General features: G+C 35.4%; 8 protein-coding genes and 1 pseudogene across 10 annotated transcripts; 5 read left to right on the top strand and 4 right to left on the bottom strand.

Annotated features, from left to right (window-relative positions):
* Positions 1 to 8,663: 8,663 nt before the first annotated feature.
* LOC103839220 (myosin-6-like) lies at positions 8,664 to 18,223 on the bottom strand. The gene is given in 40 exon segments (XM_009115723.3): positions 8,664 to 9,031; positions 9,033 to 9,117; positions 9,254 to 9,336; positions 9,410 to 9,490; positions 9,576 to 9,632; positions 9,713 to 9,769; positions 9,845 to 9,941; positions 10,031 to 10,101; positions 10,174 to 10,302; positions 10,388 to 10,588; positions 10,834 to 10,986; positions 11,059 to 11,229; positions 11,319 to 11,381; positions 11,473 to 11,517; positions 11,590 to 11,710; positions 11,795 to 11,934; positions 12,027 to 12,239; positions 12,333 to 12,431; positions 12,554 to 12,673; positions 12,829 to 13,034; positions 13,122 to 13,299; positions 13,368 to 13,428; positions 13,500 to 13,609; positions 13,698 to 13,829; positions 13,906 to 14,073; positions 14,155 to 14,281; positions 14,392 to 14,429; positions 14,660 to 14,761; positions 14,859 to 14,916; positions 15,216 to 15,317; positions 15,423 to 15,569; positions 15,657 to 15,793; positions 15,856 to 16,005; positions 16,091 to 16,250; positions 16,343 to 16,401; positions 16,597 to 16,753; positions 16,842 to 16,987; positions 17,061 to 17,204; positions 17,300 to 17,428; positions 17,957 to 18,223. Coding segments are annotated over 40 exon segments (4,617 nt in total). The 5' UTR covers positions 17,960 to 18,223; the 3' UTR covers positions 8,664 to 8,914.
* Positions 18,224 to 18,724: 501 nt separating this feature from the next.
* On the top strand, positions 18,725 to 21,532 carry LOC117127935 (B3 domain-containing protein At1g43171-like). Its single transcript, XM_033278961.1, has one exon. It carries the CDS (start codon positions 20,405 to 20,407, stop codon positions 20,795 to 20,797), a length of 393 nt encoding a protein of 130 aa, XP_033134852.1. The 5' UTR covers positions 18,725 to 20,404; the 3' UTR covers positions 20,798 to 21,532.
* A 247-nt stretch (positions 21,533 to 21,779) lies between these two features.
* LOC103839219 (protection of telomeres protein 1a) lies at positions 21,780 to 24,122 on the bottom strand. Its single transcript, XM_009115722.3, has 9 exons — positions 23,790 to 24,122; positions 23,566 to 23,693; positions 23,227 to 23,487; positions 23,068 to 23,150; positions 22,736 to 22,990; positions 22,574 to 22,650; positions 22,421 to 22,479; positions 22,199 to 22,342; positions 21,780 to 22,113 (listed from the first exon to the last, which is right to left on the bottom strand). The coding sequence occupies exons 1-9, from the start codon at positions 23,920 to 23,922 to the stop codon at positions 21,892 to 21,894; spliced, it is 1,362 nt and encodes a 453-aa protein (XP_009113970.1). The 5' UTR covers positions 23,923 to 24,122; the 3' UTR covers positions 21,780 to 21,891.
* A 1,319-nt stretch (positions 24,123 to 25,441) lies between these two features.
* LOC103839218 (WD repeat-containing protein WDS homolog) lies at positions 25,442 to 29,188 on the top strand. The gene is made up of 5 exons (XM_009115720.3): positions 25,442 to 27,496; positions 27,577 to 27,678; positions 28,011 to 28,331; positions 28,394 to 28,714; positions 28,792 to 29,188. Exons 1-5 carry the CDS (start codon positions 26,843 to 26,845, stop codon positions 28,972 to 28,974), a joined length of 1,581 nt encoding a protein of 526 aa, XP_009113968.1. The 5' UTR covers positions 25,442 to 26,842; the 3' UTR covers positions 28,975 to 29,188.
* Positions 29,189 to 29,427: 239 nt separating this feature from the next.
* Positions 29,428 to 33,029, top strand: LOC103839217. Of its 2 annotated transcripts, none has more exons than XM_009115718.3 (13): positions 29,428 to 29,961; positions 30,062 to 30,190; positions 30,302 to 30,418; positions 30,494 to 30,593; positions 30,679 to 30,787; positions 30,873 to 30,940; positions 31,021 to 31,146; positions 31,232 to 31,656; positions 31,751 to 31,951; positions 32,063 to 32,123; positions 32,274 to 32,387; positions 32,466 to 32,579; positions 32,674 to 33,029. In XM_009115718.3, the coding sequence occupies exons 1-13, from the start codon at positions 29,870 to 29,872 to the stop codon at positions 32,770 to 32,772; spliced, it is 1,755 nt and encodes a 584-aa protein (XP_009113966.1). In that variant the 5' UTR covers positions 29,428 to 29,869; the 3' UTR covers positions 32,773 to 33,029. The 2 variants fall into 2 exon arrangements, with proteins under 2 accessions (XP_009113966.1, XP_009113967.1); XM_009115719.3 differs by having other exon boundaries at positions 30,509 to 30,593.
* Positions 33,030 to 39,521: 6,492 nt separating this feature from the next.
* LOC117128240 lies at positions 39,522 to 42,010 on the bottom strand. The gene is made up of 4 exons (XM_033280245.1): positions 40,547 to 42,010; positions 40,368 to 40,467; positions 39,890 to 40,273; positions 39,522 to 39,803 (listed from the first exon to the last, which is right to left on the bottom strand). Exons 1-4 carry the CDS (start codon positions 41,956 to 41,958, stop codon positions 39,534 to 39,536), a joined length of 2,166 nt encoding a protein of 721 aa, XP_033136136.1. The 5' UTR covers positions 41,959 to 42,010; the 3' UTR covers positions 39,522 to 39,533.
* A 1,608-nt stretch (positions 42,011 to 43,618) lies between these two features.
* Positions 43,619 to 45,949, bottom strand: LOC103839216 (cytochrome P450 705A22-like). Of its 2 annotated transcripts, none has more exons than XM_009115717.3 (2): positions 44,965 to 45,949; positions 43,619 to 44,854 (listed from the first exon to the last, which is right to left on the bottom strand). In XM_009115717.3, exons 1-2 carry the CDS (start codon positions 45,889 to 45,891, stop codon positions 44,210 to 44,212), a joined length of 1,572 nt encoding a protein of 523 aa, XP_009113965.1. In that variant the 5' UTR covers positions 45,892 to 45,949; the 3' UTR covers positions 43,619 to 44,209. The 2 variants fall into 2 exon arrangements, with proteins under 2 accessions (XP_009113965.1, XP_009113964.1); XM_009115716.3 differs by having other exon boundaries at positions 43,619 to 44,900; positions 44,936 to 45,949.
* Positions 45,950 to 47,036: 1,087 nt separating this feature from the next.
* Positions 47,037 to 52,453, top strand: LOC103839327 (annotated as a pseudogene).
* On the top strand, positions 47,594 to 48,670 carry LOC103839326 (glutathione S-transferase T2-like). Its single transcript, XM_009115836.2, has 2 exons — positions 47,594 to 48,241; positions 48,524 to 48,670. The coding sequence occupies exons 1-2, from the start codon at positions 47,594 to 47,596 to the stop codon at positions 48,668 to 48,670; spliced, it is 795 nt and encodes a 264-aa protein (XP_009114084.2).
* Positions 52,454 to 63,479: the final 11,026 nt, after the last annotated feature.

A 63,479-nucleotide genomic window follows, 5' to 3' on the forward strand; every position in this document is an offset into this window, starting at 1 on the left:
TTACATAATTTACTACCATTTTAAGATAGATGTCCATTTTATTTAATGTACTCTTTCCATTTTTTTGAAAACTGTGCATTTACTTATTATTGTATATATAATTCATATATTTATATATTTATAATATTTACTTATTATTTATTTTTCTATATATTTTGTATTTCTCTTTCTTATATTTTATATTTTGTTAATATCTATATTTTATATTTTAAGATATATGTTTAAATTTTAATGTATTTTTCCATTTTTAATGTAAAACGGCAATGTTTAATAGAAGAACTGGACAAATTGTCAAATAGTTATATTTATGTTTTTTTCTTTTTTTATAAAATGGTAATGTTACATTATGGAGATAAACCGTTTTTTTTTGTGAAAAATGGTAATCTTACATATGTTTAATGTTGTTTTTCCATTTTTTATGTTGTATGTTTACATATTATTTTTAAAAATGTAAAATAGTAATCTTACATATGTTTAATGTAGTATTTCCATTTTTATGTCGTATGTTTACATATATTTATTATTTTCGAAATTATATATAATGTTTTTTGAATTTTTTTTATAAAACGGTAATGTTACATTATGGAGATAAGCCGTCTTTTTTTCAAGTGAAAAATAGTAATCTTACATATGTTTAATGTAGTTTTTTTCATTTTTTATGCTGTATGTTTAAATATTATTTATAATTTTCGAAAATTAGTAATATTAAAATGTAAAACTATATTTTATGCCACGTGTCATCTTTCGGAAGAAGTTTTTTTTGCTTATGTGGACGCTCTATGGAGCCTCAAGATTATATAGCAAATTACATGAGTTCATGGGTGTATCTACGCCAATTACTCTATATTTAATGTAGTATTTTCATTTTTTATGTTGTATGTTTACATATTATTTATTATTTTCGAAATTATATATAATGTTTTTTTTTACAAAATAGTAATGTTACATTATGGAGATAAACCGTCTTTTTTTAGTGAAAAATGGTAATCTTACATATGTTTAATGTTGTTTTCCATTTTTTATGTTGTATGTTTACATATTATTTTTTAAAATAAAAATGTAAAATAGTAATCTTACATATGTTTAATGTAGTATTTCCATTTTTATGTTGTATGTTTACATATATTTATTATTTTCGAAATTATATATAATGTTTTTTGACTTTTTTTATAAAACGGTAATGTTACATTATGTAGATAAGCCGTCTTTTTTTCAAGTGAAAAATGGTAATCTTACATATGTTTAATGTAGTTTTTTCATTTTTTATGCTGTATGTTTAAATATTATTTATAATTTTCGAAAATTAGTAATATTAAAATGTAAAACTATATTTTATGCCACGTGTCATTTTTCGGAAGAAGTTTTTTTTGCTTATGTGGACGCTCTATGGAGCCTCAAGGTTATATAGCAAATTACATGAGTTTATGGGTGTATCTACGCCAATTACTCTATATTTAATGTAGTATTTCTATTTTTTATGTTGTATGTTTACATATATTTGTTATTTTCGAAATTATATATAATGTTTTTTGTTTTTTTTATAAAACGGTATTATTACATTATGGAATTAAGCCGTCTTTTTTTTTAAAGTGAAAAATGGTAATTTTACATAGGTTCAATGTAGTTTTTCTATTTTTTATGTTGTATGTTTCATATTATTTATAATTTTTGAAAATTAGTAATATTAAAATGTAAAACTATATTTTATGCCACGTGTCATCTTTCGGGAGAATTTTTTTCGCTGATATGGACGCTCTATGGAGCCTCAAAAAGTCCCTTTTATTGGTAATATTACATTATGGAATTAAACCGTCTTTTTTTTTAAAGTGAAAAATGGTAATTTTACATATGTTCAATGTAGTTTTTCTATTTTTTATGTTGTATGTTTCATATTATTTATAATTTTTGAAAATTAGTAATATTAAAATGTAAAACTATATTTTATGCCACGTGTCATCTTTCGGGAGAATTTGTTTTGCTGATGTGGACGCTCTATGGAGCCTCAAAAGGTCCCTTTTATTAGTAAGGATTTTTGAAAATTAGTAATATTAAAATGTAAAACTATATTTTATGCCACGTGTCATCTTTCGGGAGAATTTTTTTCGCTGATATGGACGCTCTATGGAGCCTCAAAAAGTCCCTTTTATTGGTAATATTACATTATGGAATTAAACCGTCTTTTTTTTTAAAGTGAAAAATGGTAATTTTACATATGTTCAATGTAGTTTTTCTATTTTTTATGTTGTATGTTTCATATTATTTATAATTTTTGAAAATTAGTAATATTAAAATGTAAAACTATATTTTATGCCACGTGTCATCTTTCGGGAGAATTTGTTTTGCTGATGTGGACGCTCTATGGAGCCTCAAAAGGTCCCTTTTATTAGTAAGGATACTAGGGATTGGTCCGCCCTACGGGCGGATGAGTTTACATTAAAACTATTTATATTTAAATATATTTTAATTTTATAAACATTGAAAATTTATTTTATACTAAAAATAATAAATATAATCTATTTTATCCTAAGATCATTTTTTTAACTATCAAAAGAATGTTATGTAAAAATCAGACATTTTTAAGAACTGAAAAACTGTTCTATAGATGTAAAAACTACTCATAAGTTGTTATTTCAGACCATCTTCTTAATAACCCTTCCAACTTATGATTTGGCTTGTACTTGAGTGAACTAATCATAATCATGTTCTTCATTGCCTTGTTTATTAGCCCTCACATATTGTCTATAGAAGTTCTCAGCTTCTTGTTTATTAGCCCTCGCATATTGTAAATTTTATTTTGTTGGTTTGAGTTGAAAAAACCACTAACAATATTTTTGTTAGAGAACACAAAATTATTAAATAAAAAATTAAGGAAAATAAAATGATTTATATTTTTATTTGATTTATATTTCAATTTCATATAGTTGAAAAAATATAAAGTAAGAATAGCTACATTTTTTCTAAGAGTATCATATTTTTCAATAACTAATTTCATATAGTTGAAAAAATATAAAGTAATAATTTCATATTATTACAATAACTAATTTTCTCACAATAATAAATTAATACACCAACTCCAAGCCAAATCATTGAAAATCAAATATAATGTGAAAATTATAAAATTTAATTTTTAAAATAATATAAAAATAGTTTCAAAAATGTCATAAATAATAATTAGTACATATTACGTAACAACAAATGATGTTTTATAATATATGTTTGTTTCAGTTTATATTAGATTTTCAATTTATAAAAGGGTAAGTTTATTATTTTAGTTAAAAATGACTTCTGTAATATTTAAAAATTACTTATATAAAATATTTAGTATACATTAATAAATCAAATTTATTATAATTTGTTGAATATGTATTTAGTAAAATCCTTTTCTAATTCGGAGACTCTTTAATCTTGCAACTTACGCTTTAATCTTGTTTATTTAAATCGTTGTGGCATGTAATGAGATTGTTTACTTGAGATTAGTGATAAATAGTTGTATTGTAAAGATAACCGTGTTGTAAAGGATAATGGTCTACTCATCAATATATCATTGCCTAAATTTTAAAATCTTTTATGTTTTTTTTGGAGGTTTAATATTTTTTATTATTATGTTTTGGTCGTAGCTGAAAGAATGTATTGACAATGATCTGCAATACTAAGCCGATAAGGCAAACTTAAATCCAGTTTTGGTGTTATATTATTCTTGTTTCATGTAGAAACGCTGAGTCTCTGACTTTGTTGTGTTCTTAGAGAATGTACATAATCAATCGATTCAGAGTCACCTGCTTCTCACAATAGCTACCTTTGTGGCTGTCACTTTTTTGGCCGCAAATTTTTGGGATGTATCTCCTTGAAACTATTTTTAGAGATGAGGCGATGTTTCAATGGTGACATTCATATATTTAAAGGTTTATTTTTCCTGATTATAAGATAGTTTTTACCATTGGTATAATAGAGCTTAAGGTTAATCTCTTAAATCAATTCTCAAAGGTACACAAATTTGAAAGTGAAATTGGTTTTTTTATTTAATTAATAACCTGATAAAGTAGACTTCCCATGAAATTAACTAAAACTTTTGTTGATTAAAGAAATAAACTAAAACTTAGAAGAAGAAAAACTCAAATAAAAAAGGTTGAGAATGAGAAGTTTTAACGCAAATTCATTTACTCCTTAGGTCAGACTTCAGTCTTATGCAGGTCTTCTTAGCGGAGTGACAACCCTCCAGAGCTGGTTCTTCTTCCAGTGTTTCTGGCATCAACAGGGGGTCAGTTGGTGGATCTGTCCTAGCTGTTCCCTTTCTCGACCACACCATCAACAGTACAGCCTTTTGTGTTTGTTGCACAACTCTCTTCGCAACAGGAGAGAGGCTTGTCTTATCAGCTCCAGCACCAGGCAAGCCATTAGCTCCCTGCCCATGAACAATAACAAACAATAGTCAGTGCTCTCAGATGTTAAACGATTTAGTGAAGAGGGTTAACAAACCAAAAATATGGTATAGGCCTTGCGTTTCAGGTAACTTTGTCTAGCATCACATTTATGGGCAAAAGAAAAATGTGTTCCAGAGGTTGCATTTACGAAAAACAGACATGGAATTACACAGAGTAAAACAATGTAAAATATTCAACTGAGATACAAACATGTGGTACTTAAGAGATCTTTTTTTAACTCCAACTAACTCGAGGCTAGCGTTTGTCGATACAGCCACGGGCCACCTTTGGTCACACCTGATCTTGCTAATTTCTCATCAAGCAGAACAGCTAGGGCATCAAATACACTCAAGCATAAAGACAATTCTCTATATAAACGATGTGGGGTACTAATATTCATTTCCAAATTTTAAAACAAAGGTGACGTTATGCAAGAAAATTTAGCTAGCTACCTGAGTTACTTCTCCCATTATCTGGTTGGCTTGGCCCTGTTGGTAATCGGTTAAAGCACATTCAGATTCTTAATCTCCACCTGTGAACCAACAAAAACACGAATCATCAACCAAATACAGTAAAAATTAAGCTAGCTACCTGAGTTATTCCCCATTCTTGTTTAAAGCTTTACCTTTTCTTCTCCAAAGTTCGGCCCAGGTTCATACTCCGGGTCTTATTTCTTCTCTACTCCATTCTCCTTCCTTGGAGGCACAACCATCTTATCCTCCTGATCCGGCGCTGCTTCACCCGCCTGAGTCCTAAAATGAACATTCAACAAATCAGGCAGCGTAAAAAAAAAACCTCTAGCTGAATATTCAGCCGTTAGTTTCTCCGACATCTCTAGCCATTGGAACCATCCCCAAACGGATTCAAGATGGTGTGTGGACTCGACGCAAAGCCTTGAGCGTCTGCCAAACATAATTTGTTTGGATCGATATCAAGCCCCTTCGTATAAACGTCGATGACATCCTTGTGCTGATTCAATCCTAAGTGAGTCTCTGGAACCTGAGAATCAATGCTTAGGTTCATCGGTTTGACAAACCAATAATATGATCGGACTATCAAAATTGTTAAATACGTACAAAACTAATAAATCACGGTGGTTTCTCACCGTAGTTACCTGCTCGTCAAGGAGGAGCATGTCGACACCAAGAATATGAGCAGACGGACCTCAGCGGTGAACTGGGTCCAGCTTTCGAATTGGCGAGAAGAAGAGTAAATGAATTCGCCATTGATGGATTTGATGCTTGAAAGAGAGAAGCCTTTGGATTTCATTTCGGTGGGAATGTTCATTCTAAGCAACAATACATTAATAAGTAAAGCTTCGGTTACATTGGAGGATGTTATGGTCGATTTAATTCGAGAGAGTGGGATGAGTGATTTATAAGACGTAAATGAATGGATTAATGTATTCAGGTGACGATAACTCAGGCCGTTACAGAGACACTGCCGGAGGTGGTGAGATGTGAAGAGTCACGGCGACACTCTTCTGATCGTGAAAAAAAGAAGAAGAAAAAAACCCTGATGACATCTGGGCTTTGATAGACCAAACATAAAAAATCCATAGAAGAAATCAGATAAAAAACGAAGCCCACATTTCTAAGGTCTTGCTGACGTGTCGAAAACGATTCTCCTGATTGGATGATTTTAATGTCCTACGTGGACAGACTATCTGATCAGTATATGCTCCTTTTAGTATTGTATTGATTGGTTTAAAACCATTACATTATTAAAAAAATATGAAATAAAAAGAAAAAAAATAATGGGTTTTCCCAAAATGGAAATAGCATATATAATCTTTTATATATGGATAAGGTATGGACCCAAAAAGTGCGGAGAATGGTAGACTCTCTCTTCTCTCTCTGAGAGATAGAGAGTCGCGGTGGTTCCTTTCTCGAATAGTGGGTATCGTCTCCGGTACACGGTGGTCTTCTTGACGGTGTGTAGCCGGCGTTGTTTTCTGGTGGTTCCCGCTCCCTTTGGCGGAACTATCCGGCGTGTGTATTGGGCGTTGTAACTTTGATGAAGACGCAAGCTGTATCTCGGGCTCCAGTATTGCTCTAGAGCCGTTTCGTCTTCGCTGGCGTGGCCGGCTAAAGTATCGGATGATTGGGAGTGCTCGAGGTGGGTGATGGGTTCGTTATGGTGATTGTGGACCTAAGCTTGGATGAGATCTCGATTCCTTTTGATTGAAACTCTCCGTTGCTCCGGCGTATCGTTTGATGAGGCTGATTCCATTAAATCTCCAACACAGTCGTTGGAAACGGTCTCGGTGACTCTGGTTAAGGTCCCGGTGAATCCGGAGTTAAATGATTTGGTTGTCTTTGATGAAGATCTGTTTGTCGGCAAAGACGGTGGGCCTCTGGTTTCCGGTGTGATTCCGGAGGAGAGACGTTTTAGCAGTTCCGGCGGCGAGGTCAAGTCGGTGGGGAGGGAGAGGTGTCCAGACCTTTGCCACGCGTCTCCTCGTTCTTACGTGATCCCACACGTGGTGGAAAAGGTGGTCACTGTTTGGGCCGCATTTTTTTTCGTTCTGGGCTTTTGTACTTTGGTTTGGTTTTTTGGTTGGGCTGCTGGACTTCTGTGTTCGGACTGTACCCTTTGGGCTTTAGTTTTTTATAATAAAATTAAGTGAAAAAAAAAAGCATATATAATCTTTAGTGACAACTGACACGTTGACAATATCATAACAATCTTATTAAAGTTTAAGTTTAATAACTAGACGTTCTCGTATCTACATAATCCCGCACACTAATAGCTTTAAGATGACATAACATTGGTCATGATTTAGAGAAATTTTTTCTTTGATTGTTTTTTTTAGTTCTGTTGATTATTAATTTAGGAAGCCACAAAAAATAATATGAAAGCAAAACACAAACCATAACAACCTAAATCTTTAATCGGATTACTAGAGATAAAAACTTGAACACCAAAACCCAAAAAAAACTTGACGGCATTGTTGCAGCATCGGTGAATATAAGCAAACACTTTACACCGAGAACCATTGTTGCAGCACCCACTGTTGTCTATCAAAAGATCGAGTTATGACTCTTCGCGTTCAAACACAATATCTTCCAATAAAAAGACCTCTAGTAGATTTATGATTAAAAAACATCAAATTATCGCAGATGCAGCCGAAAATCACAAACGAAACATCTTCACTTCTGGATCTGCCAAAACCAGAGCTAAATTTGGAAAGAAAACATTATCATGACATACGGTAGATTTTTAAGATCTGACATTAGATCAAACTCGCACAAAAAAAATACAAACAAAAAGCACAACGCTAGAATTTAAAAGCTATCAGACTTTGGCCAGAAGCGATAAAGACAAAAACAAATGAGCAAAAAACTAGAAAAGACCTACAATGAAAAATTGTGTTAAGTTGGTCTTCTTCTGTTTCCTTTTTTTCCCCATAGGATCTAAGCTCTGGATAGCGTACGTGTTCTACTTCTTTAATGGTTTCAATGCATAATCACCGAGGTTAATCCTTCTCTATAGGCAAGAAATGAGGCTTCCCCCATTAATATGGATTAAGAGAAATTGTGCTTAATTGAAGGTGATTTCAGTGGGATAAAAATGTGATTAGTGGAAGAAACATCATTAGCGTTTTGTCGGAGGTAATTCAATCCAAAGTCCCTTTCATCATTTTCCATTAAACAGTAGCAATGGTGATATGATATCTTTGAATTGGATGATGGCTGATATTCATTTCATATACACGTAATTATGCAAACATTAAATTATTATGTAAACATATAAACCAACATTACGTTATGGTACGTACTTTGAGGATATAAACATATAAACCAATACTACGGGATAGCTTAATCAGGCGTTCAAGATTGATGGTTACGTACTTTGAGGATAATCCAATTTGGAAGATGGTCAAAGGCCGACACAAAGTAGAAAACGATATTACGAACTGTTGGCAGCTTTTGGGAGATATAAGTTTACTAGGGAATGATTGAAATGTGCACTAGACGAGAGATTATTGTAGAGAAAATTTGATAGAAACTCATGTTATGCAGACTTTTTACAATCAACGTTGCTTTCTCTTGATAGTTTTTTCCTTTCTAGAATTACCAATGGTAAATCTTGATGGACTAATTTACAGTTATGATTTTGATAGTTTAGAGTTTATGCACATTCACATGTGAATGACAATACCCTTTCGTGTGTGTTTTCGTTTTTCGTTTTGTATTTTAAATATGTTTTTTCTTATATTCAAACTGGATTAAAAGTAAATGATAGTACAATAAAATCACTAATATAAGTCGTGTAATAGAGCATATACAGTTCTTTAAACTTTGTACAACAGAACAACCAAGGAATTTTAAACTTTGCAACATAGTCGTCAGTCTGAAAACATATAAAATGAGAAGAAAAAAAATCTGAGGTCAAAAATAATAATGAATGAATAGTTGAGAATTAAAGTGGTAACACTTTCAAAACAGCCCCACAACTTTACACTTTTACTCATCTTCTTTCCTCTTGATTCAGGAAGGCCCCCTCCTCTCCACCCCAAGAGTAAAAAACAAAGAGGAAGAGAGCTTTAAGAATCTGAGCTTCTCAACTTTCAGGAACTTCTTAGTGCAAGAATACAAAAGCAGGATTCTCAAGAAGTTCCTCTGCTGGTTTGATTCCTACAAAGTCCTTCTCTTGCATCGAACTTGAAATATCATCGATTGAGAAAGGAATACTGCAAACAAAAAAATATATATACCAAAGAGTTATCGAAAAAACAGTCAGCTGTATTGTATCTCTAAGTTCAAAAAGTTTAATTTGACGTAAATGATGTACTTATGCTTTATTTGTGTATCAAAGTAGAGTTTTACCTGGAATCATCATCCAACAAGAAGGAATCACTGTCTGCATCATTGGATTCCTCTGTCATGAGTGCCCGCATGCTCGATATAACCTGAAAATTTTGTTCAGCATCTACAAAGGTTTCAAGTTGAACAAAATGGATGTGAAAAATGTTTTTTAAGTACTTCTTGTGAGACGCTTCTGGTGTTATAGCTATCGTCCCAGTATAATGTGCAAATACGGTAAAGCTGCTGGACACTGAGTCCCTGTAACAAATAACGAATAAAAATTTTAGGCAATAACAACAATGATCATTAAGTGAATTTCTAGAAACTGTAAACAATGTCTTACCGGGCAAAGATCGTGTGCTATATCATCATATGAGATTCTGTACTTTTGGTGGATAACCTACAGGCAAAACAAAAAAGAATAAACTAATGTTATTGCAGTTTAAAGGAACCAACGATTATCAATAAAGTATAACATACCAGGAACCCAACGGCTTGTCTAATTTGTTTCAGTTCTTCCCAAGACGGTCCAGCATACTGCAAATCACAGACACGAAAATTATTGATCTATAGAACAATTTGAAAGAAAATTGTAACAAAAATCAATTTTACTTCTTTGGCTTGGCAACACCATAGCTCTAGCTCAGCAAGCCCGGCTTTGACAAACTCTCCATTGCTAAATGTACAGCACTCTTTCCGCAGAAGAAGGCTGTAAGAAACCAAACAAAGCCAAGAGAAGCCATGTCAGTGAGACCAAAGCGCACAGTTACGTATCAGGTGAGCAAGAATTAAACCTACCTGTTGAAAAGTTGTACGTTGATGAAAGAGAAAGTTTGAGAGTATATCTTCTGGATGAGAACTAAAGGAACCTGGACATTTCATGTTACTTATGAGAATTGATGTAATGGAGTGAGGACACACAACATTTTTTTTTTCCTTACATGATTTTCTTTCAATGTGACAAGAAGCGAATTGAGACCATCGATAATGCTTTGCCAGTGAGTTGCAGGAGAATCTTTTCCAAAGGACCTACCAGATCTTAGCATCCCTCCTTTAGAAGTTCTTGGCGCCTAAAGTTTTCATTTGGACAAACAAAGATTATCGTCAAAGTGCAAAGAAACATAATCATCATGCCAAAGAAAGTCAACAAGAAACCTGAATGCATAGAGAAAGTAAAGTCGATAACTCTTTCTTCAAGTTATCTCTAACCATCCCAAACATTTTCTCAACATAGGCTGCAAGCTGTTGCTTGAAAAGCAGAGCCGGGTACTTCGCCTCCACTGGACGGATCACTGCGTTAGCAGCGGCTTCAGCTGCTGCAGCTAGGTTGCCTGAAGCTGGTGATGAGCGGAAGCTCTGGTGAACAAGACAGACATAGGATAGTTAAGACCATAGCTCTACAAATCGGTCTAGACCGCAACTCCGTCTTAGCCAAAACGATTTTCTTAATTGGTTTACACAGTTACAAATCAGTTTCAATCGATTCGTTAACACCTAAGCCTCGTCTAGACCATGAATAATCTGTCTAGTCTTTGTATCTACTTAACTAAACAGTAACCGGAAAGTTATATTAACTAAACGGAAACTGTAATACAACTAACCATGGCCATCCTTCCAAACAAAGAAGTCGCAGTAGGTGGCTTCTTGCTTTGTGCTGCTCCACTGCCACCGGTTTTAAGACTTTTTTGAAGCAAAAATAATAGCGCAGATGTGCTTGTCAACCAATACGCCAAGTGACTATTGTCATCTTCATTCTGAAAATATCAGCACAACAGTTAAAACAATCCTACATTGACATAATGTCAGGAACTGCCACTCCCAATTACCTCAATGGCAGAACCAATCATCTGAATCAGACGATCAAACACATTGGTCTTCTCAGATTCAAAACACTTCCAGTGAAGAAGACACTTGTATATCGTAAATGCAGCCACAGGTTTCCCATTGCTGAAACCGATGTTGTCTTTTACACAGTCAATGAGAGCATCGGCATCCATCTACAGTGACCAGTACAAATCAAGTTATTAGAACTAAGTCACTAACAGCTGTGTGAAGAATTACTAATGACAGTAACCAGGAAACATACAATCTGACGTTCTGCAGCAGATTTCTCAGCGTTGCCAGCAACTGGTGTTGTAAACTCAGCTTCCTATAAAAATGTAGACTTCTCAGATTAATAACTTATGTAAAAAATGCAAACAAATAACATGATGAGAATAGCTGGTTGGAGGAAACTATACATTGAACTCGCTTTCCAAGTTTATCTGGTTGCCATTTTCCAAATTCTACAAACATAATGAGGAAAAAGTTAGCATCTGATTTGCTGGTAAGAAGGCAGCTCAAAGAGTACTTTCTACCTTAAAAGGTGTTGTTGGAGGATGTCCTAGAGTAGTCCTCACAGGAGTGCTTGAGATTGTTTGCTGATGCTGACGCATAATGTTTTTCTCAGCTTCCATGTCTATGATTTTCTCTTCAAGCCTACAGATGCAAACGTCAAGACAAGTAAGCAATCACAGCTAGAGTTCTCAACAATGCCAAGGTTAGTCTATTGCAAAAAGGTACCTTTGCATTGCGGTTTTCAACTTCACTAGTTTGGATTCAGCATCCAATGCTTGCTTAAGTCTATCCTCGCTAATCTTGGTTGTCTCTTGAAGTTTTTTCTCTGTCTCATCGATTTTCATTTCCAGCGAACTCACCAGTCCCTGTATATGACAAGCAAGCAATTCAGAATATTGCATCATACTTAACTCTCTTCTACAGTAAGTAAGGTACTTATTCAGAAACTCTCACAAACCTTTAGCTTTTCATTTTCATTTGTGATCTTCTCCATTAATTCCTGATCAACCACAGGAACCTCTTTAATAATGGGCGCGATCTCGGTAACTTTCTTTGCAGCTTCACGCTCTTTGATAAGCAATGCCTCTGTTTCTTTGCATCTAAGTTCCAATTCCTCCAAAGAAGACTGCGCTTTTGCACTTTCTTGTTTCTTGGCCTCTTCCAGGTCGGTCTGCAGCATTGAAAGAAGAAGATGAACAAAAACACTTTAATTTTTTATATAAAAAATGCAAGAAGAATGTGGTTCTTCGAACAGAAGTCTCACCCTTATCCGTTTTTCTAACTGCAATCTCCAGGTCAGCTCTTCAACTTGCTTCTCTAGCTTGTTCTTGGCTTCTTGAAGTGCTCCAGTTTCTCGAGCAGCCTATGTGCAAAACGAATTAAAGAAACAATGTTAATTTCATGAAAAGCAATATATTCATAAGTGAACCTCTGAAACAAGAGACCATAGAACAAAACTAGACAAAGACAGAAACCAAATCTCACCATCTTAAGCTTCCGAAGTTCCCCACGAGCAACCTTTGACCTCCATGCACATTGTGTCGTGATAGTTGCTTTCTTTAGTTTTCTGTAATGCAGCCGGGCCAAGTATCCACGGCACCAAGTCTATAATAGCAAATGATCATTACCACGATCACGATATGACAATGTATCCATAGGTCTCTATGAAAGGACTTGATCACTTTATGTTCATTTGTGTTCTCTGAGCAGTTGAAACTCTAATAGTACCACACTTCTGCAATTTTGATAAATAAGTGTACCTGAATTACTATTGCTGCTTTCGTCTGCCTTTTGAAACATAGTTCGTTACGGGCAACCATACCACGCATACCAGCTTGGACCGAAACAGCAGCAGAACACAGTTCTGTGTAATCCTTCCTAGCCAGAAACATGCGCAAGTCTCTCTGTATCTTTAAAGCAGCAGCTTCCCTGCGCATGCCTTCATATACATTTCTAGCAAGATAGCCTGACAAACAAGAAGACACATAGGTTTGCAAATTAGTCCAGAAACTAATTTTTTTTTTTTAAAAAGGCAAGAACATGTTTAAAATACCTCTGCAAACTGACTGAATCTGCTTAGCAGAATTACGCAGAAGGATGAAACTCTTTTTAGCAAGATAAGACCGGACTTTTCTCTGGATAATGCTTGCTGATCTTCCCAAGACCTCAGTCCTTCTGGTATCCAAGTCTGCCATTTGTCCAGCCCTCAGAAAAACCTTTGTCTTGCCAATCTACAGAAGCAAATGTCAATCCTCCACTATCACTGTAGCTCATCACACATTACAATGAGGCAAGTTACCTGATAACCTTCGAGTCCAACTTTCTCCAGAAGCTTCTTGCAAGCAGCAGGGTCATCAGAGCTATTATCAAAAGGAATCACATGTCAATAAATGAACATAACCACTCATCAAAGAGAGAGGAACAATCATACTTCTTGACCAACACTTCTGGAGCAAGAATGCCAAATCTGTTCAAGAACTCATCGAAATGTTTCCTGGTAGGATAGCCAGCACAACTGATCCTGATTGCCTCCATCACTCCCTGAAGTAATCATCACAAACAATATACTTCTTTTAGAATTTTTTTTTTTAAAAGCACAAGAAACTGAACTAGAGAATGTCATACGCACCCCACAACGTAGTTGCTGTAAAATGTTTTCGTTCTCAAAGATTCCAGGCTTGAGAAGATTGTTTGGTTTGATACAGCGAATATAGTGTGGCTCCGTGGTATTGAGAATCTCAAGCAATGATACCAATTGTTGCTGAAAAGGAAGCAGAAAATGGAATCAATTGACCAAAACTTTTTGACTTATTGGAAACCAAAAACCCGACTCTCACCTTGAAACGGGTACCAATAGATGAGAATTTAGACTTATTGGAATCGTCAGACGTTGGTGGGAACAAACTTGCTACAAAGGAACAACTAGAAGAATTTAACAATGCTTGATGCTCGGCAATTACGTAATCTTTGTTCTTGTCCAAGAAAAGTTCTGTCTGATAAGTGACCTGCAACAATAACCCAATGGTTTGTTAGACCATATAACCACATAACAATCATGTGAACCAATGAAAGCAACGGATGCTCACATCACCAGCGTAATGACAAATTGTGAAGTCGCTACGAGCTAATTTCGGTTTGGTAAACCGGTTGTGGTTTTTGAATGTCTGGTATAGCTTCTGAGCAAAAGTTTCATGTGTTGACCTTGGAAACATGCTGCATGGCAAAAGTCTCACTTCAGCTATGTTGTTCAAAAACAAAGCCAAGTCTGTGAAGTGAACTGATAGCAAAGGGTTCAGAATCAACAGTTTAGGTTTCATACTCACCAAGCCTCATCTAGCAGAGCAATAATACCTCCAGGTTTCTGAAGAACACAGAAAAGAAAAAGAGCAAACGGTGAGATCAATAATGTCCAAGAAATCGCTAAGTGGTAGTTAGGAGCTTTATAGCTGATTATTGCTTAGGCGGGCGTCCAGACTGATTTTTTTAATGCCCAAAGACCAATTTTTTTAAAAATCATTTAATTTAATTGCCTTCCTGTCTACTGTGGCAAGATAACTGGCAACAGGGGAACATATATAATCATATAGATACCTTTTCTATTAAGTCTAAGATATCTTGATTGTCTACGAACTCTATATAGCTCCAGTTGATCTCCTCCTTCTTATACTCCTCTTGCTCCATTTTAAAGACATGCTGCACGAAGAGAACTTACAAACCTCAGAACCATGGGCGCAGCAGAATAAAGAAAGAGCTGATAATCAAAATGTAAAAGAGCTTTTTCTGACCATACCTGATTAAAATGCTGCTGAAGTTTTTCATTGGTCAGATTGATGCAAAATTGCTCAAAACTGCAATAAAGCTTGGGACTGTAAGATCAGAGCCAAAGAACTAAAAGAAACAGTCATGAATTGTTATTTAAAAGTCAAACAATGAAGTTAATCTTGTATACATATATAGTCAGATAACCTCACAAGCTCACTATTTGATAAGAGTCAAATCCCAACTGTCCATGCTAAAAACAAGCACTAGCTTGAATATGATACTGACCAGACCCATATATTGTGGTCAAGTATCAGAGATAGATCCACTTCATTAGAGGAAACCCATCTAACCGGTAATGAAAACTACAAGCATACCACTTAAGCACCTGTTTGTCTTGAAACTCTCGAATCCATAAATATCAAGAACACCAATCAAGTACTTTGAGTCAGGATCTTGACCAATTGAACTATTAATCTTGTCAACAAGCCTGCAAAGACCATAAAGGATTAGTATAGAACTTGAAGCTAGTTTCTCCAAATAACGAGAGGTAGATATGGATATATATTCATAAGGGTAGAATCTAGAAACCCACCAGTCAAACAACCGTGAGTACATGACTTTAGCCAAAGCATCTCTACTAAGAGTAGCAGCTTCTGGATCAAGAGTTTTTGTGATGGTTTCATCACGAGTTACCATGATACGCTTGCATAGTGAATCCTCAAGTGCCTTTTCATCGCAGCTGAAAATGGAAGAAAGGAAACTTACTTCACTCCACAAACAGAAAACAAAACAAAATTTCTTTCGCTCTATTAGTTGAGGCATTTACCTGAGAAGTTCAGCTGCGGTTTTCAGATGAAACAATGATTTTTCATCTTTAGGAACCGATGAATCAGTCTCTGCTCCTTTAGCAAACTCGACATTCCCGAGATGGAGAATGGCAGCAACAACGCTGAAAATCGCATCCTGAAACGAGATATCATCAGTAAAGTATAGAATCTTTTCTACAGAGACAATGTGATTACTACCTGCTCTTCAGTACTGATACCGACGACATCCATAGCACGTCTTGTGGCATGGTATTCCTCAGCATCATTTATACTATCCACCTCTAGACATTTAGATTGATTGAGATAGTGGTATGTTTTTGGTTCACCCAACTTGTATCTCTGCACATCCTGATAGTAGAAAAATATCACTTCAGAAAGAAAAAAACGTGTGCATTACTAAGAAAAAAATTACTTAGTGAATTACAAAACTTACTTCTTTAGGAGCAGCACAAAGCATGTAGAAACAGTGATAGTTTCTTTCAGGATCAGAAAGCTGACATACACGTGATCTTTCCAACAAATAAGTTCTTATGGCAGCTCCTGATATCCTTCCCCTTTCGTCAAACTGAATCTCCACGAACTTACCAAAACGACTACAAAAATAAAACAAGTTAAAAACGAAATTCGAAAGCTTATAAATAAAACCTCAATAAAGTAGATGAAAGAATGCGATAAAGATTGTTACCTGGAATTATTGTTCCTGACAGTCTTTGCATTTCCGAATGCTTCCAACACAGGATTTGACTGAATAAAAGACACAATCAAGAAGCTAGTAAGAAACAGACCATAGCAAAAGAAAAAGTAAGACCAATATCATTTTCATAAGTAACTGAGCATATAGCTATTCAGTTTGCGTCAATGTGGGTGCTACCAGCATTACTGTTCTAATAATAGGATCTGACTGAACAGATATATATATATATATGATGCTTTATTCACCTCCAACACTTTTTGTTCAACACTTCTTCCCTCAGAAGCAGCTCTCCCTCCCATGTAAGCAAGATATCTCATCAGCAACTTTGTGCTTTCAGTTTTACCAGCCCCACTTTCTCCACTAACCAGAATAGATTGACTTACTCCGTCATTAATCATCTGTCTGCATCAGATCGAGAAACAGGCAAGATTACGTATAAAGGATCAGCAACAACAAAATATATATTATCACCAGTGTGTATGGATTTTACCTGTATGCAGCATCTGCGACGGCGAATGGATGTGGACTTAGCTCCCCTAAGGCAGCTCCTTTATACTGCGCCATCATGTGGCTACTATAAAGATGTGGAAGTCTTCTAAACGGATTAACAGCAATCAGTATGCTTCCTGTATAAGTCTATATAAGAAAATGAAAGTCTTAGTCCACATATATATATTTTTAAAAAAAAAATCAATATGAATTAACTCACATAAATCTCATTAATATCATATCTTGAATGCAAATTCTGTAGAACTCCAGGCTCATGCAAATAAGCAAGTCTTGTCATGTCATCAACTCCAGATGCTGGCGCTTCCGTATCTTTCGGATAAACAGCAGATGCTTTTGTAACAACCTGAATTTTTTGAAGATTTGGAAAAAAAAAAGTAAGTAAAAACTGTTTTTCCATCAGAAGGTTTTAATTTTAGAAGAGAAGCAGGAGGCATATACATGTTTCCCTGAAGTGCATAGGACTTTGATATCTTCGCCATTAACCTCTACAACTTCACCATCGATCCATGCTTCGTCACGGTCCTCCACCCACACACACGACCCAACTGAAGGACTGAAGTTACCAGCCTGTAGATTCAAAGGGTTTGCTCAAAGGCTTAGTTCTCAAGAACTGTGAGCTGGTAAAGAGTTATATCGAAAAGACTGATGTGAGCTTAAAAGAACTATAGCAAGCTCCTCTCAGCTGGTAAGAGAAGTAAAACCCACTTCTTAAGCTCTCTCACAAACTCAGATACTGTGATCAGATCATCCGAATTGATTAAACAAGTACATTTTGATTGGTTTAAGTTTCCAATGGCTGATCAAAACCGTAAATGTAATTAAAAAAACAAAAGTATTGTTGAAATGAAGGTTATGACCAAACAATAAACTCAAAACAGATTGGTCGTAATTGAAGTCAAATCTATTGATTCATAGAAGACTCTCTCATCTACAGATGATGACTCTTAAGTCAGCTCAAAGGCATGATCCGGAGTTTAAAACTCTTTAAAACGCCAAACTAAGCCAAAACTTTAACAAAACCTTAATTACCCCTTCAAATTAAACGGGATTTGATAAAAAATGAAGCAATTAAAAAGACAGACAATGAGATCTTACCATTTGGCTTCGTAGATCAGAGACTTCAGATACAGATTCTGGATCTGGAATAAATCAAACGAACAGTGAACTTCTGAAATCTACAAAAACAATGAGAACAGCTTCGAGCGAAGAACTTTAAAAAACTCAGATTTGGTGGAGAGAGACGAGCAAAAAAATCAAGAAGGAGGAGGTGCAAATAAATCTAAACGGGTTTCTGAATATTTTCTTTCCCCCCCTAGAATATTTTTGAGTATTATTGTTTTTTTGTTTCCTTTTTCGTGCTTTGCCTCCTCTCGGCCACCTCCTAATCTCTGGGATTTGGTCTGAATTTATTAATTTAATTACTTAACATTCAGAACACTATTAACCGAGCTTGGTTTTCGCCTTTCCGACACGCAAACCCAATTTTGTCGGTTCACAAAATCTCCTTTTTTTTTTTGTTACGGCAAATCTCTGCATTGGAAACTAATAATACTCCAGAACGGATTTTGATCTAAGAATTTGAACGGTAAAAGCAGTTCAAGCAGACCGTTCAAACAGATCAAGTAGGACAAGTGCAGATCAAACAAATCATGCATAAGAAAAGCAGATCAAACCAATTAAATAATTTATTATAACTTATGAATGACAAAATCAATTCAAAACTATAAATTATATATTAAAACAATAAAAATTACACCTAGATATCTAAATAAATATCTTAGATGTTATAGGATCCGCTGAAATACATGTAAATATTTTATAAGTTACTTATACTTCTTTTATTTATTTTTTATGTTGTCAAAATTTTCTTGAGAGAGCCGGTAGATTACACTAATATTGAACTTTTGGTTAAATTTACCACCGAAAAACTCTCTACCAGTGGGTGCAAGATATTTGAAACGGTAATTAGTCATAAAAATTATTTGATCGTACAACTCAATGAATACACGTTCTCGGTAAAGATTTCATTTAATATTGTCTTCTCTCAATAGATTTACAAATTTTCAATCATTTACCTATATATTAACTATTTTAAAGCATAAAAAAATATTAACTACTTACCCTTGTTGATATTTATGTAGGAAGATTTTTATCTTCTTCCTTTGAAAATGTGTTTTGTCGGCGATTGAACGTCATGTTTATAATTTTAAAACAACACAAACAATATTAATGTAAACTATATAGTTTGAGCTAATCGTTGTATATTCTAAGCATGATTTTCAGGGCCTGTTAATAGTAAGAACGATAGTGAGCAGGGCCTTCTGTTTGAATGATTTATGTTCTCTTCTCTTAACTGGGATCAGGGGACATTCAGAGTCAAAAGAAGAAGGCTTCCTGATCGATGTTTCTCAAGAAGGTCATATGAAAGCTACACAGTCTGCAAATGGAAAGAACAGATCAATCTCTTGGCAGGAAAAGGCTTAGCTTTGAACCGAGTCTACAGTTTCCAACATCTAGAGATCATTTTTCTTAACAGAGTATTGAATTAATATTCTATTATTTTGGAAGCCAAAGCTTTTGCTCTTCTATCAGAGACAGAGATTAGAAGAAACAGGAACCAAGTGTGTTCAAGCACGATGAGGTGATATCTCTTGAGACAGCATTATGAAGTGAAACCGTCTCGCTCAAGATGCAAGCAATCCTCCTCCTCTCCTGAACACTTTTTTTTTAATCCCTTTTACTTTCATTGATGATTCTTCCTTGAGGAAAAAATGATTCTCATCTGCATCTTTCAAGAAGCACCTCAAAACGATTCAGTTCGTCTTTCATCCGCTTCCTCTGGTCACCTAAACCAAACAAGAACACAACGGTTCTTCCAAGAGAAACCTAAGCAACAACCTCCACCATTTGCAAGTTCTTGATTCACAAGTGTAACGCCCCATCTCTTAAGCTACAAGAGTCAACTACCAAACTACACAGCACAAGATTCCAAGTTCCAAAGTTGTTGCAGATTTTTTGCTGAGTGCAATCAAGAAAATGAGAGACATGTTTTAAAACTTTCTGATCACAATACCGTTGGATACGAGAAACCAACCAGCCATGTCGTGAGTTTTCAAGTCTCAAAATTTCCAATAAAAAAAAATATACAATTTTAAGTTTTGTTAACGAGAGTTTTTTCTATTTCTTCGTCTCTTGTATTTCTATTCTTCCTGTTATGCTTTTATGTAAACATACATCTCTGCTCATGACATCATGACTTGCTTCCCAAGCTACATTGCTCCTCCTCTTTCCATTTTTCATTTCAGTATTAATAGTATTGATTTAGCAAAAATATGGACGATTTCGCCTTTTTTTAAACGGAATATTTCTGATTTCTTTGGAGTTCCTATTTTTCTTGTATTTCCTTTTTTCTCAGGTTAATCCGGGTATATATATATATATATATATGTTTCTGTCTAACAGACAAAAAAAAACTACACAAGTATTCTTCTTTCTTTTACTTTCAATAGCTATCTCTAACTTTTTCTTTAAAAAAACATCAATATGATCATTGGTGCTTTATATCCTATTGATACTGTCGAACCCATCCATCCTGCTATGATTGTAACAAAACAACTGACAAACACTGATTATGTACACAGTATGGTGTTACCGAGAGAACAAATTGAGTCAGTTCTCGCGGTGATGGATGGTGTTACAGATGAGAGTTTAAGAAACGGTAAGGAAGTGGATGTTTATGATGCAACGGAAGAAGACGAATACAAAGTCACCATAAAGCGTATTAACGACGACACCAAATATGTTTTTGGAAAAGGTTGGAGTACAATGAAGTATTCTTTGGATCTCGAAGAAGGCCAAGAACTGAAGCTCTACTGGCATCGTGGTTACAAGAGATTCATTGTTCTTAATTTTCAGTACACTCTTCTAATGATTTAAGTGTAGCGCACATGCGTCTACTTTACTTATTAATTAATAGCTCTAGTTGATTATGTTTTTGGATTTCATTCGTAATGGCTCTAATTAATTATTATATTTTAGATTTCATTCATATTTTCCTAGTTAAGTGTTATTTTCCATAATTTTTAATAAATTTAATTGAAATATCTTGAATTTCAAAAAACATATCTGCGCAAGGTTAATGAAAACCACCACATATACAAAAAAGGAGCGTTTTTACATTCGAACCTGATTAAAACTATTGTAAAGCTTCCACTTGTTTGTTCGAGCACAAACCAGACATTCGTCTGCATAAGGTATCACCTTCCTCATTGCTCAGAGCCTCAGACAATGTTAGATTCTGTCGTCCACAATGTCCTGCAGAAACAAATATTATTAGAAGGTTACTAAAAGTTCAATAGCCAAAAGACGAACATGACTCTTCCGAAGGTAAAAAATCAGAAGTATAGCTTTTTGGAGGTTCAAAGGGAAAAAAAGTGGAATGGCATCGTATAAGATGCCAGAGAACTCCTTTGCATCACAGCAGTCAACGAAGGAATGTTCTTAATCAAATAAGAGCCGAGCCATAATCCCACCAGGTCATTCATTAGCGTACACCACTACTAACCAAAAGCTTTAAGAAACATTAAAAAAAAATATTAGTCTCCCCACACATTAAGATTTTCGTAGAGGAAGGAAAGTAGGAAACTCATTTATAAGCTATTATTAGTAATTGATCAAGAATAAAGTTATTAGTACTATAATATCTATGTACGAGCTCAACTTTTATCAAAATTCTGATACCTATTTTATGTTTTGAAGATGAAATTAGTTGTTCAACGAAAGCAGAGTTGCGTTGGTACTTCTTCCCAAAGCGCTCTCTGCATTGAGACTAATTGTTTCCGGTGATGTAAAGTCTGGTTCAATGGTTTGTAACCATATTGATTCATTTTTATAGACCATATCCCTTGCATCCAGTATCTACTTAAAACAAATTTGCCACTACTTTATATGGTCTCAATGACAGCCAAGTCAACAACATCCTACATTTATAAACATGGTCTAAATACCTAAATTTATAGTCATTTGACCCACTAAACAGCTTCTAAATCAAGAAGGCGAGTGCCAAATATTTTGTATAATCTAGTATTCCAAGGGTCAGCTTTATTGGTATAATAGGAGAAGATACAGCACTCGATCCATGGTGGATTTCTTGTAGCCAAAGATACTGAGCTTTCCCTTGTTATTCCAAGCAACTGATTCCACTTCTTCCTCAACATCTCTGTGTTCTGTAACCCTAAACCAAAAAAGTACTCCTGCCAGTACAAGAAACTCTAGTTTAGAGATTATTAGAGATGATGATTAATAATCTATGTTTACTGTTTTATATTATTATTTAACTGCGTCTTTGTCGCATAAGAAAGCCTCCAAAGTTGCTGTTGGATCCTCCAGGGTCAACAAAACTCGGTAATGACGATTCTCGTCCTCTTCTTGCGAACGAAATGCAGATACGACTCGAACAATGCATCTGTATTTGTATGTAACCTGTATCCAAGTAACAATGATTTTCATTCTACTACATTCAATATAATGTTTAAAAAAAAAACAAATCGGTTACATTACCTTGGGGAAAGTTATAATGTCTCTGAGTGTAACAAATGGGGCTTGATCGTCATCTATTTCTGAAGCAAAAACAAAAAATGCTAGACATTTTAAATCCTTATCACTACCGAAACAATTAATCTTTCTATTTAAAGTAAAAAAAAGCAGTGTAACCTGTTAATCCCGGAGGAGATGGAAAACACCAAAACGGAATGTGCCCAAACTTTGATGTGATTCTCTTATCATAAATCCTAGTTTTGTGTCAACATAACATCCATGGATTATTGGGGGTAGGCAGAAAGGGACACAAGTTAGAGACTAAAAGAAGTTACTAACCTCATAATCTTTTCTACTAAATGATCATTTTGTGCTAGAGTAATCGTTGTGGAGTCCGTAACACTAGCTACCCAAGATCCCTTATCAACTACACAGAGTAACTGGTAGAGTTTCACCCAGGCACCAGGTTTAACACCATATAACAGATGATTACTTAGAGAGAGTCTCAATATGGTTCCAACAGTGGGAAAGCTGCGCAATGTATCTCTTGAGAGAACTGAGAGATTGCTAACAGCTGACTTGTCTTTAAACCCACTGTTAAAAAGGTCCAAATAGAAGAACGAGTAAGCACATAATATGGATAGCTAAAAAACTTTTAAGATCAAACTAACATAGAAGCTGGGGGTGCATCAGTTCCATCCCAAACGAAAATGGTGCTCATGTCTTCTTCTTCATTGAAGACATGGAGGAGGATCTACACTATGAGAAAACAAAACAAGGTTAGATCAGTTGTAAGGCTTTGTTGAATTAAAGACTCAAATCAATGTTACCTTGCACAGCAGATTGAAGGGTTTTCCTTCCTTGATCTCTCTCAAAAATAAAAACTCCAGATTTTGATCAAGGCTGCAACTAGTAGGAAACAATTTGGCTAGCTCGTCCATAGAACTCTTGTATCTCTCTTCACCGGGAAAATTGGAGGTGCGTTGGTAACATATAAACTCCTTGTCGGTTCGTCTTTTAAACAAGGCAAAGGAAGAAACCCCTTTGTTACAGGCAGCATTTACTCTGTTCCCACCACCATAACATTTCATCTACAGACAAATGAAAAAAATTGTTTTTTTTATATCTTCTTTAAGACAAAAGCAACGAAAACAGAAACCAAAAAGTACCTTGATGTTTAGAAACAGAATCATGCCATCGTGGTTCGGAAGTTCTTCACGCTTATTACTGAATACATTAACAGTAAGGCCAGGTCTTTCGTATGAATCATCGATTATACAAAGCGTACATATCCAAGCTGACACAATTAAATGATAGACTGAGACAAAAAATAATAATAATCTAAAACCCTCAAAATCTGGGAGAATAAGAAGAAAGGAGCTTTCGGGGTTACCGTTGTTGCGGCAGAGCTTGGGTTCTTTTCGGTCACGAACGATACCAAGGAGATTAACATGTTGGTCGATTAGGTTAATGGCGTCTTTTAGTTTCACCAGCTTGACCTGACTCTTTGTCTTCTTCCTCTCCATCGGCTTCCCAAACAAGCTAAATGAACCCCTTTCTTTTTCTAAGGAACAACTTAAATTAAAAGAAATGGTCACGAGAATTAGGAGACTCACCAAATTTGCATAGAGTTTGTAAATTTTTAAAAGTATAGATTTTAAAAATTATTTAGATTGTAAAAATTGATATACATTGACTTATGAAATTTGATCATTCTTTAATTTTTTAGATTGATATAGATTTTTACGAATTTATATTACCCTTTCTCTATCATTTTTTGTGAAGTAAATATATAATTTATTTATTTTCTAAACCTTATAGCATTATTATTTATTTTTTCTTTCAAATTAAAAAGGAAATAATAGTGATAAACACAAATTTGGACAATTTTCTTAAATATATATTTTTAAGTTTTTATCACAAAAAACCTTCAAAAAAGAAAATGATCATAATAAGTTTTATTAAAAAACAAAAGACTGTTTTATCCATTGTTATAGATATATAAGTAATAAAATAATAAAAACTAAAAATTTCTTTTAATTTTTCGATTTTTTTTCAAAATTTTTTTTTTTGAAATTCGAAAATGTTTTTTGAAACTATTTTAAAATTTTTATTTAAAAATAATTAATATTTATAAATGTAACAATTAATATTTATATTAAAAATGATAATATTTATAAAAAAAATTATATACACAAAAATTTAAAAGTATATAAATGTAATGAATTATAGTTTCTAACATATAATTTGAATTTAAGGTGGAATAGATATTTGGTAAGAATAATTATTTTGTTTTTTAATTTTTTATCACATGGATTTTGAAAATCACATTATACATATGATATTTTGAAAGTTGGGTCTTATGATTAAAAAATGAATAGAATTCATCTTTCCATAACAGTAGATTTAGTTAGAATTAGAAAATCAATAATAACATTAATTTTTGAATAACAAAGAATTTGAATGGATTCTAAAAAAAATTAAACTAATAATAATGGATTATAATAATATTTTTGAAATTTAAAAACCAATAATAATGGAATCTCAAAATTTTCAAAGTTCATAAAAATTCAGTTACCAATAATCCTCCTTTAATTTCATTTGCCCCCTTTAGGCTCTAAATCATTTCACTACCGTTCTATAATCTCATTATCTTTTGTTACTTTCACTATTACCCTCTTTTTTTCTAATTTTGCTGAAACTAAATTCAAAACCAATATGCACAAACTTAGGCATAGCCGTTTGGGTACTCGTTCGGGTTCGGATCGGATTTTTCAAATTTAGGTTCTATTTTGTAACACTTTCTATGTTCCATTCTAGTAATTTTACAAGTACGGATCGGATTCGGATATAACATTTCGGTTTCGGATCGGTTCGGATATATCCGAAGTAACCATATATCATTTGGATTCGGGTTATATCAGATCGGTTCGAATATATCTAAAATAAAATCTAAAATTTAAAAGTAAAACATAAGAAATATAAGGTATATATATATATATTTCTTTGTATATAATAGAGTATTTTAGGTATTTATTTGAATTTTAAATACTTTATTATTAGATATCATATCCAAATAAATATGAAATTGAATATTTGAAGTACATATTTATGTTTCAAATATTTATATTGTATATTAATTTAGACATTCGGATCGGTTTTTCGGATATTTTTTTGGATTTTCGGGTGTTTTTGGGGTTTTGGATTATCTGTTCCGGTTCGGTTAATAATACTTCGGGTTCGGATATATTTTGTAACATCCTACAAGATCTATTGAGGTATTTTTTACATTTTGGATCAAATACAGATTGAATTTTTCGGTTCAGATTCGATTTGGATTTTGGGTATTTTATGCCCAGCCATATACAAACTCATCAATTATTGCATTTTTTGCTTTAAAATATATTTTACCTAGTATAAATTTCTCTATGTGAGTTGTGAAAACCGACTATTATGCCAGTTCCATACAAATCAACAAATTTATGGAAAAAATATAGAGAACGATATAATATTTTCATGTTTCCAACTGGTTAGAAAAAGAAAATAATTACTTTTCATCTTTTAAATGATATTTTTATTGAATTTGAAGTGTACATAGTGTTTTTTTTTTTAATAATCCACAATAATTTTTGATATATTTTATTACCATATACACACCTAAGGGGGAGGAATTGAAAAAAAAAAAATCTATAAAATCCCTAGTCCGATAACCTTTCCATAATTGTTTTGCTTAATTATAATAAAAACAGAAAAATATTGAAAATAAAAATATCAAAGATAGATACGAATGTAAGGGATTAGCGATAGGGCTTAACGATATAAAACAACATACTGTATATGGTTTTCCACCTCTCTTGCCCCAAAAATAAAAGATCACATCATCACCGAAAATAATCTAAAATCAAAGAAACCAAAGAAGAAAATGATTCGGATTCTTCAATATCTTTTCGTTTGAGCTTGTGTTGGTATCTCTCTCTCTCCTCTTTTCACCATTTCCCGACGAATTTGAATCTCTCAGAGCCATTTTCCCTTCTTCTCGAATCGTGCTTATAGAAGCTCTACGCGACGTTTCCGCGATTCGAACAGCGTAACCGATTTCATTTTCGAATTCGCGCGAATGGGTTTTTACTTTTAGAGTTACTGCTGGGTAGTCACTGCCGCGCGATTTCTCCTGTTGGATAATTGATTTTTAGAAATTCAAATTCACATTAAGAATCTGAGATCCTGTTTTATTAGTTTTAGTTTCGTTTTTGGGAGAGTGATTTACTTCTGTGGGTTATTTTTCTAATTTCAGCGGGAAGTTATTGTACTTGATTATTTTTGTGGACCTTTTCAACTAACTCTCTGGATGTGGAAGATAGCTGATAATAGCATCTTACTGAGAATCTTTCAAAGTCATCATCACCTTTGAGCTTATTATTACTACTACTACAAGTAGTGGTCCTGATGGAGAATAATGAGGTTTTAGGGTCAAAAGGTTTGCTCAAGAAACACGAATTCGTCAGGATTCTCATCCAGTGCCTGTACTCATTAGGTTACAAGAACTCCGCTTCTTGTCTTGAACAAGAATCCAACATCTCCTGTAAATCCTCTGACTTCGAGTTTCTTGAAAAGCAAGTTTTGACCGGGGACTGGGATAGTTCCCTGGCCGTCCTCGACAGGGTTTTCGATGATTCGAGGAGGGACGACAGCAGGAGGAACACTGCTTTGTATCTGGTGCTGAAGCAGTGTTTGTCTGAGTATTTGAAACGAGGGGAGACTTCTTTGGCGTTGAGTATGCTGCAGAAGCAAGCTCAGGTGTTCCGTGTGGGGAGAGAGAAGATTCACATGCTTGCTTTTGATGTTATTACTTCGAAGGAGATGGAACCTGGTGAAGTTGATACCGGTTTGGTTCAAGATTTGAGGAGGAGGTTGTTGGCTGAGCTGGAGAAGCTGATTCCTACGCCTGTTGTTATTCCTGGGAGAAGGCTGGAGCATTTGGTGGAGTCTGCTGTGATGAACCAGATTGATACGTGTATGTATCATAACTCATGGGATGCAGTGTCACTCTACGAGGATCACCGTTGCGGTAGAGACCAAATCCCTTCAGAAACTGTTCAGGTGTTGTTCCTTCTTAGTAAACCATGTGTCTATTGGACTTTTGCCATTGGTTCTTATAGTTTCTCTTATTGTCTTTGCAGGTTTTGGTGGCTCACAAAAATGAAGTGTGGTTTGTGCAATTTTCTGATAGTGGCAAGTATCTGGCCACTGCATCAAGCGATTGTACAGCTATCATATGGAAGGTAAATATCTTAGGCCATTGGTTTCTCTTATCTTTACCTAATGTCATTGAGAGAGAGAGACCATATGAACTAGCTTTGGTGGGTAAAGAGAACCTTAAGAGGTTTCTTCTTGTATATCTCTTAAGGAAATAACATTTGGATGCCTTGGCTTGAAGCTGGGTATATAAGGTAGAAAAAGTCACTTAAATGACGACAAAAAAGTAACTTCCATATTGCAAGTTATAGCGATTTGTCATTATGAGCCATGTTAACTAGGTTTTACTACTTAAGGGTTGATAATTTTGTTCGCGTATGACTTCTGTGTTCTTTAGGGCACTAACATATTGTTTCAGGTACTGGATGACAACGAAGTGGAGCTGATGCACACGCTTCAGAGCCACCAAAATCCAGTTTCTTTTGTCTCGTGGAGCCCCGATGATTCAAAACTGCTTACGTGCGGAAACGCTGAGGTTCTGAAGCTATGGGATGTTGAGACAGGTGTGTTGAGACACACATTTGGAAACAACGATAGCGTATTCACTGTCAGCTCTTGCGCGTGGTTCCCTGACTCAACTCGGCTTGTCTGCGGCAGTTCTGACCCAGAGAGAGGGATTGTAATGTGGGATACTGATGGGAACGAGATCAAAGCCTGGAGAGGAACTAGAATTCCAAAGGTTAGTGGTATTGGTGGAGATAGATTTGTTTTGGTCTTGAAATGAACAAGTTCCTTTAATAGGTGGTGGATTTGGCTGTGACGCCGGATGGGGAGAGTATGATCACAGTGTTTTCGGATAAAGAGATCAGGATCTTGAATTTGGAGTCATTAGTGGAACGTGTTGTCACTGAGGAACAGGCGATTACTTCCCTTTCGGTTTCAGGTGATGGTAAGTTCTTTATAGTCAACTTGAGCAGCCAAGAGATACATCTTTGGGATCTTGCTGGAGAGTGGAAACAACCATTGAAGTTTACGGGTCACAGACAGAGCAAGTACGTGATACGGTCATGTTTTGGTGGGTTGGACAGTTCGTTCATCGCCAGTGGAAGTGAGGACTCACAGGTAAAAGCACACATATATGTAGAAGACCGAACATAGGTTCCTTTCTTTTGGTTGAGATTTGATCGGTTTGTGCACAGGTGTACATATGGAATGTGAAGAACAAGAAACCGCTTGAAGTGTTATCAGGTCATTCCATGACTGTCAACTGTGTGAGCTGGAACCCGAGAAATCCTCGGATGCTGGCCTCTGCGAGTGACGACCAAACCATCCGTATTTGGGGACCTGGGAAACCCAACCGGTTAGATAGCCAGAAACAGTAGTAGGTTTAAACCCGAGACATAGTTCCATATTTGTGTGTACAGTTTCTGTTTTCTTTTTGTCGTTTGTTTCCGTATTAGCTTTCCAGAACCAGAACACATTCTTTGCTTTTTGAGTTTTGGAACGCTGTGGTTTTGAATAACCGGATTTTGATACATGAATGAAACCAAACCGGTTTAGGGTGAAAAAAGCCGAAACTAAGCCTGGCATTTTACAGAGACCCGAAAATCTGAACCGGAAGTGATCCGAAAATCTATATAAATGATAGAGTCCAATAACCAAAGATTTGAGATCATTTTCATAAATGATAGATCCAGTAAGGTGAGATTTGAGAAAAAAATGAAATCCTAGCAAATCATCAGTACAATAAGCTCCCTAAATATCTTATTGGTTCTAAAAGCCAAACCAGATCCGAAACCGAACCAAAAAAAAAAATATTTAGTTGGATTCAAATGCATGGCGTGGTTACAGTTTCTTCTGTACTTACAAATGTACCGGAAGCCATCGAATAAAATCTTTGGTTTATTATAGATTTACTGGGAGGAGGAGTACACTCCATTTTGTTGTGTCTAATTTGATCTTGTGTTGTAATAAAAGTCTGGGCCCGTAATGGGTTTTATTGTATATTGAAAATGGGTTGACCGAACAAAGAAAAAACAAAACATACACGTGTGCTTAAAACAAACACAAGTGCTGGCTAGTCCCTTTTATTATTAGGTTTACATTAAAAAAAAAAAAAACCCTGAAAAACAATTAAAACCAAACACCATATCTGGCGGGACAGAGCAGAGCGGCCTGAGCATATTTGTGGTTAGATCGCCTCGCACCTGCTCTAGGGTTCTCTTTATATATATATACTCAATTGTTGTTAGGGTTTATGAATTTTTGGCTTCCGAGATGACTCAACCTACCTGCTCCCCCCAACGTCAATCTTCTCCTCGCTCGATGATCCCGCCTCGCAAATCCGTGGCCAGTTTCCACCGCCGCAGGTTCATTATCGTACTGATTCTGTTTTCGATCACCCATCTGAATTATTGTGTTCAACTGGATTACTGATGATTTAAGTTAACCTGGGTTACGTTGTTTTAGGGGGAGGAGCGTTTTAAGCATGCTTTTACAGAGGGAGATTTCACCAAAAGCCAGGTTTGTGCCGAGGAAACGCTGGAGTAAAAGTAGATCCTATACTATGAAACAGACAGGACAAAGTCTTCTTTCATGGTATGCTTTGTCTTTTTTTTTCTTTTTTTTTTAATTTTGTTCTTAATTTCAAAAATAAAAGAAGGGTTTTTTTTTATTGACAATTCCCATTGTGATTAATTGTCATTGAAGGGCTGAGGCAGAGTCATTGCAGCATTTATCTGCCAAGTACTGCTCTTTTGGAGTTTCTCCAAAATCAACTATTGCAGCCGCTTTTAGTTCTGATGGAAAAACTCTTGCTTCTACCCAGTGAGTACTACTCCTCACTTGCACTTACTTTTTTTTTGTTTTTTTATTTTCTTTTCCCCCTTTGAATTACCGCAGTTACTTTTCTTGTAGTGGTGATCATACCGTAAAGATTATTGACTTCCGAACTGGGAACTGCTTAAGAGTTTTGACCGGCCATTACAGGACTCCTTGGGTGGTGAGACTCAAACAATGCTTCTTCCCCTTTCTTCTTTGTTTTGCCATTTGCTCTTTCTTAGCTAATGTTCTTTGAGTTTGTACAGGTTAGATTCCACCCGCGAGATTCAGAAATAGTTGCTAGTGGAAGTTTAGATCAGAATGTCCGCGTATGGAATGTCACAACTTCAGAGTGTATTAAATCTCATGACTTCGGTAAGTTCTAGGAATCTGAACAGTGTGTTTCTTTTTTCATCCTTGTTCTGCACATCATCTTTACTCTCTCTCACTCTCTTACCAGGGAAGCCTATTGCTTCTATCGCCTTCCATGCGGAGGGTGAACTACTTGCTGTTGCTTCTGGTCATAAGGTGGTTTTCTTTTTGCCTCTTTAAGGAAACACTAGCTATAAAAGATCTCATAATTTTTTTTTATTAATGATATGTTGCAGCTGCACATGTGGCACTACAATGGGAGTGGAGAGGAATCAACACCAGTTGTTGTATTGAAGACGAAGCGTTCTCTGAGAGCTGTACACTTTCACCCTCACGGGGCTCCGTTTCTCATGACCGCTGAGGTGATTGATCATTTTTATCTAATTTTAGGATTTCTTTTAAATTGTTTGTCTGCTTACATTTTTTCTGAACTTATGTGGCTCGCAGGTGAGTGAAATAGATCCGTTAGATTCATCAATGTCTATAGCAACATCTGTGGGTCACTTGAGGTATCCTCATCCCCCTGCTATCGTTTTCACTCGCCGGGAAAGCAGTCAAGACCTTCCTCTTGTGCCAACTCCACAAACTGTTGGAAGGAACCGATCAGATCGCCCTGAGCTTAGAAATATTCGGCGGCTTATACAAGGATGGTTTTTGCCTGAAGGTCATAGTCTTGAGGGTGGAGTATCTTTTCCAGTTCAACCTTTGGCGAACCGGGTGCAGCCTGAGTTTGCCACCCCGCTTTCGGCTGCAGCTACAGAATTGCCTTGCACTATCAAAATCAAAGTGTGGCAACATGACGTCAGCGACCCATTTGCACTGATGAAATCTGACACATGTCTGTTAACAATACCGCATGTCGTCCTTTGCAGGCAAAACTTACTTCTTCTCGCTTTATGATGTTAAAATCTCATATACATACCTTTTTTTGTTTTGTTTTTAATTGTATGTTTTTGATATTTGCAGTGAGATGGGAGCTCATTTTTCGCCCTGTGGGAGATACTTAGCAGCCTGTGTTGCATGTGTTGTTCCTCATGGTGAGATAGATGCTGGACTGCAGACACTAGCACAACAAGACTCAGGGCTTGCAACTTCCCCTACTCAACACCCTCTCACAGCACACCCAGTCATTTACGAGCTTCGTGTCTATTCTCTCCAAAAGGAAAGGTAATTGCCACTTAACTTATATCTCTTTGTGTTAATTCTACCTTCTTAAAAAACACACGTCCCACAGATAACAGATTCAGTAAAGTATGTTGTGTTCTCTATGTTTTACAGCTTTGGTTCAGTACTTGTGTCACGTGAAATTAGAGCTGCGAATTGCTTGACCTCTATCCAGGTTAGTCCCCTTTTTAAGGATAATCAGATTTGAGTTTCTCTGGATTCTGAGCTTCAGATGGAAGCTATTACTAGAGAAATTTATGTTTGTAATAGTAAGTTGTTGATGATGCTTTAAAAGAAGTATTAACTGAGGATTTTTTGGGTGCAGTTCTCGCCCACCTCCGAGCATATAATGCTTGCATATGGACGGCGTCATGCTTCTCTTTTGAATAGCATTGTTACTGAAGGTGAAGCTACATCACGTTTTTTCAGAGTGTTGGAGGTAAACTCCCTATGCTACATCCTTGTGCTGGTATATTTTAAATTGAGGATATAACATAATTTTGTATGTATGAATCAGATATACAGAGTTTCGGATATGGAGCTTGTTAGAGTACTCCCAAGTTCAGAGGATGAAGTGAATGTTGCTTGTTTTCATCCTTCTCCTGGATGTGGGCTTGTTTATGGAACCAAGGTAAAAAAAACAGATCTGATCAAAGGAGATCATTCATTATCAACCATGAAGATGAATATAATAACTGATTCTGATGTTTTTTTTTTAACTTTAGGAGGGTTCACTGAGGATTTTCCAGTACAATACAGGTGCAACCTCTAACTTCAGTGGACCAAACACCTACCCTGAGGAGAACTTGTCCGAGGTAGCCTAGAATTATACAACAATAATCGTTGGATCTTTTTTTTGGAAAAAACCAAATCAAACAAAAAGGTGCAAACAAATACATTAGAGTGCTAAGCAAGAAAGAAGCCATTTTTTGGGTTCCATAAATCTTTTTCAGACATTTTCTTTTAGGTAAAGAGACTGCAGATAAAGAAATGTAAAAAATATTGTTTTCTGTTGTTGTTTGTAACAGAGCACACTTGCCTTTATATTCCTATTAAGTTATTAACAATTGAGTTCTTCTTATTAGACCATTTTCAATCCCCTTTTAATTGTTTTCCTCTGCAATAGAAAAACTCTAAAACAAAGATGAATTTATTCAATGTAATTTTCTATAATAAGAAATGCTATTTTTTTTTCTCTAGTTAGACCATTTCTACTTCATTTCTATTTTAGTTAGATCATTTCTTATCCATTTCAATATTTATTTCTAAATTATAAAAATTATATTATAAAAGTGAGTTTTGCTCTAATGTAAATCTATATCGAATAAAGTTAGAAAATCTCTTATAGAGAAATACTATACTTGCTTATATTTGGAGAAAAAATAACATTTTTATAGAAATAAAAAAAAAATTTAGTATTTTCTACTATAAATGAACATATCGAAGAGAAATCAGCTTCTTTTTAAGGCTTTTCAATTATAGAAGAACAAATAAAGTATAAATAAAATATATTAGGTGCTAATCTGCATCCTATGCATGATGAATTTATAAAAACATATATTTGGTGATTATAAACATTAAGTGGTCTACTATACATATTTATTTTAATAATAGTTAACAAACATATACATGCCAAATATAACCAATTACTTTATATACTATTACTTATTTTACATTTTATACATATTATGTAATAACAAATAATAAATATATATTGAATAATTGAAAAACCATTAACTATTAAATATATAATTAAATTGGTGCAAAGACATAAGTCAAATAAATCACTTTTGTTTATTTACTATCATTTTATGGTAAGTAATTCAAAACAACCACATTTATCTATTTTGTATATAATTAAATTTAAATGATATTAATGTATATATATATTATACTTTAATATGACTATCTAGTAAATGAGACTTCATAATTATATGGTTTATGATCATTCGTATTTTTTTATAAAAAAATTCAAATTACTGATAACAAATTTTTTAGTTTTGGTGTTTTAATAAGTTTATAATTTATAAATGTTCTTGAAAATTCATTGCAAATTTTGAAATTAAAATATTTATGTATTTTCTATGGTATATAGTTTAATATATTAATATATATATATATTAATATCTATTAAATGAGATTTTACCCATATGGTTTTAAGATCATGTGTATCTTGTTATAATAAAAATGTTAAACCATTGATCATATTTTTTTTTTAAATTGAGACTTTTAACAGTTTTTTGTTATAGTCATTTTTAAAAATCAAAAACATAATATATACGGAAACAAAACTAAATTTTAATTTTATGGTTAATTTTATTTTTTAATTTATTTTAATAATATAAAATTAAACAAAAATGTTGGAGTATACACAAATTGTTATCAAATATTTATTATTAAAATCATTAATTTTCATATATATATATAAGTCATATTAGGTAATTCTGTAGCTTTTATTTAAGGAAACAACGGAAAATAGTAATCGTACACTTTTAATTAATTTTATGATTAATTTAATAAAAATAATTATATATGATTAGATGAACTAACATATTTCTCTAGAAATTTTGAGAAACATTATAGTGATAACCATATTATAGCTAAAATGTTGTAATGCTTTTTAAATAATATATACAAGGGATTGATTATATGATCAGAAGTACTTTTGCACCCTATATTTCTTTAGCAAACTGAGCAGCGGGTTTGACAACGTAACACAGAACTAAGAGTAAGAGATTTAGGGTTTGTGGCAAAAGGGAGACGTTCGTCTCAAACAATGATGTTTAATCCCAAACCATTGACTGTTATTAAAGTTGTCGATACACTTGGGCAAATTGCATAGGGATCTGGAAAATGTAGAAAGGATAAGAAGGATGTAGTGAAGGCACTTACCGTGGCAACAACAGACCGTGAACCTCTTAACTTAACTCGTCAGGAAAAGTTGCGGTTAGGGTTCTCACGTCAAACTGTTTTAGCTGCCTTGAGAGTTGGGGCAAGCGTCGGTATATGATGAACACTAGAAGCCACTTTTAAACACCAATAACCCTTTAGATGAGACTCTGTCAAGATTGTGAAAGAAGTATTATATGTGATTCCTTAGCAAAAAAAAAAAAAATTATATGTGCTTCCTGTTTATGGCATTATTTTTCATGCTCTTTTAACTAGGGTGTGTGGAAATCTTTCTGATGCATTGTGATGTTTGATACATGATCAATTCGGGGACACCGTTTCCACATGCGAAAATGTTTCAGCTCTAAGTTTATTTTAACTGAAGCAACTTTAACTAGCGTGCTGCTACGATGTTGATAATTAAGAATTCCAGAGCAGCTACATTGGTCAGTCTTATTCTTATGCACCTTGGCATTTCAATTTTTTGTATGTGCCTTGTTGGTATTTTCCATACATTTTTTTTTCTATTTAGGTACTGGATTCTCTGACGCGCAGCTTCAAGAGCTATCTTCTAGTGTGGTGTAAAGTCATTGCTTCTCTAAGACTAAGAAATATATTTTGTTTCCTCTCTCTCCAAGACTAGGAAAAAAATACCTTGTGGACCCTGACAAGGTTAACATTATCTGACTTCTTTTTTCTTCTTTGTTTGGATTCTTGACGATTTCTAAAAGCAATAGAGCTTATTTTATTCACATCTTTTGTTTGGTTTAAAGGGATTTTTTTTTGTAGAATATTAAACTTATGCTATTTGTTTGCTCTTAATGATTGAGTGAAAAGAAAACAAGCAGCGGAAAAATAAACAAGTAGCCGAAGAGCAGTTCCCAACAAGTACTTCCATTTTAAAGATGGAATTCAAAATACACTACAAGAAAACAGGGGGATTCTGATGGCCAAAATCGTCGGAAATTCGTCGGAAAAGGCCTATTCCGACGAATTTCTGACGAAGGAGTTCGTCTGTATCATTTCGTCGGAAAAAAATAATTCGTCGGAATTTCGTCAGAACTTCCGACGACTTTCTGACGAATACCGAGAAATGACATTCTGACGAACTTTCGACAATATTCCGATGCGGACACACGAGACCAGAGTTCATCGGAAAAACTATATACCGACGGAGACGGATCCTCCGAAGATTCCGACGAACTAAGTCCTCGGTAAATACCGACGGACTAAGATTCGTCGGTAAATACCGACGGACTATTATTCATCGGTAACTCATCATTCGTCGGTATTTTCCGACGAATAAGAGTCCGTCGGTATTTACCGACGAATCTTAGTCCGTCGGTATTTACCGAGGACTTAGTTCGTCGAAAATGTCAATTTTAATGAAAATCTGAAATTTAAAACTAATAATATTATAGAATTTAAATTCATACAAACCGAAATAGAAAAAAAAACATTCTGAAAATTTAAAATTCATGCAAAACGAAAAAAAAAACATTCAGACAGTTTTAAAAGCTGAAAAAACTAAGAACTCGAAGACATCAAACGATCTAGCTTCTGCATTATCTCGGCGTTGAACTTCTTCTGGGATGCCAGCTCAGCAAGGATAGTGGCATTCTCCGAACGGATAGTGGCATTCTCCGAAAGGATAGTGGTGTTCTGCTCCTCCAATGCCCCAATCCGTTCATCTTTGTCATGTAGCTCCTCGAGAATCATGGGATCGGCATACGGAGCTTGCGAAGAAGACGCCGGATACGAATAAGCACGGCGGGCCAACCCAACTAAACGGCCTCCTTTCCTTTTAGGAACCGCCTACAAAAATATTTAAAGTTAGTAAATATAGACAAAATAGTAATCGACATTATAAAAAAAATATATTAATAAAAAAAATTACCTTTTCAACCATCTCATTTATTTGCAATAGGGACAAGTTGGTTGAAGCTCCCGTAGAATCGCCGTCATCAGAGAGAGGCTGAGATTGAGTTGCTATTTCAGCTTCCACCAAATCAACGACACCTTTGATCACGGGATCCTGAATTTGACCCGTCTTCTTGTTAGTGTGAGCCACCTTAATGAGTTGGAGACGATCAACGGGATTACCGTCATTTTCTTCGATCTAAAAGACCGCCATTATTAGCCAAGGAATATATAAAATATTTATTTAAAAAATATAAAGATAAATAATTAAAAAAAACTTACAAGTTCATCTTCCTTAGTAGACATAGAGCAAGCGCCGAGGTTGTGCACATACATACATTTCCCGCCACGATCGCTCTTCCGGTTCTTGGAGTTCCTAGAAGACGTCTCTGCAGTTTCTTCCTTCTCCCAATGAGCTATCAACTGCTCCCACACCGTCCCGTTGATGAACCGTGGCCTCTTGTTCTTCTGCCAAACTGTCTTCCACGCGTTTATCTGCTTCGTATAAGAGTCCATGGCTTTTTCGTTGAATTTCTTACGGACTGTTTCCGTGAGATCGGAGTGCCAGTTGAACTCTTGCTACAAAACAAACATAATTTAATAAGTAAATATATTTTAAAAAATGTAAATATTTTAAAAAAATGAAGAGTTTACCGCAAACTGACGAAACCACAACTCTCGTTCTTCGAAAGGAATCACACTCCACTTTGAATATCCAAAACGAAGCATGGAGTACATCATCTGGTTGATGCTCCTGCTAATGCCATTTTTTGACTTGGTGAACTTTTAAAAAAAATACAAGTTAGTTAACAAGTTAATTAATGGAAAAAAACATAATACTACAAATTAAAAAAAAATACTAACCAAGTGCTATGTCCTCGTCGTGGGTTGGGATGGAGAACCGGGAGATGCTCTCGACCTGGTTGTTGAACCAATAGATCAACTGGCATGACCCCCGGATCCTGTTGAGCAGCAGCGGGAGGGGCAGCGGGAGCTGGAGCGGGAATATATGCGGGAACCGAGTTTTTTTCGTGAGACGATCCCGATGCACAGGAACTGCTCACCGAACTACGTCGAAGACGGGCTGCGGGGCGGGATACATCCTCGGACCTAAAAAAAATTAATACATCAAAAATCTTTTCAAATCATTTCTATTTTTAATGTTTTCATTTATATATTTACAAAAGGTTTTATAAACGTTTAAAAAAAACAATTAAACCTTTTATTATACATAGTTTATTACTGGAAACTTATAAAAAATTATAAAATTTTTATAATTACAGAAAAATGTTGTTAAATATTTTTAAAATTTTTACAAAACGTTTTATTATACATAGTTTATTACTGGAAATTTGTAAAAAATTATAAAAATTTTAAAATTTTTTATTATACATGAATTATATATATATATATATATATATATATATATATGTATACAAAATTATAAAAATTTTATAATTATAGAAAAATGTTGTTAAATATTTTTAAAATTTTTAAAAAACGTTTTATTATACATATTTTATTATTGGAAACTTGAAAAACGTTTTTAAAAATCAAAAAACGTTTTAAAAACAGTAAAACGTTTTGAATTTTAACAAAAACACAAAATAATTCCAAAAAAAAACTTAAACAACAATCCAAACAACAATCCTAACTTATATATCCTAAACTATCCATTCAATCCTAAAATTTTCAATCAAACAACCTAAAATCCGAGATCTAACTTCCAAAACCCTAAAAAATTGGGATAAAACAAGGTTGGGATGATTCTTACATGATTTGGGGTTTGGGGAAGAGATATGAGGGAGAGAAGATGATTCGCCGGTAATGGGGGCTCGAGAACGGCCGGAATCGCCGTGAAAGGGAGAGAAATCGCGGAGAGAATTGAGAGAGAGCCGGAGGCGGAAATAACGAAGAAGGAAGAAGAAGGGTAATTATATTTAACAATTTCGACGGACACGGGTTCGTCAGTATTCCGTCGGTATCATTAAATATATACCAATTGGCGGTTCGCGAAAATTTCACGCGGTTTGGTTTTCCCGGGTAAATTACAATTTCGACGGAATTAAGTTCGTCAGTACATTCCGACGGAATACTGACGACCCTTTCCGACGGAATACCGACGACTTAGTGTTTAAGGGTTGGTTACAAGTTTCTAAAAGCAAAATCCAAATCTTTGATAATATATATAGTATTTGCATAAAGATTTAACAGTAGAAATGTTTTTATAACACGAATTTATACAACAACATTTTTTGTAGTGTAAGATTAGATGAATATGATTGTATAAGTATATGAGTGTTAAGATGAGATGTTATGAAAACATGTGATATGCATACATAAATATTTTAATGAATTGTTATATTTGAAAGGTTGCGATCTAATGCTATACTAAACACTTATTATGTATTATTTTCATAGTTTTGGCATATAAATTTATAGATTTTTATGTTGTAAATTTTTTAAAAACACATGTCCTCGGTAATTCGTCGCATTATACCGACGACATTCCGACGAACTAACCGAGGTCGTCGGAATGTCGTCGGTATAGTGCGACGAATTACCGAGGACATTTTAAAAACACATGTCCTCGGTAATTCGTCGCACTATACCGACGACATTCCGACGAATCAGTTAGTTCGTCGGAATGTCGTCGGTATAATGCGACGAATTACCGAGGACATTTCCAGACTTTAATGAAACTCTTTGTCGTCGCTATCTCGTCGGTATTTTGCGATGGATTTCCGACGGACCAATAGAAAAAAAAAAAAAAAAACTAATCCGAATCTTCTGAATCTTCATCAAACTCCCCAACCTCAGCTTCTGGCTCCGAATGTACAACAGCATCAAGTCCAAACTCAGTCAAATCCTCAACGAGTTCAACATTTGCCAAATCTTCAACTGCCTGGGCGTTGCTGGTAGACTCTGGTTGCAATGGTTCATCATCATCAGAAGTTCCATCCACTCGTCCTCTTGGGTTGATTTGCGTTACAGTGATCCATGGATCATCTCTGTACGTCACCCGAGGGTAACTGATGTAACATACCTATACATATCAATTATACAAGTATTAGTAAAATATATAACATTAATTAATTGTATTGGTAAAAAATTATGAATAGAATGACATACCTGATCAGCTTGCGAACCAAGAATGAAGGGATCATAGTATTGAAGTTTCCGCCGCGAATGAACTGATGTAACACCAAACGCATCAATCTTCACTCCTCTATCTGGGGTGGTGTCATACCAATCACAATAGAATACTACACAACGCAATCCAACCATTCCAGGAAATTGGATTTCCAATATTTCTTTTATATTGCCGTAGTAGACATCGTCACCGGAAGAAGATGAAACACCAGCATCATATGTTGTCTTAGAATGACCTTTCCTTGTGAATGCATATCCTCGCGTACAAAATTTTGGATATGATTTGACCACATAGTTTGGTCCCTGCACAAATTCGCGTATCCAATCATCGAACACAAAACCTCTGGCCAAACCATCATTCACCTACAAATTAAAAACATATATGAGTGAAAAGTTAATTAGTTTATATTAAATTTAAACTACTCATTTGCATAGGGTAATATGATATATGACTCACATAACTACGAAGCCACACAGCAAATCCGTTATCTCTAAGTTGTTGAAGCTCATCTTCTGTTGCATGCCTGTGAGTCATACGCAACTCCGCCATATATACACTATATACAAAAATATTATCAATATGAAATAAATTTATTGAATATTAATCTAACAATGTAAATAAAAAAATATTTTTACCTCTCATATTGTAGAACATCTTCACAGTTGGTGAGCAAATATGTTTGCAAATGAGCGTGCTCAGTGTCCGTAAGTCTGCGCTTCGTGAATTTTCCGCTAAGTCGTCCTATTTCCTTGAACATGCTTGGGACAGTAACATGATATGTTGCTCTCTCCCCTCTGTCATCATGCCGAGCAGGTTTTCGGTGTTTTGTATGCACTTCTGGTGGAAAATAATTTTCAGCAAAGATTGCAGTTTCTTCATTGATCACCTGTGCCACTATAGATCCTTCCACCCTGCTTTGATTTTTGACCATCTTCTTCAGATGATGCATATAACGCTCAAAAATATACATCCATCTGTACTGCACAGGACCACCAAGTTCCAATTCTCTTGCGAGATGAATAGCAAGATGTTCCATTACATCAAAGAATGATGGAGGAAATATCTTTTCAAGGTTGCACATGCTGACTGGTGCGTTTGTCTTCAAATTATTAATACCCTCTTCAGTCACTACTCTGCTGCATAAGTCGCGGAAGAAAACACTTATCCCTGCAATTGCTTCATGAACATTACGTGGCAATAATACTGAAAAAGCAAACGGGAGGAGGCGCTGCATAATTACATGACAATCATGACTCTTCAAGCCACTAAACTTTCCTTCGCTTCTATCAACGCAGTTCCCCAAATTTGATGCATATCCGTCAGGAAATTTCACTTTATCTGTAATCCAATCAAAGAACTCTTCTTTTCTAGCACCATCCAGCCGATAAATGGGAAAAGGGGCCGTACCGTTCTCATCAACGTGAAGTTCAGAACGATCACAGATATCGACTAAATCCAACCTTGACTTCAAATTATCCTTCGTTTTACCTTGGATGTTAAGGACTGTGTTCATCAGATTGTCGAAGAAGTTCTTCTCAATATGCATGACATCTAAATTATGCCGCAATAGATGAGTCTTCCAATATGGCAGATCCCAGAAAATACTCTTTTTGTGCCAGTTATGTAGCTCTCCAACCGCACTGACTCGAATGTTTTCATGTCCACCTACATCTGGCGTCCTTTCTGCATCAAAATCCCTAAACTGCTTCAACAAATCTTCCCCACTAACTTCCTCAGGTGGACCATCAAACACCTGCTTGTTCTTCGTAAACGAAGTCTTACTCCTGCGGTATGGATGATCAGGTGGAAGAAATCGTCTGTGACAGTCAAACCAACACGTTTTCCTTCCGTTCTTTAGTTGGAAAGCATCTGTGTCATCTTGACAATATGGACATGATAGCCTCCCATGTGTTGTCCATCCAGATAACATACCATATGCTGGAAAGTCACTTATTGTCCACATAAGTACTGCTCGCATCTGAAAGTTTTCTTTGCACGAAACATCGTATGTCTCAAAAACCGTGCGCCCATAGTTGTTGCAACTCATATATCAGTGGTTGAAGAAACACATCTAGTGATCTTTTAGGATGATCTGGACCGGGGACGAGAATTGAGAGAAACAAAAACTCTCGTCGCATGCACAAGCTCGGCGGTAAGTTGTACGGGGTCACGATAACTGGCCATAGAGAATACTGTCTTCCATGCTTTCCAAACGGGCTGAAACCATCAGTAGATAATCCAAGATAAACATTTCTTCTCTCTTCCGCAAATTCTGGATATGTTAACTGGAAATGTTTCCAAGCCTTCGCATCTGAAGGATGTCTAATCTCACCATTTGTGGAATGCTCTGCATACCATCTCATTGCTTTTGCTGTGCGCTCACACTGATACAACCTCTTCAATCTTTCCGTCAAAGGCAAATACCACATTCTTTTGAACGGGATCGGAACTCTTCCCCTCGTCTCCTGATAACGAGGTTTCCCACAAAATTTGCATACATTTCGTGTCTCATCCGCTCTCCAGTAGATCATGCAGTTGTCAATACATACATCTATCACTTCGTACGGTAGTTGAAGACCGGCTACAAGTTTCTGAACCTCGTAGTATGAACCCGGTGCAAGGTTATCCTCAGGTAGAATACCTTTGACAAAATCAGTAATCGCATCCATACATTCTTCAGCCAAATTATAGTCTGTCTTAATACCCATTAATCTAGTTGCAGATGATAAGACTGAATGACCATCTCTACAATTTTGATATAAAGGTTGTTTTCCTGCATCTAACATATCAAAAAATCTCCTAGATTCGGGATTTGGTTCTTCCCCTCTATAATGATCATGTACCATCTGCTCAGTACCTACACCATAATCTATATCCGTTCTAGGTTCTTCTAACCTAATAGCAGGCTGAAGTTCACTAACAGGCTGAGGTTCGCTAGTACTGCCATATTCATAACCAGTTTCCCCATGAAGGTACCAAACTTTATAATTACGTGAAAACCCTTTCATATACAAATGAGTCCAAACATCAAATTCTTTTATAACCTTATTATTATTGCAAGTAGAGTAGGGACATCTTAACATACCACTTTTTGCATCCGGTTGCTGTTGAACAAGCCTCATGAATTCTCCAATCCCTTGAACGTATTCTTCCGTAAGCAAATTAGTGTTGGGATCCAAATGAGGTTTATCCATCCACGAACGATAATAAGCTCCTGAAGACATGATTTTCACGGAATTGTTATGACTAAAGAGAAAGAAGAGAGAATGAGGTGTGAATGAGTTGAATGAGGAGGGGTTGCATTTATAGGAAATTGCTTACGGACATCCGACGACTTTCCGACGGAATACCGACAGATATAAAGCATTCCGTCGGAATTCTGTCAGTATTTTCCAATCTCGAACGGCTATAAACCGGTCATATATATTTGTCGGCAACGGTCACTTGGTTCGTCGGAAATTTGTCGGAAAATTCCGACGGAATACCGACGACCGTAAGGGTTATATCTTTTCATCGGAATATCGTCGGAAATTTGACGGAATATTCCGACGACTTTTCGACGACTACAACGGTTATATTGTTTATCGGAATGTCGTCGAAAAGTCGTCGGAATATTCCGACGACCCTTGTTTTCTCGGAAATTCGTCGGAATTAGCCGACGGAATTCCGACGACTTCAGATTTTTTGTTTTCGTCGGAAATCGGTCAGATTTCCGTCCAAAATGTCCGACGCCTGTGACGTCCGTCGGAATCTCCGTCGGAATTCGGCGTGTTTTCTTGTAGTGATAAGATTTTGAGGACTAGTTGCTCTGATGATAAACCTCAAATATATTTGAAGTTTTGGGAAGAGTTCTCTGGTGCCGGAGCCAAACGGAGGATCGCCTTGCTAGTCGCTTTTGAGAGAGAGGGATGGAAGAGAGAAAAATGATCAATTATGTAAACAACTCTATCTAGAAAATAGCTTCTAGAAAAAAAAAAAAGAAGAAACTGACTCTGGGCACCAAACACTAAATATTGTATAGAGGCAGAAGTGTTTGATACTGTATATTAACTCTTACAAAAAAAACAATGTATTTTATACATATATTCTCAAAAAAAATTGAGGTTTAGATGCCAAATTATAATGGCTGGGCTTGGACAAAGTTGACAGTATCTATATTGTAACCTGCATTTTATATAAAACCCGTGAACAGAATCTTACACGAAAGAAATTATTAGGCATAAACCAAGAATGGCATGCATACACACACATTGTCCTTATATAAGAGAAAATCTCGAGCTAGCGCACAGACTGGAAATCTACACAAGGGAAGGTAAAGGGTTTGGATATCGAAGAAGAGGAGTGCACTTAAGGGGATGAGCTATAGCCACCGTCATTGTTCCACGAACCTCTTCCATGTTAACCTTACCTCCTTCGATTTTCCAATCAAAACACTGCACCATCACTCCAACCGCGGTTCCTGCAGAAAGATAAGCTAGGTTTGATCCAGGACAGCCTCTCCTTCCGCTTCCGAAAGGAATGTATTTTAGGACTTCCTCTTTTATCATCTCGTCCTCGTGACCACCTGATCTTGGAGAAGCTGGTAAAAACCTCTCAGGCTTAAACTCCTCAGGGTCTTCCCATAAATATGGATCTCTCATTACAGCATAGCTGTTAACTAGAAGTGTTGTCTTCTCCAGTACATCAAAGCCTCCAACCTTACACCTGTCACTGAAGGTCCTTATCACAAGAGGTCCTGGTGGGTGCAATCTCAGTGCTTCCTTAACGATAGCTTGCAAATAAGGCATGTTAGCTAGATCTGTTTCTTGAACCAACCTTGTTTTTCCTACAATCAAATCAATTTCTTCTCTCAATCTCTCAAGAACCTTTGGGTTGTTGAAAATCTCTGCCATGGTCCACTGAATATTGAGCGTTGAGGTCTCCGTGCCTGCGACGAAAAGATCCTGTAGAAGCATACATTCTTTAGACAGGAACAACCAATGGTACGTACTGGACTGTTTTTTTTTTTTATTAATATAATATACATAATATAATCAGAGGAAGGAACATTTACCACGAACAAGGACTTGATATGGTTCCTAGTGATCTTATTATTATGCCTTGCTTTTTTACCTTGACAAGCTTCCAATAATAGTACGTCCAACATCTCACTACTTTGATTATAATCCTTCTGCCTCTCTTCATACTCCACAATAATCTTCTCTAACACCTCGTCGTACCTGCGGGTAATACTCTCAAAGTCCTTTTTGAAAAGTGAGATCCCGAGCTTCGCAAGCGGCTTGCGCAAGATGGCCGCCAGGAAAAACTTTTTAAGCAAGACATCTGTTTCAGTCAGTAAGCCCCTCACTCTCTCTGACTCATCGTACTCTGAAAGACTCTTTCCCATAAGCATCTTGCACATGTTGTTGCTTATTAGCTTCATAGCTTCCTCGGCAATCTCAACGATCTCCTTCTTCACCGCCTTGTCTACAAGATCCAAGTAAAACCGATTTACCTCATCCGCACGGACGCCTCTTGACCTCTCGAGAGCCTGAGGTCCAAGGAGCTTGGTGGTGATGAGCTTGTTTATGAATTTCCAGTAGTCTCCATACGGAGCAGTAGTGAAGTTGGAAGATCCAAAGAAAAGAGACCCTTCGTTCGTTGGGAAGGTTCGAGTGGAAACGTTCATGTCTTGCGCCCTGAAGATCTCATAGGCTATTGAGGCAGAGGAGACAAGGACTATGGGTACATTGAAGATACGAAGATAGAGGATAGGTCCGTACTTGGAGGATAGTTTCTGTAAAGATTTGTGGAGTAGAAGAGAGAAGAGAAGGTGAAGATGGCCGATGATTGGAAGAGACGGAGGGCTGGGTGGCAGATGATCACAGCCTTCTGAGTTATTTGGTGCCTTGAAGAAGAAATAGTAAAAGAGAAATGAAAAGAGGCAAAGGATGATAAAGATGAAACAGTTTTTAAAGTCAAGGATGAATGCTGCTGCCATTGTTACTCAGTGAGTATTCTTCTGTATGGAATCAATGGTTGTTAGAGCAGCCGCATCGACGGTTTATAACCGGATCACGGGCTCAGGATCCTAGGCCCATTCGATTAAAAGAAAATGTTTATTGGGTTTAATATCGTGATCCGTCTCTTGCGGGTGAACCCGTATGATACGGGGTCAAGCCACGCGTCGATAGCAGAGTGGACACGCGAGTCCGCGTGTAGACGGAGAAAAAAAGGGATTCGCGATAAATCATTCATTTTCACTTCTCTCTTCTAAAGCTAGGGTTTTGTTCTCTCCCTAGCGATTTTTCGTGCGACGCGATAGCCGGATCATTTTCTATTCTTTCTTCGATCTAATCGACCTCGTACTCTCTCGTAGACGATCTGAGGTGAGTATCCACTAGTTTCACCGATTGATTCAATCGTTTAGGGTCGAAAGCGTTTTAGGTTAAAAATCGATTTGGGGGTTTTGATTTATGGTTTTGGGGGTTTTGTTGTAGGGTTCGAAATCGAAAAGGGGGTATAGATTTCTGGTTTAAAATCGTCATGCGGGTACGTTTATTTGGGATTTGTAATCGATTTAGTTTATAGTTAGGGTTCTAAAAGGAATCGTTTTTTCTGATGCAGATGGATCCCGCAGCAGAGATAAGAGATTCAAAGAGGACAAAGGAGTACATCAACATGCTCTCTTCTGTGGCTGATTCAGAGTACGGGATTCCGACGAGGTGTCCCTGTGGTGGCAGTATCATTCACGAGGTTCGTGGGAAGGACGACTACGACACTCTTCCTGGGAAACGATTCTTCACCTGCAAAAACTACGAGGTACGGTTGTTCTTAATTATATTTTGAATTTTTTTTTTAAACGAGATTGATTATTGATTCAATTTTTTTTTCTTCTTACCAAGGCTGATGGGTTTCATTATCGTCAGCCTTGGGTCATTGGTGTCGAGGAGCAGATCGAACGCCTCACTAAGCGTCTGGAGGAGGTGGAGGTGGTGATAAATTGGGTGCCGGAGGTCAATAACCACATTCAGAGACTGAAGGTAACTAGATTCTAATTTGATTTCAATTTTGTAAAATATTTCTTAATTTTTTATGCATTGACTAACACTGTATGATTGTTCTTTCATGTACAGGCAGAGGTTAAAGACCTCACTCGGGAGGTTGATAACCTCACTGGGCAGGTTTATAACCTCTCTATGCAGGTTGAGGTCTTGGAGAAGCTCTGCTTCGACTGAAAACAAAAGGTAACCCTTACTCTACACTGGTTAACTACAGTGGTAGCTAGCTAGAGTTTAACCACACTTAGTTGAGTTTTAAAAATTATAGGTAGTTGCGTATTCAATGGTAGTGAATGGTTGTGTATCAAATCGGTGTAGTTGAGTTTTTAAAATTTATTTGATGTTCATTCAGTGATATCTGTGTAGTTATACCTATGTTGTACTTGTTATAGAGTCATTAAAACACACACACCAAACACTAAAACTAGTATAGAGTAATTAAAACACACACAACAAACAAACACACGAAAAACCAAACACACAAACCATACTTAAACTAGTTTAATCAATGCTTGGTAGTTAGACAAACACACACACGTAATCATTTTGTTGTACTTTCTAAAACTAAAACTAGTATTAAAACATAGGCATGATCCACATCTCAAAACACACCAAACTTTTAAAACTTCTATCTAAAACTAAATGGAACCAATTTCCCTTAACTCTCACGGGTTCGTTAACCTCCTTGCCTTCCAGAGCAGTCAACCAATAGATATTGGTTGTTCTGAGGTTCCAAAACCTGCGGAAAAGCGGAAGTGGACAACCAAAGAAGATGTGGTGCTGATCAGTGCTTGGTTGAACACCAGCAAGGATCCAATCGTGAGTAATGAGCAGAAGGCTGGCTCATTTTGGAAGCGCATAGAGGAGTGTGTGAATGCAAGCCCTCTGCTCGTTGGCTCCGTTCCTAGGGAGTGGAGTCAATGTAAGCAGAAGTGGGGTAGGGTTAATGAACATGTTTGCAAGTTCGTGGGATGTCACGAAGCTGCTTTGAAGGAGCAAGCCAGTGGACAAACTGAGAATGATGTCATGAAGGCGGCTCATGGCATCTTCTTTAATGACTACAATGCCAAGTTCACTCTTGAACATTGTTGGAGGGAGCTTCGGTTTGATCAAAAATGGAGATCCCACACTTCGACACGAGATGGTGCAAAGGAGAAGAGGAAGGAACCTGCGGAGGAGGTGGGTGGCGAGGAAGATGTTAGGCCTCCCGGTGTGAAGGCTTCCAAAGCAGCAAAACGCAAGAAACACTTCAATGAACCAGCGTTTGATCAGATAGAGAGCATTTTAGAGGCAAAGAATAACTTATCCAAACACAAACTCCTAGATAGGTTGCTAGGAAAAAATGCAGAAACTCTTTCTGATCAAGAAAGAACTCTAAAAAACAAACTCATTTCAGAAATGCTTTAACGTGGTGAGTGGAAGCTTTTTTGTGCATTTATCAGTTGGTTAATCGTTTGATTTCTCTTGTTTCACTCTCTTGTGCTTTATGTTTTAGCTGTTGTATTTTCACATTGTTTGAATATGTTTTGGTTTATGTATATTGATAATGTTTGTATATGTTTTGGTATCTAGATTATTGATATGTATCCGTTTTTCTTTGTAGGTCACGGGTTCAAGGAGGAGGATGCGTGTGGACGTGGTTGTAGGTCTCGGTTTCTTTATGTATCATATCAAGTCACGGGTAAGGTTGATGGTTGTAGTAGTATTATGTCAGATTGAATCACGGGAGAGTGTAGTATTTTGTATGTTTCTACACTCGTTTTAGGACCTTCGGTTAATATGGGTGTATGTACCCACAGGATGTGTTTTCAAGTCACGGGTGTATGTCCCCACGACTTGCCTTTTCAACTCACGGGTGTATGTACCCGAGCAACTTGACTCATGTATCTCTATATATATAAACTATGTCTTTCTATTATTTTTGTGCATCAAAGTGTTTCACAATAGTTGTAAACTTGAAAACCAAAACTTCTAAACTTGTAAACTTCGTTGATACACTTGCTTTGATACACTCATCACTTGCTTTGATACACTCATCAACCATCACCACTTGCTCTTATACACTTCTCATCCATCACCACGGGGGTCACCACGATTGCATAGACATCACCACCTCTACTTGTCAAAAACCAATCCATAGAGGTAAAATACGAACTTTTCTTTTGTTTTTATGAGGCAACAATGTCATTTACCATATAGAAAAGAAAAAAAATGAATTATATGAAAAAAAATATTATACTCCCTTTTGTTTATGAAAAAAAAATGAACTATAACTTTAAAATCCAAAAAACAATTCTAAAAAAGATAAACATACCATATAGAAAAGAAAAAAAATGAATTCTATGAAAAAAAATATTATACTCCCTTTTGTTTATGAAAAAAAAAATAAACTATAACTTTAAAATCCAAAAAACAATTCTAAAAAGGATAAACATACCATATAGAAAAGAAAAAAAAATGAATTCTATGAAAAAAAATTAACTATAAGTTCTTCTTTTGCAGCAAGGAAAAGATCAATAAATATCATCAACAATGTCTTCCTCATCAAGCGATGAAGCAGATAAAGCTTTTGATGAAATGGTCGACGAAGTTGTTGATAATTTCATAGACACAGTAGTTGATGGTCAAACCAACTACCGGAAGAAACGAGCTTATATCGAAAGAGATCGAGAGCGAGGACACAGTCAACTATGGAAAGAATATTTCATGGAAAATCCTACATACCCACCTGAAATGCTTAGGAGGCGTTTTCGAATGAACAAACCACTGTTCCTTCGCATTGTCGAGCGTCTAAGTAGTGAAGTTCCATACTTTCAGAAAACAAGAGATGCTGCGGGAAGGTACGGGCTTTCTCCCCTTCAAAAGTGTACGGCAGCTATACGTATGCTCGCATATGGTCAGTCGGGAGATCCATATGACGAATATCTCCGACTTGGTGACAGTACATCACGTTTATGTTTGGCAAATTTCACTGATGCAATAATACAGTTGTTTGGAGATGAGTATCTACGAAGACCTACACCCGAGGATCTTCAACGATTACTCGATGTTGGAGAGGTATGGGGGTTTCCGGGGATGATAGGCAGCATCGACTGTATGCACTGGGGGTGAAAAAACTGCCCAACGGCTTGGAAAGGTCAGTTCACACGTGGTTCAAAAAAGCCGACAATTGTCTTAGAAGCTGTTGCATCACAAGATCTTTGGATATGGCACGCATTTTTCGGCTTACCAGGTACCCTCAACGATATCAATGTTCTAGATCGGTCACATGTTTTTGATGACATCCTACATGGTCGAGCACCTAAAGTTAAGTTCAAGGTCAACAACCACACTTATCGTATGGCCTACTATCTTACTGACGGAATTTATCCAAATTGGGCAACATTTATCCAATCCATCCCACTTCCTCAAGGTCGTAAAGCCGAGAAATTTGCTGAAAAGCAAGAATCCGCCAGAAAAGATGTCGAACGGGCTTTTGGAGTATTGCAATCGAGGTTTGCAATTGTTAAAAACCCAGCTCTACAATGAGACAAGGCAAAGATAGGAAAGATAATGAAAACTTGTGTCATATTGCACAATATGATAGTAGAGAACGAACGACACGGATACGCTCAAATTAATACATCTGAGTTTGAGTCAGGAGAGTCCAGCAGAAGTTCAAGGGTGAGAAGCAGAGATAGTATTCATGTCGGTGATATGTTAGGCATCTGTAGAGAAGTTCGAGATTTAGAGAAGCATGATCGATTGAAAGCTGATTTAGTGGAAAATATTTGGCAAAAGTTTGGTGATGAAGATGAATAAGCTTTGTATGTTTTTGAATTTCTCTATTTATGTAATCTACTCTTAATGTATTGAATAAAAAATTTTCAAAATTTTATAATATATTTTAATATTTTATTCATGTATTCTGAATTATTTCTAATTTTTTTTTAATTTATATTATTATTTTATTCCTATGAACTCCTTCTTCGGATTCACTAATGCAGAAAACAACAAATACAGGTTCATAACTATTTATGACTCCACCAAAAAATATTAAAAAAATTGGATGAACCCCAATGGGGGGTTCACCAATGCTCTTGCTATCTTAAATAAGTTGTTAATTTTTGCAAGGACGTGAAATAATAATGGAGTTATTTTCATTTTAAGACACATTATGAGTTTTTATTTCATTCTAGGACACTTACAGCTCTTAGTACACTTTTCTTTAACTTATTTACTTCTTTCCTAACTAAACCATAACTAAATATCACTAGTAGGACCCACCACTTATTCCATCTACTTCACCATTATTTTGGAACTGAAATAATGGTGGCTCACCTTCACAATGGAAACAACGGCAACGGAAGCAGCGGTGTTTTGGATTGTGACAGAAGCGACGGCACTGAAATCCCTACGAAATGATTTCATCTTCTTCACCATTAACTTGAACCCTAAAAATTGAATGACCTCATTTCCACCGCAATAGTATCACGGTCATCACGCCACGCCATCATGCCTCGTCTCATCTCGAAGCTCTACTCCTCCTCGTCTTTTGTTTATCCCTACTCACAAGAACACTGGATTTGAACACATATATTTGTATGTTGGACCAGTATGGATAGCAAATTTAGTATCCACGTGTACACATATTTTTCGTAAATCGTTTTGACGATATCCATATGTACACTTATACATAGGTACACTTTCTATTTAAAGGAAAAACATTTCAAATCAGATGAGGACTGTTGCACGTTAAACAAAACAATTGGACATAGTAAATACACATTGTATCAATCAATCACCGGTTTGTTAACCGAACCAAACAAAAATTATTTAGTTCGAGCCTTCTTAATCATTATATAGCTATAAACTTATTTCATTGTTAGAATTATACTCTATAAGCAGCCGTCTTAATTCATGTTTTATAGCTTTTAGCACTTGTTATAGATTCGTTTGCATTTGAAAAGGTATAGAATGCACAATTGGAAATTTGAGGTCAAAATCAAAGGATATTTCTGTACAATCGAAAGTTTAGGGTCTAAGTGAAAATAACATTTATTCAGAGGACTAGATGTGCAAAAAGGCTAAAATTGGCCATTGTTGTGACGAGCTTCTCGGTCAAGTCGCTGTCGATTCCAACGACGGAGGAACTGGGGAGGGCGTTGAAGCTTCCCACCGGACATGCGACACCGCGGAAAAGAAGACTCGTGGAGAAGGAAGAACGCGGCAGTAGGAGCTCGCCGCGGCTGAAGATTCCGGTGGAGAGCTCGTCGAATTGGAGCAGTCCTGGCTTCCATAGTACGTGAAGGTGAATCACTCACCGTGAGTTGAGATTGTGGCTCAAGCGAACCATAGCAGACCAGAGATAAATAAATCTTATCAAAAAAAAAAAAAAATTAGAGATGAATCAAGATCGAGAAACTTAGTTTACTTAAAGAAAAAACAATTGACAAAAAAAAAAGAATAAAAGAGAATGGGGACCACAAATTATAATATAGTTATGTTTCTCTAGTTAGAAAACCTAACGAAAATTGAACAAATAGTTAGAAAAAGTGTGTGGGTAGAAGAAAGTGACTCATCTATACTATACTAAAAGGGGGATATAAGCCATGGAGAATGTGTCCACATAGGATAGAAAAATCAACCAATCAGAGAATCCGAGATTGCCATGTCATCTCATTTATTTTTCGTAAAAAATAAAAAAAACAATGCGAAGGTGAGAATTGAACCCGGGTTAGTATGATATATATATAGGACAGTTACCACTAAGCCATTGAAACTTTCTTGGACACATATAAAAGAACCACTAAGTATATAATCACAAACTCTTATGTACATTTACAATAATATGAATTCAACTTTCAAGACTCCCATACTTTGTTTTGTAAAAAAAAAATAAGTAAGTGACTAAGTTAATATATTCTTAGAAAGTGTGAGAACGTTGACAAATATGAAAAATCATAGATTTTTGTTTTCGTATGTTGAGAATTTTGTAAAAGTAAGTTTAACATATAAATTTTCGTGACAAATATGAAAAAGTATAGATTTTTGTAAAATTTTGACAAAACAACTCAAAACATACTTCTCTAATGTCTTAATAAAATATTATTTAAGGGCGTAATAATTAAATATATTAATTCAATAAATTTTGTAATTTATAGACAAAACAATAACACAACAAATTTTGAAACATTTGTTTAACCTATCGATTTTTTTCATGAGAATCCAACTAAACAAGATAAAAAAATAATAATTAGATTTACAAATATTTAATTACCATTTTATTCAATTTTGATTAATTTCAAATTGTCATAATGTATCTTTTTTAAGTTACAAATATGAAAAAGCATATATTTTTGTACAATTTGACAAAACAACTCAAAACATATTTTGTCAATGTCTTAATAAAATATTATTTAAGGATGCAATAATTAAATATATTAATTCAATAAATTTTATAATTTATAGACAAAACAATACCACAACAAATTTTGAAACATTTGTTTAACCAATCGATTTTTTTTTTCATGAGAATCCAACTAAACAATTAGATTTACAAATAATTAATTACCATTTTATTCAATTTTGATTCATTTCAAATTGTAATAATGTATCTTTTTGAAGTTACAAAAAAATAATGTTCTTTCTTTATTACACTAGCATTATATATAGATTCTATATACACAAAATAAATATAATATAACAACATAAGCTTGCTTTCCCCGATTCATATGAAAACTTTTTAAGTTATCCACCAAAGCAAATTAATTAAATCAATGAAATTGTTAAAATACAGCAAATTAATATATAATTTTATTTTAAATTAAATTATTTAAAAAGTGTATTTTAGTTAAAACAAAATAATAAATAAGTAAAACTGATTTGATGGTAATTTTTATGATATATATATATATATATATATATATATATATATATATATATATATCAATTCTGTGAAAGAAATAGAAGCTTAATATGGAAAAAAATCTTAAATACAAAAACCTCTAAAAATTAACAAAAAAACTAATAAATTAAACTATGATATCACTTAAAAGCTTCTTAGACCATATTAATAAAATATTTAAACGATAATTAGACAAATTTGATTTTTTTTCCAGCAAAAAGTTTATTATTAATTAGCATCAGTTATTTCAAGATGTTTAAGAAATGGTGGACAAAAAAATAGGATGGACATTAATGGGGAAAAGTGCCAATTTCGACCCAAACTATTTCAGTCGTGCCAAATACGACCCGAACAATTGATCAGTGCCAAATACGACCTCAACTTAATTATAATTCAAAAAAACTACCCGAACTTCTTAAAACGTGCCTAAATCTACATTGACTCTAACAAAAGTTAGTCAACCGTTAACAAGATAAAACGACGTTGTTTGATATACGAGGAAAAGTGCCAATTTCGACCCCAACACTCTCAATCGTGCCAAATAAGACCCGAACAAATGGTCAGTGCCAAAAACGACCTCAACTCAATTATAATTTAAAAAAAAATTATCCAATTTTTTCTAAAACGTGTCTAAATCTACATTAACTCTAACAGAAGTTAATCAACTTTTAACAAAGATAAGACGATGTTGTTTTGATATATGTATTTTTAAAAAAAATATGTTCATTTCGGGATTCAAATCCGTGCTGGGATATCCTTTTAAAGGGGCACACTAACAACTAGACTAAAATAATTTTTTGAAATATTATTACAAATTGAAATTCTCCATTATATAAACTAATATTCTTTTTCATCTTATCCAATTTAAAACTTTGGTGATTGCTTTATATATTTTAGTTATTGTTTAATTTGTCTAATATTTTGTACAAGATATCTTAGTGAAAGAAAGTTAAAAGGCCTCTTAACATTTTTGAACAAAATATCAAAATATATAATATCAACTTTGAAAACTAAAAAAAATTCCCACCTAATTTTAAAAATTAAAAATAATTATATAAGAAAATTGTATAAATAAATTCAAAGTTGTAAGCATATTTAAGATCGTATAATAATAAATATTTTATTATTTATATTTTAGTAAGATATAATTTTATTAAAGATATGATAAATAAGAAAAACACGTTAATGTATTTATATAAATCAGAAAAAATTGTCACCAAATTTTTAAATTGGATAAGATGAAGAATAATAATAGTTTATATAATTTCAAATTTGTAATAGTATTTTATGGAATTTTAAAACCATGTTGTGATACCCTTTTAAATGGGCACACTAACAACTAGATAAAAGTAATTTTTTAAAATACTATTACAAATTTGAAATTATATAAACTATTATTATTCTTCATCTTATCCAATTTAAAATTTTGGTGACAATTTTTTCTGATTTATATAAATACATTAACGTGTTTTTCTTATTTATCATATCTTTAATAAAATTATATCTTACTAAAATATAAATAATAAAATATTTATTATTATACGATCTTAAATATGCTTACAACTTTGAATTTATTTATACAATTTTCTTATATAAATTATTTTTAATTTTTAAAATTAAGTGGGAATTTTGTTTAGTTTTCAAAGTTGATATTATATATTTTGATATTTTGTTCAAAAATGTTAAGAGGCCTTTTACCTTTCTTTCACTAAGATATGTTGTACAAAATATTAGACAAATTAAACAATAACTAAAATATATAAAGCGATCACCAAAGTTTTAAATTGGATAAGATGAACAAGAATAGTAGTTTATATAATGGAGAATTTCAATTTGTAATAATATTTCAAAAAATTATTTTAGTCTAGTTGTTAGTGTGCCCCTTTAAAAGGATATCCCAGCACGGATTTGAATCCCGAAATGAACATATTTTTTTAAAAAATACATATATCAAAACAACATCGTCTTATCTTTGTTAAAAGTTGATTAACGTCTGTTAGAGTTAATGTAGATTTAGACACGTTTTAGAAAAAATTGGATAATTTTTTTTAAAATTATAATTGAGTTGAGGTCGTTTTTGGCACTAACTATTTGTTCGGGTCTTATTTGGCACGATTGAGAGTGTTGGGGTCGAAATTGGCACTTTTCCTCGTATATCAAACGACGTCGTTTTATTTTGTTAACGGTTGACTAACTTCTGTTAGAGTCAATGTAGATTTAAGCACGTTTTAAGAAGTTCGGGTAGTTTTTTTGAATTATAATTGAGTTGAGGTCGTATTTGGCACTGATCAATTGTTCGGGTCGTATTTGGCACGACTGAAATAGTTTGGGTTGAAATTGGCACTTTTCCCGACATTAATGATATATGAACTATGAATAGTACTTTGTGGAGCAGACTTAGATAACATATCTGCACATCCATTTCCAGTCTTTTTTGATGCCTAAATTCAATTTCTTCAGAGTAGTTATTCCACAAATAGATTGTATGAGATATTGTTTTGATATGTAGATTTGTTTTTTCAATGTTAAGAAGATTGATAACTGTAAAAATATCTCTTTCGAATATGATATGTCTATAACCAAGTCTCCAACATGAGACAAGTTTGTTTAAAAAGTAAATAATTTTATTTTTCTTATATTATATAATCAATATATATTATTTACTGATAATAAAAATATAGTTATTCATTTATCACAAATATCTATGCAAACATGTGAATCAAGTACAACAATCAAACAACATAATGATTTCCACAAAGAAAATTTAAAAAATATATTTGTGTTATGTAGTCATATTTTATATTCTTTAAATAATGTAATACAATATTATACATTATTTTTTAGAATTGAGAAATACATATATCAGTTAGACAAATTAAGCGATAATTAGAAAAATTTGATTTTTATTTTGTGAGCAAAAAGTTTATTATTAATTAACATTACTTATTTCAAGATGTTTAAGAAATGATGGACAAAAAAATAGGATGAACATAAATGATATATGAACTATAAATAGTTTTTTGTAAAGCTGACTTAGATAACACATATGCACATCCATTTCCAGTCTTTTTTTATGCATAAATTCAATTTCTTCAGAGCAGTTATTCCACAAAGAGATCGTATGAGATATTGTTTTGATATTCAGATTTGTTTCTTGATTGTTAAGAAGATTGATAAGTGTAAAAATGTTTCATTCGAATATGATATGTGTATAACCGAGTCTCCAACATGAGACAAGTTTGTTAAAAAGTAAATAATTCCATTTTTCTTATATTATATAATAAATATATATTATTTACTGATAATAAAAATATAGTTATTCATCTATCACAAATATCTATGCAAATATGTGAATTAAATACAACAATCAAACAACATAATGATTTTCACAAAGAAAATATAAAAAATATATTTATGTTATGTAGTCTTATTTTATATTCTTTAAATAATATAATACAATATTATACATTATTTTTTAGAATTGAGAAAAACATATAATATCTTATCCGCGCGTAGTACGGTTAAAAAATCTAGTAGTGTTATAATAAGTGTAAACGTGTCTTTGAGTGTAATACTTTCATAATAATGGAAAGCTGATTTCTTTCTTTTAAATAATAATATAATAATAATAAAAAAATCAAATGACAAATGGGACGTTCTTGTCGACAAAACACGTGACAAATTAATTGTTTAATAATTTGGTAACACTTCTACCAATAGGCATTTAGTTTTGTGAATATATCGATACTTCCATTAGCGCTAGTGAATTACCATAAACTAAACCAATATCTTCAATATGTAACAGAGATTCATACGAAGCCACCCGAACACATGTAATTATTTAATTTTATGGCTTATGGCATCTCAAACCATGACACCAAATTTAGTGTTAAAATTATACCAAATTTAGTGTTTTGGTGTTAAATTTTTTTTGTCATTTCCAATCATGACATCAAATTTGGTGGAATGATATAATTTTTGGTGTCTCGTTAGAGATGAAATCACACTAAATTTAGTGTTTTGGTGTTCCATTGAAGTTAGGCCTTATGGAATGTGCTACCTAAACAGAAATAATCAAATACTAAAACTAACCAATAATAATACATCATATGAAATGGTTACCGAAGCTTATCAGACATTTGAAACGGTTTTGTGAAAAAACAACTAATGAAGACCAAGAGCAGAAAACGGTTTTAAGACATATGAAGCTTGTAATTCGTTCTCTACCCATGATTTGTGTTCCAAATTTTGGCACTGTGATCTGCTAGCCGTTTTCGACATAGATTTATTCATATAGTTACTTGCTAAGATTGTTGACGAAGACGAACCAATTTTTTTAGTTCAGGTCTCTCTGATTCCTTTCATTTACCTATTTTTTCTGTTTGGGAACTAATTGGGGTTTTTTGAAGATAGAGGAGCTACAAGATCGAGAAAGGTTATTGCACACATTTTTTGCCTTTTCATAGTTTCCATGTTTTGATATTGCGACGTTGTGGATTTCTGATTTATTAATTAGTATGAAAGCAAATTGTATTATCGGAGCCAACAACCAGAAACAATGGCATCCAGATTGCCTTTCTGATTGCATTTTTAGTGGTGAAAGATAGTCAAAACTTCTCAGTAAAACAAAATAATAATAATTGAATTATAAAATATCTAAAAAACAAACAGCTAAACCAATAATTATAGGACAAGTGTTAGTGCAGTCTCTTTAGAGCATCATTATTGCCGAGTCCTTAAACTTTTATTTTATTTTTATCCGATATAAAAAAAAGTTAAAAACGAACCAATCGCGAGCCGCCACGTTTCAGTGGGGCCCGCGAATAGTACATGGACCAAACCAAAATGTCTCTTAGTTAGGGACTTTCTCCCTCGGTTCTGGTGTTTTTGTGTGCCCTCTCCTCTTAAGGACCAAACTAAGGACTGCAATAATGTTAGCCTTTGAAAAAATACATTCCTAAAGAATCATTTCTTGTCTATTTCCTCCACCTGTGTACTCTCTCTCTTCACTTTCCTATTTTTATTGATCTTTATTAGTTGAGAAACTTCTCAAAAGCTACCCACTGCAGATGCCCTTATAGTGATAGGATGCATTTACGTGCACTCGGAGTATATATTATGCTATAAATCAAGAAAAAAAATGCAATGGATAAATCTAAAGAGATTGTTCTTGTGAGAAATGTGGAGCTCGAACCAGCTGAAGATGTTTAGTGGGCTTCAGCCCAAAGTTAAGAATCCAAAGAAAGCAGAAGCAGGACTGGGCCGTGATGACTTAAATCAGAAGGCCCGGAGTGTTAGAGTTTGTGTAGGCGCGTAGCAGGAGATTGGAGCTCGCGTAACAAACTCTAGCTGTGATCATCTTCTCTATATAATCTGAAACAGAGAGAGAGATGCGTAACTTTGTAGCTCAAAAGAGAAAAGCTTCTGTAAACACTAAAAAGAGAGATTAGTGGATTACCAGGTACCGATCCTGAAGGAGATGTACCTCGTCTATTGACAGGGAACTCTAAAACGTCTTGTGTGCAATCTTTCCTTTCGTCTTTTGCTTATCAACGAACCTCGAGTCGATCGTGTTAAGGAGTCGCGAACCTGAGCACGTAGAGAAGAGATTCATTCATACGAAGACAAGAAGTGAGATCAAGATCTTCTACAATTGGTATCAGAGCAGAGTTGAAGCACACGAAGGAGTCGATCGGAATCATCAGGATATCAGATCGAGTAACGAGAAGGGAGTCAGCACATCAGATCGTCTCGATCTAGAAAAGGAGTACTCTTACAAATTAGATATGTTATTAAGGAAAATCTAAGGAAGAATATCAGATTGTGATTAAGATAAGAGGTGTAGATATACTGTTGATTGTGTTTGTTATCTGCAGGTAACAAGATCGCAAAGTCAAAGTGAAATCATCAAGAAGATGGATCCTACACGAGGAAAGTTCAAGATCGAGAAGTTCGATGGGAAAGGGGACTTCGGCTTGTGGAAATTCAAGATGCTAGCACAACTGGAGATACAAGGCTTAGTATCGGTTCTAAACGAGGACTCTACAGAACCAGAGAGCACTTCTAAAACCGAGGACGGAGAGGAAACTGACGTCAAGATAGACCCCAAGAGGGCTGATAAGGATCTGCGCGTCAGAAGCTTGTTCAGTACGTGCTTGAGCGATGTGATCTTGAGGAAGATCATGCACGAGATAACAGCATTAGGAATGTGGAAAGCGTTGGAGAAGGACTACCAGACAAAGTCCCTTCCTAACAGGATATATCTCAAGAAGAAATTCTCCTGCTACAAAATGGAGGAAGATAAGTCGATGGAGGAGAACTTTGATTTGTTTCTCAAGCTGATTGATGACTTAGCAAGCATCAAAGTCTCCATATCCGATGAGGATCAAGCAATACAGCTTTTATCAGGCCTGCCTCAAGCCTACGAGCCACTAGTTCACACACTACAGTGTGGCACGGGAAAGGATACACTGACTGTGAGTGAGGTGATGACCTCTGCTTACTCCAAAGAGGTGGAGTTGAAGCAAAAGGGAATCACACCAAAGGCAAGACAGTCAGAGGGATTGTTTACAGAAGCTAGGGGAAGACAAACCAACAGGAGCGAAGGAGGAAGCAACAAACCTTGGCAGAACAAGTATAAGGGAAGAGCAAGATCTAAATCACGAGGAAGACCAACAGGAAAGATGGATAAGAACTGTTGGATCTGCGGTAGTGACTCTCATTGGAAGAGAGATTGTCCAGAAAGAAAGCAGGGTGCACAGCCAAACAAAACCAACAACTCGGTGAATTTGGCTCTCAACCTACCTGGACCCATAGCCCTAACAGCAAGCCTCTATGTATCTACAGATGAGTGGGTACTAGATTCAGGTTGTACCTTTCACATAACACCAAGGAAGGAGCTGTTGACTGACTTCGTGGAAATAAAAGGAAACAAGGTCATGATGGGGAATAACACCTACTGCATGGTTAAAGGAATAGGAAACATCACGATCGATAACAGTGATGGGTCAGAGATAGTTTTGAGGGATGTGAGGTTTATGCCGGAGATGGGAAGGAACCTCATATCATATGGTCAGCTTGAGGACTCAGGATGCTACTACCAAGGAAAAGATTACAAGATTGAGTTCTTCAAGGACAACAAGAAGGTCATTACTGGAAAGTATGCAAACGGCCTATACTACTTACAAGGGACAGTAAGAAGAGCAGAAGCAAATACTGCAGAAAAATCTACAGATCACACAAAGAAGTGGCACTCAAGGCTAGCACACATGAACATCCGTGCGATGCAAACGTTGGCACGAAAAGGATACTTGAACAGTGATGAGATTGGAAAGTTGGAGTTCTGTGAAGGATGCGCTATGGGAAAATCTCACAAACAAAAGTTCCCAAAAGCGAAGCACTTCTCAAAGGAAGTGTTAGAGTATATTCACACAGATCTTTGGGGATCATCAAATACGGTTTCGAGCTTATCAGGGGCTCACTACTTCTTAACCTTCACAGATGACTATTCTAAAAAGGTGTGGATCTATTTCTTAAAAACTAAAGATGAAGTATTCCAACATTTTGCAGAATGGAAGGTGCTAGTGGAAAACCAGACTGGAAAAAGGATTAAATGCTTGCGGACAGACAACGGTCTAGAGTTTTGTAATCATCAGATGGACAAGCTATGTAGAGACGCCGGAATAAAGAGGCATAAAACATGCCCCTATACCCCGCAACAGAACGGAATCTCAGAAAGAATGAACCGAAGCATTATGGATAAAGTCAGATCAATGCTGGTGGAAACTGGATTAGAAGGCAGCTATTGGGCAGAGGCTGCATCAACCGCAGTTTATCTCATCAACAGGTCACCAAATGCATCCATATCATTTGAGATTCCCGAAGAAAGATGGACAGGAGCAAGGCCCAGCTATGATCACCTAAGGAGTTTCGGGTGCATAGCATATGTACATCAAGTCAGGGAGAAAACAAACCCAAGAGCAGCTAAGGGTGTCTTCTTAGGCTACGCACATGGTGTTAAAGGATACAGAGTTTGGCTTTTGGATGAAGAAAAAGTCGTGGTAAGCAAAGATGTAGTCTTTAACGAGGCAAAACTATTCAAGGACTTGAAGGAGGAAAAATCAGATCTGGAGAAAACCAAAGAGGCAACACCCAAGAAGAGAGTGACATTCAGAAGTAATCTAGAAGAATATTACGAAGGTGAGAGCTCAACTGAAGGTGGAGCTATCTCAGTAAGTGTGATAGAAGAACAAGAGCGTACTCAAGAAGAATCAGTAGACACAGGAGGAGAATCAAGCTCAGAAGCCCCGACCGAAGTCGATGAGAGCACTGAGATAGAAACGTACTGTCTTGCTAGAGACAGAGAGAGGAGGACGATACGACCACCTTTGAAATTTGAAGACGCAGACTTCTTGGCCTATGCATTGGCTAGTGCAGAAGACCTTGAAGTAGAAGAACCTAAAAGCTATGAGGAAGCATTACACAGTAAGGATTGGAAGTTATGGAAAGGAGCCTCAGACGATGAAATGGAGTCTCTCGAGAAGAATCATACTTGGGACTATGCAGAGAGACCTAAAGACTGTAAAGTCATAGGGTGCAAATGGATATATAAACTAAAGCCGGGCATCCCAGGAGTAGAGGGTCCAAGGCACAAAGGAATGCTAGTAGCTAAAGGCTATGCCCAAACTGAAGGAGTAGACTACAACGAAGTGTTTGCTCCTGTCGTCAAACACGTTTCAATCAGACTCCTACTGTCTGCAGTGGTCCAACACAATCTTGAACTGGAACAGCTTGACGTAAAAACAACATTTCTACACGGAGTTCTTAAGGAGAGAGTGTATATGGAACAGCCAGAGGGATACACCAAGAAGGGAAAAGAAAACATGGTGTGTTTATTGAGAAAGTCACTCTACGGTTTGAAGCAGTCGCCTAGGAAGTGGAACTACAGGTTTCATACCTTCATGATCAAGATAGGGTATCTTAGGAGTGAGTATGATCCCTGTGTGTACTTACACGGTACAGAAGTTAAGAACATGGTCTATCTTCTTCTGTACGTAGACGACATGTTGATCGCATCCAAAGAGATGAGAAGAATTCAAGAACTAAAGGATCAGTTAAGCGTAGAATTCGAGATGAAAGATCTAGGTGGAGCTCGTCGGATACTAGGGATGGACATTATCAGAGAAAGAGCTAAAGACACACTATACCTATCACAGAGTGACTACCTTGCCAAAGTCCTAAAGACTTTTGGTATGTGGGATTGTAGAGAGGTGAGTACACCTCTGGGTTCTCAATTTAAACTACAAGCAGTCTCTAAAGAAAAGGAGGCTGAAGAAGCGAGGGCAATGGAGAACGTACCTTACTCCAGTGCAGTAGGCAGCTTGATGTATGCCATGGTAGGTTCCAGACCGGACCTCGCATATGCTGTGGGGATGGTATGCAGATACATGAGCAATCCTGGAAGAGAACATTGGTTAGCAACAAAATGGATCATGAGGTACATCAAAGGAGCATTGAAGGTAAACTTAACTTTTAAGAAGAGTGAAGACTTTCGAGTCAGAGGCTATTGCGACTCAGACTACGGCACAGACAGAGATAGAAGCAGATCTATCACAGGGTACGTCTACACCGTTGGAGGAAACA

The sequence above is a fragment of the Brassica rapa genome, chromosome A09 (genome assembly GCF_000309985.2).
Source record: "Brassica rapa cultivar Chiifu-401-42 chromosome A09, CAAS_Brap_v3.01, whole genome shotgun sequence".
NCBI lineage: Eukaryota > Viridiplantae > Streptophyta > Magnoliopsida > Brassicales > Brassicaceae > Brassica > Brassica rapa.

Bases quoted from the DNA above. Each gene is read 5' to 3' on its own strand.
- LOC117127935 (XM_033278961.1), top strand. From the start codon at position 20,405: ATGATCATTGGTGCTTTATATCCTATTGATACTGTCGAACCCATCCAT.
- LOC103839219 (XM_009115722.3), bottom strand. From the start codon at position 23,922: ATGGAGAGGAAGAAGACAAAGAGTCAGGTCAAGCTGGTGAAACTAAAA. The intron at 22,343-22,420 runs GTAATGTAACCG...ACTTGGATACAG, and splicing joins ACATTATAACTTTCCCCAAG to GTTACATACAAATACAGATG. The intron at 22,114-22,198 runs GTTAAATAATAA...TTGTACTGGCAG, and splicing joins TCTTATGCGACAAAGACGCA to GAGTACTTTTTTGGTTTAGG.
- LOC103839218 (XM_009115720.3), top strand. From the start codon at position 26,843: ATGGAGAATAATGAGGTTTTAGGGTCAAAAGGTTTGCTCAAGAAACAC. The intron at 27,679-28,010 runs GTAAATATCTTA...ATATTGTTTCAG, and splicing joins GTACAGCTATCATATGGAAG to GTACTGGATGACAACGAAGT. The intron at 28,332-28,393 runs GTTAGTGGTATT...TTCCTTTAATAG, and splicing joins GAGGAACTAGAATTCCAAAG to GTGGTGGATTTGGCTGTGAC.
- LOC103839217 (XM_009115718.3), top strand. From the start codon at position 29,870: ATGACTCAACCTACCTGCTCCCCCCAACGTCAATCTTCTCCTCGCTCG. The intron at 31,147-31,231 runs GTGATTGATCAT...TGTGGCTCGCAG, and splicing joins CGTTTCTCATGACCGCTGAG to GTGAGTGAAATAGATCCGTT. The intron at 31,657-31,750 runs GCAAAACTTACT...TGATATTTGCAG, and splicing joins CCGCATGTCGTCCTTTGCAG to TGAGATGGGAGCTCATTTTT.
- LOC117128240 (XM_033280245.1), bottom strand. From the start codon at position 41,958: ATGAGTTGCAACAACTATGGGCGCACGGTTTTTGAGACATACGATGTT. The intron at 40,274-40,367 runs GTGAGTCATATA...TTTAATTTGTAG, and splicing joins CTGTGTGGCTTCGTAGTTAT to GTGAATGATGGTTTGGCCAG. The intron at 39,804-39,889 runs GTATGTCATTCT...TGATATGTATAG, and splicing joins TTGGTTCGCAAGCTGATCAG to GTATGTTACATCAGTTACCC.
- LOC103839216 (XM_009115716.3), bottom strand. From the start codon at position 45,891: ATGGCAGCAGCATTCATCCTTGACTTTAAAAACTGTTTCATCTTTATC. The intron at 44,901-44,935 runs GTATATTATATT...AAAACAGTCCAG, and splicing joins CCTTCCTCTGATTATATTAT to TACGTACCATTGGTTGTTCC.
- LOC103839326 (XM_009115836.2), top strand. From the start codon at position 47,594: ATGGAACCAATTTCCCTTAACTCTCACGGGTTCGTTAACCTCCTTGCC. The intron at 48,242-48,523 runs GCAAAGAATAAC...TTTGGTATCTAG, and splicing joins AGATAGAGAGCATTTTAGAG to ATTATTGATATGTATCCGTT.